The sequence below is a fragment of the Ochotona princeps genome, chromosome 14 (genome assembly GCF_030435755.1).
Source record: "Ochotona princeps isolate mOchPri1 chromosome 14, mOchPri1.hap1, whole genome shotgun sequence".
Taxonomy (NCBI): Eukaryota; Metazoa; Chordata; class Mammalia; order Lagomorpha; family Ochotonidae; genus Ochotona; species Ochotona princeps.
The window spans coordinates 41,619,608-41,691,696 of NC_080845.1; positions in this window are offsets into that span (position 1 = coordinate 41,619,608).

A 72,089-nucleotide genomic window follows, 5' to 3' on the forward strand; every position below is an offset into this window, starting at 1 on the left:
GGGACCAGGGAGGAGAGCTTTCTCTGGTCCAAGCCTGGCTCCACCTCTGGACCCCCCACTCTCCCTCGCAATGACCATCGGGATCGCTTCGAAAACCCCTCACAGCAAACAATCATACAAACTAAAAAAACCTAAAATAAATAGACAAACAACAAAAAGTAGAGCTTGATATCTGACAGGAAAGAGCTGGCGTGGATTGGCTCATGCCTCGCTGGGTGGGACACAAAGATTAGTTACTCCTCACCATGGTGTTGAGGATTTTCCTGCACACCCCCCCCCCAAAAAAATGTTCTGCACCTTAAATGTCGACAAATGTCTTGTTAGAGTTACAAGCCAGTCTAGATTATCCTAAAATCTGCCAAGATCAGCAAAATTATACCTCAACACAACAAATGGCTAAATACTAAAATGAAATAGACACAAGACAGCTGAATGGTACCTTATAGCCATTTTAAGGTATATAGCAGCCGGTCCTGTATATAAACTAAAATTGAAATGTCAATGAGCTAATCAGAGGTTGTGGTTAAGAACTTGCTTTTTTTTTTTTTTTTTTTTTTTAACATACTGGTTACTCAAAACCATGTCAATTCCATAATGTTGCAAATTGCGGTTGATGTTATATTGGGACTCTTAATTGACTGGGATGATATTCTACCAGCTTTAACTTCGGACCAGAAATGGTCTCCCCAAGAAACTGTTCAACCCATCTGGACAATAAGTAGCTGGACTCTATGCTTGGTATATGTTTGCAAGGAAAGAATCTTGATTGAATTTGAACTGTAATGCTGCATCAAGGTGGAGGAATCCACCAGGGGGGAGGGGAGGGGGAGGGGTGGGGGAATACCCAGAGCCTATGAAACTGTCACATAATGAAAAATAATTAATAAAAAAAAGAGAAAAAAAATTATTGGGTTTTTGGTCAAATATTTTTCTACGTAGTATTAGATCATTTTCCAAATGGTAATGTTTGCTTTGTTAGTTCAGGCCTCAACATGTAGAAACAATGACCTGGTCTGAATCCTCTGTAACTTATATTGTCTGAAATGTTAAATGTAATCAAAACTTTAAGAATATCAAACTATGTCCTTCTCTTGATTTGTATTGTCTACTTGGCCCAGCAGCCTGTGTAATTTGGCATGAGTAACATTGATCAGTAGTATTAGTAAACTCTCTCAGAGTGAAAAAGAGATGAAGATCACCTTTTATGTACACAAGATACTTGGCATCAGTAATCTAAGACAAATTGGGAAATCAGGAAAAAAACACATTTTTGGCCATATTGAGACCCTCTGGGTCTCCTCCACCTTTTACAAAAGAAGACATTTGTAAATAGAGCAACAGGTAGAACTAGAAAAGATCGGTCTTAGATTTCCACTAAGATGTCAAATAATCCTGTTTAGTTCTTGTCTCAAACAAAACACCAACCATTGTGATCCTTGGAAACTAGGCTAATGAGGAGACCAAATGCTTAATTTCTCATGCAGAGGTAGAAAGACAGATCATCAGTGAGCTTTGCTAACAATAAATGAAAATATGAAAAAGTTAAGTAAGGTCAGACTTCATTTATTTTTTATTCTAAAGAGTACTTATGTGTATTGTGTCTTAAGATTTCTACATCTTTATAGAACTCTGGGCTTTTCCCTCTATTAACTATGGTGGCATCTTCCATTAATCAGTAGTTAATATCATGAACTACCTCTTCTGGTTATCCTTCTTTTGCTTCTCCTTCATTTGTTCCCCACGCTTCTTTGTTCTTATCTTTGTCTCAGGAAGCTGTTAGAAATCACAGTATCCAGGTTTTCTCGGCTGGTTTGTAGTAGTTTCACTGATCAGATGTATCACTACCAGATTTGAAGAAGAATGTAACCAGGGTGCTTATTCTGCTGTCCTCCCACACTCCAGGACTATCTGTGATTTTGCTGCCTCTGCCATGGGTGCTCAGTGCTGAATATGCTTCACTTCAGGCCCTTTGCTCAAAGTTACTTCTCACTCTTCTTGGTCCTGCTGTGTCCTAGAATGTTGACTTTAATGGGCTGTACTATCTGAATCCCCCTTTTTGCTACTAGTTGTATCTAGCTAACAGGAAGCCCTAGGAGACCAAGAAGAAGGGGTTAGGGTTTCTTCCCTATTTGTCTGCTGTGGAGCTGTAGCTCCAGCTTCCTCTTCTCCCTCGATTACCAATCCAGCCACACAGCCATCCTGCACAGCTTGTACTTGGGCTCCTGTCACACCATAGGTCTAGGGATAGAATGACTTCCCAGTGTTGCCTGTTGGATTCCTTAACTATGCATATTCCTCTGTGGATGCTTCCTTTAAACTCACTTCAATTAAACATGAATAGAATTCTGCTTAATCCTGCAATCCTGACTGACGCTTCTGAGAATAAAAGACATGATCAAAGTTGGCATACTACAGAGAAGCAGCCTATGGAAAAAGAAGGATGATCACCTCCTGGGACAAGGAGATGAACTTGAAAAAAGAAAGTTAGCTTGGATAATACATCAACCAAGACCAATAAATGTTCCTCAGGATATTACACTGGCAACTGTGATTATACTGATAGTCATCTTTTGGTTCCTGGAACCTGAAATCTTACTCAATTCTTGGAACATTTGTTTTCTATGTTCATTACCAAAAGTCACCCTCTGTCATCCTGCTGTTGCTGCCTCCTCTGTCTCAGATACGGGCTCAGACATCATCTCCTCGCTGAGGTTCTTACAAGCATGCCATCTCAGGTAAGTAAACCTTCCTTGTTATTCTATGTATCAACTCATTATCATGTACTTTACAACATTTTAGGAAGTTTTAAACTTATTCTATAATTTAATTTACTTATTCTTTTCTGTCTGTCGGTAAACCCTATCCCCAGCCACTAAAATTCAAATTCTGTCAGGACAAGGATTAGAGCTGACTTGTTCAAAATTATATACATGAAAGCTAATCAGTGAATGTTCATTGAATAAGTGATTCAATAAATGGATTGGAGGGAGAGAGGTGGCTTGTAAAGTATGTTTCCTTTATGTCAACTAATTGTAGCAGGCAACTTAACACCATTATTAAATATGCCATCATGCTCCAAAATACTCATTGTATAAATATAGAGAATAATAGGTGGAAAGAGTGAGGGATCTGGTTAGAAAAATATCTGGCATCTGATGAAGAGAAGATGGATTTTGGAACCAATCGCCATGGGTCAAAAATCCATTATTCAGTAACTCTCTGGCTTTGGCTCAATACTTATTGTTTCTACATCTTGCTTTTTCACCCATAAGTGGGGATAATAATTCTAGCTTTCGGTTGGTAAGCAAGCACTTGGTAGCAATGTGTACTCTGTGAATTCTACTACAAAAGCAATACAATCACTTTTGAATAAAATTTTGGCAATTTGTCTTTTCCTGCTCAACGGTCTCCTCTGCCTCAGTCATTGGTGGATTTATTGTGCCTATAATATTGCTGGACAATTTTGTATGTTTCAGAGATACTTGCTACATGAATATTGGAGAAATGACTTTATGTTTAAGTGTAATTATTAAAATTGATCAGTTTATCCATTCTCCTAAGTTGTTAACATATCTCATATCATTTTACATCTATGTGAAGTAAATGCTATTATTTTTTCCCATTTTATAACTAAAAGAACCACTGATTAAAGAGTTAATATGTTTCTAACTGCTTTCCCCCCAATCCCATCAAATACAACACATATGAAAAAGGCAAATACCAGTAATTTGGCACATTTTCAAGGGTGTCAGATTTAATTTTAGTGTTTCTAACTAGCATGACAATTTATCAGGATTTTCCAAGATTCTGTACCTAGTTTCCTATTTCTAAATATTTAGGTGTTTTTATGGACTTATATTTCCAAGCCCTTCTTTTTTAAAAAATCCATTTTATTTTTATTGAAAAGGAAGATTTACGCAGGAAGGAGGACAGACAGAAAGATCTTCCATCCACAGGTTCATTCCCCAAGTGTCCGCAATAGCTGGAGCTAAGCTGATCCAAAGCCAGGAGTCAGGAGCTTCCTCCAGGTCTCCCATGTGGGTACAGGATCCAAGGTTTTGGGCCATCCTCTACTGCTTTTCAAAGGATTAGGGCCATCCTTGACTGCTTTCCCAGGCAACAAGCAGGGAGCTGGATGGGAAGCGGGGCCGCCAGAATTAGAACCGGTACCCATATGGGATCCCAGCATATTCAAGGCAATAAGGAATTTAGTCACTAGTCTACCGCACTAAGCCCGATTTCTGTAATTCTTTCAAAATAGTTTTTTAAGGACTTTTTTTTTTTTGATAAAAAGAGGAGTAGGAATAATTAGAACTTTTTATATTTGTAGAACTAGTCCTTTAATTTCCCATGTATAGGTAAAACTTCCTTGGATTTCCCAAAACTATCTTCAGATTTAGAGGTTTTTTATTTCCCAGTTTTTACATTTATTCCAAGGCCAGATATAGAAGATTACCTAGAACTAATAAGAATACATTCAGATCAGAGCAATCTCTGATGCGTCAGGGACAAGACCTTTTGCCAGGAGGTGCTTCCTTTGTTGATTCATTTGTTTTAAACGTGTCTTAGGCACTTATTATGTGTGGTGCTCTGTGGGAAATGTTGAGATGAACAGAGATTCTCCTCTTTGGGACTTTCTGTCCTGGAGGTGAGAGAAAGCATGTAGTTTAACATCCATGACACAAAGTAAATTTTGGTAAGTGCCAAGGGTTATTAAAGCGTGGGATTTCCAAGAAAGGAGAAATTTTTTCCTACTGAGAATGATAGGAAACTTTAAAGGCTTTTTAGGCTTAGTGAAAAATAAAGGAAAATCTCAAAAACTTTTGCCATTAAGTCAGGCTCTGGTGGCTTAGAATCTTAGACGTAAGGAGAGAGAGCCTGGATGACTGTGGGACTTCTGTCTTTTTTTTTTTTTTTTCTGTTTTACTTTTTCTTTTAATTAGAAGAATTTTTTTCTGCATTATCTCACTTTTTTATCTTTTTTTATTGTATTTTTGTTGACAATCTTTACATAGTTAATTACGGTAAAAAAAAAAAAAGTTCAGGGGGTATAGGGAAGTGGGTAATACTATTATGTCCATATTGTTTCCATCATGTATCTGAGGTAAAGGGGGATACTGAGGGAGAAGCCCCACCTGGTTTCCCACCCACCCCAAGTCCCGGATGTGGGGCATGCTCAAGTGGTTTTAATAGTTCTCCAGTTATGAATCGCTGCTAGTTTCACTCGATGAGGTCATCCACTGGTTGACACAGTCCATCATAGAGTCTTCATTTGCCCAGTATTTCGCTGCCAACATATAGCTGAGGTGGTTGATTGACTTGCTCTGTCCTCTGTCTTTTCTTGGCTAGGGTTCTTAGTCCAGCAGTTCGATTGGGGAGATCTCCAAAGAAACTTTGAGGTATTCCCAGACCAGATTCTTGTATGCTCTAGCAAGCACAGGGCCCGGCACAGTCTGTCACCACGATCAGCTGGTGGTTGCAATTGCTGGATTGGTTCTGTTTTCAGTCCTGATTTCCACTGGAACCAATGGGTGTTGCAGTCCAGCCTGGCTCTGCCCAGCACACACTCGGCCCTTGAATCAACCAGTGAGAGCTGCAGCCTAGTCGGGGCGACCCACAATAACCCCCACCAGGCCCGCCCCCTACCCTGGTTTGCCAGTATGTATAGCAGACTAGTCCAGTCTGTCCCACATCCTATTTGGCTCTTGTACTTGTCAGTGGGTATTAAAGCTTAGTTCCATCTAACCAACTCAACTCTCCAGCCCTCACGGATGTTGTTGAGTGCCTCTCTGTCTAGCCACCCCAGCCCCCGTCTAAATTTTCATGTCCTCCCACGGAGTAGTGACCCAAGAGGGGGGAACCCACTATTTCCCTCCCAGGTCTCTCTCAGTTCCGGTTTATGCACTCTTTGGGTGGTTCTGTGATTTGACTTGACAGAATTAGTCCCCAGTACCAGCTTCTGCCAGTTGATGCTGTGGCTAAGCCCAAACATCCCTCACCCACTCTAATTTATGCTTGCACCAGCAGGAATAATCCGCCTAGCCTGGCTTTTTCCTGATGTAGTCCACGTGCAGTGCACAGGTGTTGCAGCCTTGCTTAGTCTGGTCTGTCCCCATCCCAGCCCATGCTCTCCAGTGGGAGTAGCTGTCTGGCTAGGGGACCAGCCCCTTAATCCCCCCGCCGGCTCTGCCCCCCACTTCCTGGATCTCACGCGTGCTGGTTGGGTGCTGCAGTCAAATCCAGTACAGGCAACCTCACCCTAGCGTTCCATAGTGTGCACTGGTTTTGTCGCGACCAGCCCCGGCTCGACCCACACTCTGTTCTGGTGTTCGGATTTACCAGTGTATGACATGAACTGATTCAGCCTGGTCTGCCCCTGACCCATGCCAAATGTATGCCAGTGGGAAACTTTCCATGGCCCATTCAGGGCTGTTTCCTATCATGCTTCTTGTGCTTACCTGCAGGGAGTGTGTCCTGCCAAAGGAGTTGCCCAGGCTCCTCCATCAGAACCTCTCCCAATGCCAGATTTGCGCATACCAGGGGGTTGTTGAGCCAGCCCTATTCAGTTCACCTCATGTCCTAGCAGGAACAGTGGCTTTTCCTGACTGGCTTTCACCCCATTCTGGTTCTTGTTTTTGGATGTTTCAGCCCAGCCATGGCTCGTCCATACCCACATAGAGCTCACACCCGGCTCAGTATGGGGTTGAGACCCAGCCTAGTCAGTCCCACATCCACCCTGGCTCTCCAGGACACCAGACGATGTTGGGGTCTGGCCTGGCCTGGTGCATCCAATCCCAGTCCACACTAGTGCCTCGTGAGATTGCAACTGTTTCCTAGATAGAACGCAACCCCATTCCAGCACAGTTAAAGTGTCCCCTTACCTCCCCAACTGGGCCTGTTCCTAGCCATAGATCATGCGCCTGCCAGTGGTTGCTCTGACTCAGCTTGTCTCAGTCCTCACTTGTCCTGGCCTCTGCCTTAGACAGTGTGACTTAGTGTCCTTGACTCAAGTAGACCAGTAGGTGCAAGAGCATGGCTCGGCATGACCTGTCCTCCATGCTGGTTTCTAGTTTTGTTTGTAGGATAAGGTTTGCTCAGTCCTGCCCAGTACATTCTGTTCCGTTACCAATTTCTTCAAAGGAGGAGTTACCGCCATTGGGAATGTTAAGGATTGACTGAGATCCCAGAAGCACAGTGGAATCAACCTGGAGCTACCTAAGCAGCGATTCAGACAACCAATACACCAGAGCTCCCTCACTGGGCGGCCAGCAGGCAGAGCCTTGCACCTCATGGTGCACTGGCCGCCCTGGGGGAGGCCGAGGACTCGTTCACTACCTGCGGCAGTGTCCTTGGTGTGAGTCCCCAACATTGTGTCTGATCCGGCAGGGGCACCCCCCACAGCCGCCACACTGTGAGGAGCGGCACTTGCCCCCAAACTCAAGGCCCGAACCCCTCCCAAACTCACCCAGCCGCCAGATATTAGCAGCTGGGAGGAGCTAGGAATTTTAACCCAGTTCCCAAGTTCCCTCATGGCACACTTACCCTGAGGAAAGAGCTCTCTTGGGTCCTGGGGGAGGCTGAGGACTCGTTCACTGCCTTGTGGCAGTGTCTTTGGCGTGAGCCCCCAGCATTGGGTCCGACCCGGCAGGGGCACCCCCCACAGCTGCCACACTGTGAGGAGTGGCAGCCCTTCCCCCAAACCCAAGGCCTGAACCAGGACTTCTGTCTTAGGAGCCCTGGAGGACACTGTCACTCATGGGTCAGTGTGGGAAAGCACTTGATCTATCATTAGTTAAGATGCAAATCACATGTTTATGGTGCAACTCGCATTGCATTGTAATCACTTATTTTCTTGTTTTCCTGGGTGGCTAAAGAACAACTAGAGAGGAGAGACTGTATCTTTCTTTTTCAGCATGTAGCCATGCCCTGAGAATTACGGACACTCATAACTGTGATGTTGAGTGGAAGGCCTACACACCCAGAGAAACCAAGAAGAAGGTGGACTACAATTTGCTAATGCAGTTTAAGGGTCTGGCAATATGCACTCAGTCTCTTGCAGGCAGGAGGCTGAAGCTGAAAACCTCCCAGAACAGGCCAGGATTGGTTGGGTTACAGTAGCACATGTATTCTCTCCTAGCCCCTGGCTTGAGGTTGGTCGTGATGACATGAGATTTGATCATAGGCATACGGATGCTGATATAATAAAAGTTGCTATGAAAAATAGACTTAGCAGAAAAAGCTTAGGGAAATGTTTATTATTTCTCCCAAATCTTCTACCTATATATTTTCCAATAGGATACATTACAAATAAATCTGAAAAATAATGTAGAAGTGTGCTTTTGTGAAAGTATGTGTCTTTTGCTAGCAAAATGTGTCACTAACTTGTATCTAACTTGTTAGTATAATAATCCTGTGTCATAAATATTTGTAACCCCATTGAAAATTCTATCTGAATACAACTTTTCCTTTTGAAAAATTAATCTATAGGCTTAATTAGTTTGGCCAAGGCATAATGTGTTGCCTATTCAAGCACTGTAAACGAAAAGAATTAATTGATGAGACACACCCAAGCAGATTTTAGGGTGTATAGCCAACTTAGGTGTCTCTGACAAATGCTACCAAAGTGTGCACATCAGAATTACTTAACCAATGGGTTAAAATATAAACTCATTAGCCAAGTCCAAGATTGAGTCCAGCAGAATCTTTGTGGAAAAGATAGAGAAAACTGTTTTTAAGCCACACTCTTTCTAGGTAATTCTGGCATACATTTAAATGTGTGGATCATTGTTGCAATTATACCAGTGTTTTTCGATGAGGTTAAAGATTGAAAAACTAAACCAATAGATTTGTAGTTCTCTTTATTCCATCAGAAAACTGAATTGGAGTTGGAGGAAGTAGAGATAAAACCAAAGAGGCAAAGTAGGTATGGAAGATGTGTATGCAAGAGTGTTAGAATCTTCCTAGGAAGCTAAATACGAAGAGCAGAATAAGCTTGACATAGTGTTTGCAGAAAAACAAAGGAGACAAAATAAGATAGATATCTAATGGCTAAAAATGCATATAGTTAAATGCATATAAGTACCTTCTGGGACTTCCATAACTCTTATATTAGGCCTCTTAATTGTGTCTTTCAATTCTTGAATACTTTTTTTGGCCTGATCCAGCTCTGCTTCCAGCTTTTTGCTTGTTTCCCCCAGTAACAGGAAATATCTTCCAATTCTGAGATTCTTTCTTCTGCTTGCTTCATTCTATTTTGGAGACTTGTGCTCACTTTGGCAGTATATATACTAAAATTGGGACTACTTTGGAAACTCCACTGTACCTTTCTTTTTTTTTTAAGGTTTATTTATTTTTATTGCAAAGTCAGATATATAGAGAGGAGAGACAGAGAGGAATATATTCCATCTGATGATTCACTCCCCAAGTGAACACAATGGCTGGTGCTGCACCAATCCGAAGCCAGGAGCCAGGAACTTCCTCCAGGTCTCCCACATGGGTGCAGGAACATAAGGCTTTGGGTCGTCCTCGACTGCTTTCCCAGGCCACAAGCAGGGAGCTGGATGGAAAGTGGGGCTACTGGGATTAGAACTGGTGCCCATATGGAATCCTGGCATGTTCAAGGCGAGGATTTTAACCACTATGCTATCGCACTGGGCCCTCAATTGTACTTGTAATTTGCCCCATAATTTTCTTCATTTCTAATGTATCAGCATTCATTTGATTCATTTCCAGTGTGGCATATTCCTTAAACTCCTTGAATGCCTGCCTTACATGCTTCTTGCTGTTGATAAGAAATTTTGTAGCAAGTATTTTGAATGCTGTGTCCCCCATTTTCTTGATGTCTTCCTCAGTTAAATCTAAGGTTGGTATAGGATTTTGCTACTTTGCAGGGGAGTCTTCAGTAATATTCATTGTGCCTCTGTCTCTTCTTTTGCTCTTGGTCATGGTACATCTGGTTAGCAGAGTCTTCTCCTTGGGGCAGATTTCTAAGCTGTGTCACCTACAGGCCTATAGTTTGATTTTATTTATTGCAGTTGGTACACGGCTCTCTGTTTGCAGCCAATTGTGCTATTCCCTCCAGTGAGTTCCAGGTCTGGGTTCTTATGTTAGATTTCCACCATGTTCTCCTAGCTCCAGCTCCTGGCTCACCACTCTCCACATCCTGTGAAACTGCTAAGGCTGCACCGTTGTCTGTGCAACCTTTCTCCCACTTCCGGTTGGAGCAGGTCCCAGGATTGCAGAGACACCAGGAGTCCTATTTAGCCAGGTTGTTGTAGTTGGTAATCTTGCAGGAACCTGTTGGCTGTTAGGTCTGGGCGCCACATGGAACTATTTTGACCCGTATGATGCCACAGTCGGTATTATTTTCCTGTGGGACCAGTGCAATCCACTGAGCTCAGTGAGTTCTTGCCGAGCTCAGCACATGCGCAGCTCACTGTTTTCCCCTGCAGTCCTAAAACTTCGCCACACGGTGCAAAATGGCACCTGGTATGCCACTACTAGAATTCTTGATCTGCTGATTGTCAGGTCTTAGGGCTACCTGGACCTGTCTTGGGTGGAACCTGTAGGATGCCACACTATTGCAGTTCGCTGAGTTAGAAATGAGTTAACTCCCAGCTCAGTGTATGCTCAGTCCTTTCTCTTGCCTTTTCCTCCTTAAACAAAATGGCACCCAATTCGGCTCTAAGGGGGTGGACTGGGCTGTGAAGTCCTTCTTGTTCCCATAATGCCCATCTAGGATCTGCTACTCTGTCTTTTCTCCTGGTCAAATCAAACAGACCAGTAGAATGGACAGTTATTTGTCTGGGTTCACCTTGTGAGCTCCCAGTAAAAGTTCCTTCTCACCTGTTTGTTGGTGGAGTTCCGGCTGCTGGTGGAGTTCAGATGGCTTTTCGCTGAATGCCAATGGGGTATCAATCACTGCAACACCACACCATTGTTTTTTGCTGCTTTCCTGTGTCTGTCAGTCTCCAGGTACCCCTCTGCTGTTGTTCTGTCCTCTCCTATTTCCTGGAATGTTCCCTGCATGCTTCATACTGGTTCATGTTTCTCCATTCATTTAAATGTGTCCTTACCCTGTTCCACCATCTTGATTCTCCTCCACCCAAGGTTTAAAGAAACAAATTTCAGCAAATTAGCTCAAATAGATACCTTTCTTATTACCTTTTAAAATCAAAGCAATACATAATAAAAAGCAAACAAAAATCAATTCTTTGAACACTGTGAGTAGTAACTGTGTAATAATATCAGCTAAATAATGTGAATAGCTTAATTTTTGAAAATTTAGTTTCTCCATCACTATTTAAATTTTTTCCTTTCCTTCAGTTTATTTCTACTCTCTATTCTTTAAAAATGCCTGCCAATGTAATAAATTCCAAATTGTCAGGAAGAGAAGATGCAAATTGAAGGGAGGATAGATGATCTACATTTTAGAACAAAAGAAATGGTAAAAAGAAGCATATTTAGTAAACTGTAACAAGCAAAATAAATACATGAGTTAAATTATAGCTGTAGTTTAGAATATATTAGAATCCGTTTCAACTATCAGACTACTACTTTCTATAGATCATTTAAAGTGGGTTTTTTAGTCCCAGGTATGGTAAGTGATTGGAAAGGGTAAGGATAGAAAATGATAATGTTTCTGTCTCAATGTATAATCTCATAAATGCTAATAAGCACTAGCTTATTATTAATAAGCTTAAAGTTACCACCAGTCTTACCAGTGACATTAATTTTGCAAGTGTTTATTTTGGCTTTAAGTTACAAAACAATGAGCTAGCAATAAAAGGCTCATGTCACCTAAGCTCAGAAGACACCAGGACAGACGATTTCAGTTATTTCTCAAGTTTTTTTCTAAAAATTATCTATACTACTTCCTTGAGAACATTTGCTGTGGAGCTATAGTGGAATATATTGAGGAAAATGCAAAAATACTTAATCAAAGCACAGCTCTGTTCATCTATAATTTCCCCAGCCCTTTTAAAAAATCTCTTCCTTCCTCTTCTTTCCCTTTCTTTCCTATCCTATCCTTCATTTTTCTTCTCTTATAAAATCCATTTTCTAAATACTGGAGACCCGTAATCTAGAAAGTAGACTTTTGTCAGTGGTGGACTACCTTCCAAACTTAACAAAAAGCTTCCAGAAAGTCATGTGTATGACTGGGTGAGAGATGTGGGGAACCTAAAGCTATAAATCAAAATTATAACCAAAGTAATGGTCCATGATTCACTTATCCCATGACTTTATTGAATCATAATAATACCTTTGGAAGATTCAAATGCTTAATTAATATTTACATGTTAGTTTCCTTTGAATATAGGGCCTCTAATGCCAATTACTTAACATATGAGTCAATGCTGCTTTTAAAGATAATGAACAAAATGTCATCTATCATCTGATCTGAAACTACTGGTGAATTACAAGAAATTCACAAATTGAAATAAATGAGAACTTAATCTCCATTTCCTTTACAAATATTCATCAAATTGGGATTTTGGCTAGCTTATGAAATTTGTTTCTTAAAAAAATATTCAGTGAATTCTGTTGTTGGTATTTGACATTTTGTAGTCATAAGATTTAAGTTGCCATCTATTAAGTAAAAAGAATTTTTCCTTATAACAAAAATTTTTTCTTCTCAAAGCTTTTAAAAAGCTTCAAGAATATGTATGTTAAGAATTTTTAAAATGGTTATAAAGAAAAAACTTGAATCATAAGACCATTATAACAAATTCATAACTTTTTACTTACTGATTACTTATTATTAAAAGTCATAGTACTTCAAGAAACTTGAGTATACCACAGAGATTTAAATTGTCAGTAGTGTGCCCTCTTTAAGAAAGATGAATCATCAATTCCTCCAAGAACAAATAGCTTATTCCTATTGCTAGCATTTTCTCTTTTAAAACAGTTCATCAGCGTAGCAAATATTATATTGCTCCTGTCCTTGAATGGTACCATGGTCTGTGATAAGAATCTATCAATATACTTAGTAAATACATTATTTTTTCTGATTCTTCTATGTTTTTCCAGTGCAAATTTGTGGAGTTGATCTTGTTAGCATCTCAGATCCATGTGATTATTCCTTGTTTCCAAAGAAATTTGGAATTGGAGAAGCACAAATAGGCAAATGGAATCTAGTGGTAGAAGTTACATTAACAGATACTTCTCGGAGTGTTTTCTCAAGAGGTGCCAATATCACTTTATCCATGCTCAAAGATAAATTTATTCGCCTCATGATCCTTAATAGTTGCAGGCACTCATTTGATTCTCAATAAGATTTGTTCAATAAATGAATAATACACAATTTTTATCCATCATATTTTTTTTTTCATTCAGAGATGCTGATGTGCTATCAGGGTTAGTGCCCATGTAGGGTTTATACTTGGCCTTTCTCAGAAACCATAGCGTCTTCATCACCTAAAACAGACAGCTGAGGTGGAGTAGAGTCTGACATTATCAAGAGTCTCCTAAATGCTAATTGTTGCTCAGTACTTTATGTTCACTGTCAGTCTGACAAAACCACTGCAAGGACTGGAATACCCATTTACAATGAAAAATAGGTTCAGAAAAGTTTGGGCAAGCCTTGGGATTCCGTCTTTGCAGGTCCCAACTCATACCATCAGTTATATTTTCAAGTCTTTGTTTTATTAGAGAAGATTATTCCAGACTTATTTCTATTTTTGAAAGGATTTATGTAAGATTTATTTAGGGTCAAGCTCATGAAAACTTCTTCCTTCCCTTTCTTTTTATTTTTTTCCTTTTTATTTCTTTTTTTTTTTTTTAAAGATTTATTCATTTTATTACAGCCAGATATACACAGAGGAGGAGAGACAGAGAGGAAGATCTTCCATCCGATGATTCACTCCCCAAGTGAGCCACAACGGGCCTATGCGTGCCGATCCGAAGCCGGGAACCCGGACCCTCTTCCGGGTCTCCCACGCGGGTGCAGTGTCCCAATGCATTGGGCTGTCCTCAACTGCCTTCCCAGGCCACAAGCAGGTAGCTGGATGGGAAGTGGAGCTGCCGGGATTAGAACCGGCGTCCATATGGGATCCCGGGGCCTTCAAGGAGAGGACTCCAGCCGCTAGGCCACGCCGCCGGGCCCTTCCTTTTTATTTCTAAACTTATGTCAAACTGAAAGAAAATGTAATTCAAGCAAAGGAACCTCTGCATATGTATTCTTTTTTTTAATTACAGCAGCAGTCAAACCATTTGTGCACAGATAGGATTGCAGTTTTGAAACCTACCACAAACAAAATTAAAAATTTCAAGTTGATCTGGATAAGCACTTAATGAGAACTATGACAAACCAAAGATTAGAACCTCATACATAAAATGATTATACAAATTTAGAAAAAAAGCAGTGAGTTCACCTTCCATAGGAAAAATAATAGAATTGACAGGTTGCACAAAAGGAAGTAAAATTAATTTTAAAAGCAGTTAAAAATTCTTAACATTGGTTAGCAATTAAAAATGGAAAGGACAATAAACGTAATTATATGATTTCTAATTAAGCAGAATAATTAGTTTTTAATAAATATGCAAGTAAAACTTATATTAGCCATTTTGCAAATCAGTTTATAAACAGGAATCAAGGAAGCTGTAAATGTCCTTCTAGAGTTTTACTCTGAAGAAATGTTCTGAAATACCAGTGTGTGTTTAAATATAAATTTCACAAATGTAAATATAAATATAGATACACATGCAAATTTTCTTTATATGGTAAAAATCAGGAAACTTACTTGTCCTCAAATAAAAATCACATAAGATCATTTAATGATTTTGGAAAATAAAACATAGTGTCTCCAAAAGAGCTATAAAATTTCATTGTATTATGATCTTAATCATAGAAAATGATTCTTAAATATGTGAATAGCTGTGACAACAGTTTATTTGAATTATTATTTGTATTTGTTTTCCTGTATTCTTATTTTCCAAATTAGCTTTCGTAATCAGAAGAGAAAAATCAGAATGAAACAAAATGCTTTGATGATATAAGTTGAATGAGCTGGAGAAGGAGACGAGGAAGAATATCCTGTATATGTTCATTTGACATGAGGTTTTTTTCATAATCCATTTTCTGTATTCTCCACCGAGGATTAAAATCCCAATCCAAACAAAACTGGCTACAAATTCTGTGCCACACTACACAAAGTGACAGTTAACAACTGGAAGTTTGTATTTAGTTAACAACTAAAATTCACATTATCAGAATGCACCAATTTAAATGTTCTAAACAAGGACATGGTGGCTTGTCCTACTCTGGTCTCAGCAGGTCCTGGCTGCAGAGGTGGTTGGCACTCTGCACCACATATGAAGCAAAATAACGAACATATCGTCTGTTCCAAAGTTTGTGGTCACAATGATAAGATATCTACAACCCTATGACTTCTCAGCTTAGAATTCCTCCCCTGTTTACTTACTACTGAAGAATGAAGTCCAAAGCCTTTACAAGGTCTTGATTCATCTTGGAAGACTTGATTGGCATACAAAGTCCAGTCACACAGGTTTTGTCTAAATTGCTTTAATATTCATATATCCTGCCAGCCTCAGAACTATGGCAAACCCTGCATCACCAGCCCAGAACGCCTCTGTTTTCATTAACCCTCCTCCCCAGCCAGTCTCCTTCACATCTACATAACTTCTTTCCTGGCCCGTTACACTTTTCAGGTCTCAGAATTAATTGTAAGGAAATAAATCTTCATAGAAATACTTCTGTGGACACTTATTCAGGAAAAAAAAGATCCTTTTTACACCTGTTTGTTTTATCCTGGGGGTCTTTGTGATTATTTCTTTGTCTGAATTCTTGCTAGTTAGTAAATTGTGTTTCTTATGTATTCCCAGAATGTAACACCAATGTCTGACCCAGTTTTTTAGTTACTTTTTGAATAAATGAATGAGGTATGTAAAGGCTATTGCATATCTTTATGCCCTTCACACTGACACTTTAATTTCTCTGTAATATGTAGGAAATGGCATTATATATATCAGAAAAATGGTTAAGAATGGGAAAGGAAGGAACTTGATGCCTACTTAGCACAGAAGCAATCTGTACAACTTCAGTAACTATAACTAAGACCAGTTACAGCCTTAGAATCATTAGGAAAACTTCATATAAAGATTAAGAATTGAATTAGCGTCTAGTATGATGATGAATTTCTGTGAAGTGTGAATGTGAGAATATGGGTTGAAGGAGATTTCTCTTTTTGGTAGCCGAGTTTGGGTACTCCTAAGACCAATTTAAAATATACAGTTCTATGATTTAGCAACATCTTTGGCTGTAGAGGTGCTGCATGAAGGAGAGAAGATTTAAGACAACCCAGGGAATGAGGCTAAACAAAGACAAACTTGGGGAAGAAAAGGAAATGCAACACTGTCTCCAAATGTTTGATCTCTTGGTTTCAAACCTTTTCTGAGGCAAGGGGCTGGCAGGCCTCCCAGAAAAACCCAAACAAAGCAACCTAACAGGGTATCACAAAAGGAAAGAGAACCTCCACTGGGAAATCAGATGAAAGCTCTGTATCCAGATTTACTGAGTAATGAGAGAAAGGGTCATGAAAGGCAAGCTTTCCCTTCAGTGTCCTTTCCATCCACTTGAAGGCACCTTCTGAACTGAACATCCTCAGCAGTGAGGGGGCTTTCCTTGGACCTAGAAGTCTGTTAGTGCCCATGGCTACAAGGATATGTTGAAATGTCCATGTGTTTTCTCTGTCCTCAGGGTTCCTAACCCAGAGTTCTGTTGTCATCAGTTAGGAATGAGCAATGCCTGCTTGACAAACTCAGGTTTCCATCTCCTTTGTATTTGCTTATCCATAACAGAGAAATTGGCCAATGGTTTTCTTACTCTCTACTCGAGAGAACTAATAATGCAGTGGAAAGAAAAACAGCTTGCATTTGGTTTGAAACAAAAACTCACCTAATGTTTCCGTTTGACATATGAAAGACAAAAAAACCAGCTCTGCTGTGTTTCATCATTAATAAGAGCTGATTTTTCTCCCCAAATACACTGGGAAGTTACTTCTGAGGTAGAACGTAAATCTTTTATTTTGATGACTGCTGAAATACTTACTGTTTATTCAGTGTCCGCCAGGTTACAGGGAATGAGCTAAGTGATTTGTGCAGCTTATCGCCAGAATCCTACCAGTCTGGAAGCACATGCAACTACACTCCCTTTCCCAGAAAAGTCCTAAAGGAAGAACGTTTCTTATCTCAAGTCTGTGATTTGTAAGGTCCAGAGCCAGGGGAGAATGCCACATATTTGTACATCTGTTGTTGCTGCAATTTAGCATAAAGTGTTTGCAATCTACTGTTATGGACAGATAAATGCCCCTGACACTACTTATTCGTTGTGGTCAGAGCTGGATCCAGGAAAGAAAATGAGACTCAGAGATGCTTCACATCACAAAACTGTGATGTCCTTACTACCACAGAATTGGAATTAGGAAAAAATAATGTTAAATTCCTTTTAGTTCTGTAATAAAAATATGAAATGTTGTTCAAAATAGACAATTCTACAATAAAGTTGCAGATTTGATGACTTAATCTTAATAAGTGTTATCATTATAACTTAGAAGATTATTTCCAAATTTTCATATAAAATGAGTTAAAGAATAGGTTTGCTTTGGTGCAAAATTTGTTTAAAATTCAGACTTTTAAAAAAAATAATGCATGTTTTATATGAACATTTTAAAGACCCCCTTATGAATTTTATGGGTCTAAAACACTTTTGGACAAAAGCAAATTTGTCTTTTAATTTGTGAACTTTTCAAAATACTTCATATTTCCATAAGCTACTTTCTGTATGTTAAATTATTTTAAATTAAGCCCCAGGTAGCATGACTTTCAGTCCTTAAATGATTCAATGCATCCCAGCAAATGAAAAATTTTCCACCACTCTTTATTCTGAAAAAATTAACATGTTCCTAGTCATCTAATATACAGTCCATATTAATATTTCCCACATATCCTCGATTTTATGATTTTTTATAATTGCTAGAGCAAGTTCATCACAATATTGATGAAATAATTTAAGAAAAGTTGCGTGTACAAACAAGCAAATGTTGGAAGAATTTGGAAGTGTAGTGGTAGGGTAGCTGCTTGCTCAGGGTTTACCTCAGGCTTGCTGGAATTCAGCCTAAGTGAAGAACACTGCTCAAATCCATCTGTGTCTGAGCGTAAGCGGAAAAACCGAAAGAATTAGGGAGGGGAAAGAACTCTAATCAATGCCCAAATTCTTCACTTAAAATCTGTGTGAGCCTGGTCAAGTTAGTCTCTTTGTGCTTTAGTGCCCTTATATGTAAGACAGAAATACTAATTAACATCTATTTCATTGAATTGATGAAAGAATTAAATGGAATAATATGAGAATTAAACGACACTAAACAATGTCAGTCATAGAGTAAGTGTTCGGAACATTTAGCCAGTCATCTTCATCATCACTATCCTTAATATCATGATAACTGCTGTGGATGACTAGCTCCAGCTAACTTATCAGAATGGAAGTGTAAGGCCGGTGCTGTGGCATAGTAAGTTAAGCCTTTGACAGTGACACCAGCATCCCATATGGGTGCCAGTTGCTATCTCTCCTGCTCCACTTCAAATCCAACTACTTGTTAATGACCAGGTAAAGCAACAGAGGATGGCCCAAGTTCTTGGTCTCCTGCACCTTTTTGGGAGACTCAGAAGAAATTCCATGCTCCTGGCTTTGGATCAGCTCAGTTCTGGCTCTTGTAGTCATTTAGTGAATAAATCATTGGATGAAAAATCTCTGTCTCTACTTCTCTTTCTATAAAAATAAATAAATGTGTTTTAAAATGTAAGAATAGTGAGAAATAAGAATTAACATAATAGTAGGATATCAGTTGCTTTTTTTAACAATAAATCCTGTTAATATAATGGCAAAGTGACAGGGAGAGGGGAGGGGGATTGATAGACACACGCATAAACACACATGCGCAGATCTTCCATGATTCACTCACCAAATAACTGCAATAGCCAAACTGGGCCAGGCCAAGACCAGGAGCCAGGAACTGCATTCAGGTCTCCAAACTGAGTGTCAGCAATGCAAGTATTTGGGTCACCATTCTCTGCTTCCCATGTACATTACCAGAGAGTTGGATAAACATCAGAACGGCCAGGACTTGAATTCCAATATGGAAAGTGCCTCAAGTAGCAGCTTACCCCACTGTATGGGGATATCTATGTCTCCATACAATTATTTCTTCAAATTCATTTATATATTGTCCAATGATGCTTTTAGTGAATATTGTTTTGAACTCATCTGCTTAGAGCTAAATAAAATGAACACCCAGAAAAACTTGAATTAATGTGCAGCCCCTTTACATGGAACCCCATCAACATTGTAGCCAACACTAACTTCGGCGACTGGATCTTTTGATCCTGTCTAAGCCAAGTTCCTCATGTCCTATATAACTGCTACTTTATTCTCTTAGCTCTTCTGACTTCCTGAGCCAACAAACCTCATTTAATTTTCTATCACTTTCTATGCCTTTCCCCCTACCTATTAATTCAGGTCCTCTTGCTTTCAAGTTGGTCTGCCCTTCTTCTACTCTATTGTTTCCTTACTATGCCTTGATATGCTGCATAGAGCAACCTTCTATGCCCATGATCAGCATTTGTAACACAGCTTCTGCACCCCACAGAGCTCAAAATCTAATGCATCCCAGAGAAGCTCTTCATCATCTGGCAGCTTGTGTGTTACTCTTTCCTAGTCTGCTTTTGCCTTGTAAGTGTACGACCAGAAACAAGACACTGGGGTCTGTACTATCTAATATCATTGAAGGAGTTAGAATGTGCTGAATTGCATATTCAGTCATCAATTTTTAAAATTCTTAGTGAATTCATGTTTAGAGTGTCCATAGAAATATGTCCATGATTTTTTCTTTTCTTTTTTTTTTTTTACTAAAGAAGAAAACAAGATCCATATTATAGGCTATTAGACCTAACTAGAAGAGAAAGAACTTAAAATTAGAACTTTTTCCATGCCTAGTGGTCACAAAGTGAGGAGAGATTTCCAATTTTAGACATGGTCTTTCCATTTTACAGAATTTAAAAATCAATCATTTTTCTTTCTTCTAAGCATCTAATTGTGAACTTTTTTGTTGTTGTTGTTATGCTGCTTGGAAAGTACCTTGTCAAAGTGGACTAATGTCCACATTTTCTGAAAATGCAGAGGGAATGCAACTCCAGAAGCAGCTCCATAAAAGAGGGAACAAAGAAACTAAACCTGCTGTGCAAGTCTCAATAAAGAGTCCCTGGAGAAAAATGACTCAGCTCTTCAGAGCCACTTGGTTTCTTCAACACTAGATGCCTTCTGGGAGGTTCAAGACAGTCAAAGCCCATCTTCCCTTCCTTCTGTTTAGAAAGGTGGGTCCTTTTCCCTCTATTAGATACTTTTCAAAAAATAATACATAACATTTGGATAGACTAATGGGATTTAAAATTATACTTTGATATATGCTTATAAAAGGTAACAATTAAAATAGGTACTACGCATTTCATCTCAAACATTTCTACATGTTAGGGACCTCCATATTTATTGTGTATTTAAGGTGTGCAATGTGGTATTAGAAAACATCTGTAAATGAGTATGATTACTACAGTGGTACAAATTGTTATATCTATAATCTCACATGACCCTCTTCACAGCAAGAACAACTTTAATTTATTCGTTTAATAAAAATCATGAATATTATACATTATTATTAATTAGAGATCCGGGTTTGTTCAGTCTACATATCTTCTATGTTTTTTAACCTTCATCTCTACCTTTCTTCAACTCCTTTCCGTCCATCCTCACCTGTGATAAACACCGTTTCTTTATATCTTTAAGATCTTTATTACATATGTGTGCATTTGAACCATTTATTTTCTACCTATTCTACAAATATGTGAGTATTTTTTAAAAATGCAAAGTTTTTGTGCCTGATTTCTTCATTGTATATAGTGGGCTTCAGGTTAATCAATGTTGTGATTCTTTTTCGTGGCTTTGTTGTAGCTCATTTTCTTCATGTCTTCATCTGTTGATGAGTATTAAATTGCTTCCATACATGGCTATTATGAATAGTACTTCAGTGACCGTGGGAGTGAACCTGTCTGTATGAGGTGGTAATTTCATCTTCTTGGGTATGTATCCAATAACTTTGAGTTTCTGCAAGAGCCTCCAAACTTCATTCCATGATGCCTCTCTTGCTCTATATTTCCATCAGCAGTGTGCTAAGTTTCCCTCTTCTCCATCCTCTTGCTAACATTTCTTATCTCTTGTCTTAATGATAATTGCCATGTTAAGAGGAGTGAGGTGATAGAAATATTTGAATTATTATTTTGCTAATGATTAGTGATATTGACAAATTTGTGATGTGACTATGGCCCTTTTTATTTCTTCCTTATAACAGCCTGTCCGGTTACTAGTCACGTGCTGTATTTGCAAGTAAAATATGTAGCACATTCACTGAGATTGTATTTAAGCAACTATGCAATACCAGATTGGAGAACGAATCTCGAAAGCAGAAAAGATGGTGTGGGTCAGTAGCCTCAAAGGCAGAAAGGTCATTCTATGTCATTAAGCAGGGAGCCAACAGAGGTTCGAAAATGAAGAGAGAAGGCAAAATACAGAGACTGCAGTGTGAGCCAGGCAGGATGTGCAGGGAACAGAAGGGAGGCAAAATGGTTCTTACAAGATGTCAAATCAAACAGTGTTCACTTCCACAAATGTCTGCCTGGAGCCAGTGGTTCAAATCCTGTCTTTAGCAGATACATACCTTTTGACATAATTTAATTTTAGTGATTTAATTTATTTCAAAATTCAGCTCAAGTAGAATATGTTGATTTGAGTTCACTAGCCCTGGAACAGATAGCTTAGGTTTTGTCCTTTTCAAGCCCGTGACCTTGAATAAGCTACTTAGATCTCTGGGCCACAATTTCTTGATCTGCAAATGGACACAGCTGTTGACCTGATTGTATAGAGCTGCTGCTGTAAAGTTATTGCCATAAATGAGCACAGACAGAACTCTGATGTGTGATGGGAGCCCATTAATTAGCTATTAAAATGGAAAAGAACATAAGCCTGCAGATGGCAACTTACTTCATCTCAAGGAGAAAGTCATTATATAGGAAATTCAGCACAAAGACAGAGGTGTGATGGGAAATAGAAAGTCTTCATTTGAACATTTGAATCCTTGACCTCAGTTATTTCAGAAGTTTATTTGCAGTTTGCTTCCATGAATCAATCTATTCATCCTATTTATTCAGATATCTTCACTTAGGTTTTTGTAAATTTCAACCAAAGAATTCTTACAAAGTCTATCTTGTGATAGACACAAAACAGGCTTACTTCTGAGGATATCCTTCATCTTACGGTTCTCAAATGAATCCATAACAGGCAGAGAAAGAGCATCTTCGAGAGCTCGCTGCTCCGTTGTAACCCTGAGAATATCAGCACAGGACTCTGGCTGGAACACAGTAGACATAAAATCTGGTTCAAAACCTTAGCTCTATTACCTACTAGCTGGATAAATATGGGCTAGAGATTTAACCTCTGTTGGCTTTAATTTTCTTATCTGTAAAAGGGAACTTATAATAGGACCTAGCTGATTGCATAATGTGAGGATTTACAGCAATTACATGTAGGCAATTTAGCACGTTTTGGGAGCTCAATAAGCATTAGTTATTATCGGAGAAGTTCTCTAAAGTCCTTTAAAATTTTTTCTGTCAATTTTTGGTTCTCATCTGGCTATATTTTTCTTCTTATATGTTTTACATCTGGATCAGCAAACATTTATTTAACTGTTATTTATTTTCCTATATCAAAGGTACCCGAGTGCCCAATAACCATTTGACAAATAATTAAATGAACTTGCAAAGGTCCCATAGCTGATTAGTAGCTGAGCTGAAGAGAGAACACGGCTTAGAACTACTATATTCAAGACAAGCATTTTTATTACACAGTTTAATATTTTCAAATTTGTAGACTTTTAATACATTGAGCATATAATTATAAGTAGAAAAATACTGAAACTACTAACAGTATGATATAAATGTAAGAACAAGGAATCTGCTGACATGATGTATGCTAATTACATGGCTAAGTCACTGCATCTCATTAGACTTAACTTTATTACCTGTAAGATAAGATTAGATAAAATTATTCATATAATTTCTTTTGGTTCAAGTTTTCTGAGTATTCCATAGAATTATGTGAACTAAAATGATTGGTGAATAGTTTATACTGACATTATATTTTAGTATCCAAAACATTTCTCAGTGTGTATTTTTTCTACAGTGAATAAAAGACAAAATGCATTTTAAAAATTACAAAGAGAATTTTGTAACAACCACAAATCGAATTGTGCTATGAACTACATTGATTTTTCTCAGTGAGACCTTAGTCTAGAGAAATTAATTGTTGCATATTTGACTATGATGACAAGGACCCAAGTAGAAAATGAGCATAAAAACTGATGACAGAGAGAAAAGTCAATGGAACGGCCAAATGGAAGCCCAACCTGCTCCCCTATGTCATCCGTCTATTTTGCTGCTGGCATACACCACCAAACTCCTGTACTTCCTAAAGCTGTTCAATGATTGTCTCTTCATTATGTGCTACTAACTCTTAAAAGTAATGTTATTGAAGGGTCCTAGTTTATCTTATGTTTTCTTAACCTAGTACAAAGCAAAACACTTACTAGGTACCTCGGAAGCAAATAATTACTAACACATTGATCTGATTCCTGGGATTTGTTTGGTCTAATAACTGAATATCACTTACTTGTTTTCCTCCATTTTGATTTCTCTCGTGCCTTTTCACTCACTCACTACTGTGAGAAAAGTTCACTCCTCTAGTCCTGTCATGCTCTTATTTCTCTGACATTCCTGGGGAATAGTCTTACCCTCCTCTATTTTCTTAAAAAGATATATTTATCTGAAAAGTAAAATTGGGGGGAGAAGAGAGGAGTGGTAAGAGGTCTTCCATCTGCTCGTTCATTCCACAAATGGTTGCAGTATTTAAGGTTGAATCCAATGAAACCCAGAAATCAGGAATTTCATCCAGGTCTCCACATGGATAGTAAAAACAAAAATACTTGAGTTATTTGGCACAATAGCAGGAAGTTGGGTCTGAGGTAGAATGATCAGGTTACAACCGGCACTGCAAGGTAGGATTGCAGGTATCTCAACTGCTCACTTACTGTTCCACCATGCCTACCTCATAATCTCACCTCTTCTCATGGCAATACTGGGTTTGTGCTTGTTTATGCCTTTTTTTTTTTTTTTGACTGCTTTTTTTCCCCTAAAGATTTATCTACTTTTATTGGAAAGGCAAATTTACATAGAGAAGGAGAGGCAAAGAGAAAGATCTTCCGTCAGCTGGCTCATTTTCCAGGTAACCACAATGTCCTGAGCTGAGCTGTTACGAAGCCAGGAGACAGGAGCTTCTTCTGAGTTTCCCATGTGCAGAGTTCCAAGGTGACATCCTCTACTGGTTTCCCAGGCCACAAGTAGGGAGTTGGAAGGGAAGTGGAGCAGCTGGGATATGAACTGGAGCCTATACAGGATCCTGGCATGTGCAAGTGGAGGATTTAACCACTGAGCCATTGCTGATGGAACCTAATTTTTAATTGCTAAAGGAAACTTTTTTCTTTAGCTTTTCTGGAAAGGAGACAAAGGTAGTTTCAGTGTTAGCAGGTTAAGAAGATAAATACTGGGGCTAACGTTATGTGGCTCAGCTAGTTAAGCGGCTGCCTGAGATTTCTACATCCCTTATGAGTGAGGTTTCAAGTCCAGGGTGCTCCACTTTCTACCCAACTGCCTGCTAATGCGCCTAGGAAGGCACTGAAAGATAGCTGAAATGTTTGGTTCCCCGCCACTCATGTGGGAACCCAGAAGAGGCTGCTGGCTTCAACTTGGTCCAGCCACAGACATTGCAGTCATTCAGAAAGTGAGCTGGCTGGTGAAAGTTGGAAGATCTCTCTTTCTCTCTCTTGCCTTTTAAGTAAATGAAAAATTGTAAAGGGGTAATTTCTGAACAACATAACATACAATAATTTAAACAGATTTTAACTTCCATCTCTCAATTCATTACTTGGGTTTTCTTATATTCCTTTACTTTGTCATTGAAAACTGAAGAAATTCTCTAGTTCTCTCAGTAAAGTCTTCTTTTTCCAAGAACAACCACAGAAAGCAATGTCGGCATGAAGCATGAAGATGAAATGATATTTTGATTAAATTTGCCAATTATAAGGGCATGTAGTACCCAGTATAATTTCTATAAGATTTAAATATGTAGGAAAACACAAGCAAACTGTTCTGTTCTGTGCACAAGAAATAATTGTTTTGGAAAGAATTTTGTCTTTACATAGCTGTTTGGGATCATGCTATGTCTAATATTCTGGGGTCCCCAATAAAAGCTCTCTAACATTGAACTTGTAGTGTGAATTTGCCTAAAAGACTTTGTTTAAAATAAGCTGACAAGGCAAAGTGTAACAAGAATGTATTTCTGAGAAGGTACTTGGAAAACTAGAAGTTGTATACCAATTGTGAAAATAATGATGTTGCATTAATTTAGAAACCATACCTTTATTAAAAGCCAGAAAAAAGATGAACCAGTAATGAGTATGTTAAGAATAAACAAAATGAGTCACTTAATTTATGAATAAAGATTAAAAGTATTAATCCAAAAGCCATCAGTTTTACACAATGGGTTAAGCCACTGTTTTCTTTTCTTAATTTTTGATAAGATTTATTTATTTTTATTAGAAAGTCAGATTTACAGAAAGAAGGAGACACAAAGACGTTTTCCATCTACTGCTTCACTCCCTTGTGACCACAAAGGCTGGAGCTGAATTGATCTGAAGCCAGGAGCCAGGAGCTTCTTCCAACTCTTCCACGTGGGTGTAGGGTCCCAAGATTTTGGGCCATCCTCGAATACTTTTCCAGACCACAGGCAGATGCAAGGCAGATTCAAGACAGATGTAAGGTGAGGACTTTAGCCACTAGGCTACAGTGCTGGGCCCATGCCATGGCTTTCTAAGCTATCTAGTTTTCTGTTAGTGCTCCTAGGAAGGTAGTGAATGATGGTCCAAGCACTGGGGGATCTGCTAGCCTTGTGGGAAACATGGATATAATTCCCAGCTCCTAGATGTGACCTGGCCCAACCCTGGCTACATCAATCATTGAAGGGTGAACCAATAGATGGAAGATACCTCTCTCTAGCTCTCTCTCTTCCTTCACCTTCTGCATCGTCTTCTCTTTCTATCTCTCCCTTCTGCCTTTCAAAAACACGTGTATAAATACATACTTACATTAACACACTAGTCTTAAGTCCTATAGAAGAATAACACAGTCCTATTCATTTTCTTCAACAATCACTTTTCACTGTTTATTGCTCGCACTCGTTTAGACAAAAATAAGAACATTAGAGCTCATTGGTGAGAAGAATTCATTTCAAAAAGCCTCTTCTCTCAACAAATTTTAAGATGGGCCAAGACAGGAAGTGGTTCCTTTAGAAAATTCACATAATTTAATTGATATATAACCAATTTTATTCTTAAATAATTTTAGAAATATTGTAGGTATGCTGACAAAATCAGGTTAGTAAGTGTGAATTTTGGAATCTTAATTATAAGAAAAAATATATTGCAGCCTAGCAAATCTTATTGCCTATTATTTAGCATGTGATTTCCCTGTTATTATTCTTAGGGCATCATTTTCCTTTTGTCAGAGAACAAATTGCAAGCATGTTGTACAAACTATATATACATCATATTTTTATCTTTTTCTGTTCATCCGTAGGAAAGCATATTTCCTCTATATTCTTTTATTCCCACATGTCAAGCTTCTCATCATATTTAAGGAAATCATGTGAAGGGATAGCCAAAAGAAAACATATAAGAAAAAAAAAATCAGGAAGAGCATAAGGCTGCCATGCCAAGATGGGCCACAGACATGTGTCTGTACATGAGCACTTTTTTTTTTAAAGGAAAAATCTATGGCAGGCAAGTAAGGTGAAGTTCTGTGTTGGGGTTGCACTTGCATCTGTCTGTGGATTGAATTGTTTGGAATGGAAAAGCTTCCATTTCTTTGAACTCATTGTACAAAATGAGTTTATTCTGATCTTAGAAACACAGCATATGGGCCGGGCGCTCTAGCCTATCAGCTGAAATTCTTGCCTTGCAAGTGCTGGGATCCTATATGGGCGCCAGTTTGTGTTGTGATATGCAGCAAATTGTTGGGGTGTCATTAAGATCTCAGTTTATTTATTTATTTATTTATTTATTTATTTCAACTGATTTGTTAAATCAGTAGTGATGTAAAATAATAATGAGAAGATATTGTAGAGAATTAAGGAGTGATTAATTTGTTAATAGACATCAATTTTTCAGTAATTCTTTGAACTTGGAGTCTTATGACCTGGATGCAAATGCTGACTTTGCCACTGGCTGTGTGTAATTTTTGTCAGCTACCTAGGTTGAGCCTCAATTCTCCCATTAAAATGGAAATCATGATTCTACTTTTTCAATTGGTTTTACTACTTCAGAGCAAGTAAGTTCATCATTTTTAATGCCTCAGTTAGCGTAAGAAAGATACTCTCCTATGCTATTATTTTATGTTTGAAGATTTGTTCAAGAAACATCTTTGGCTTGACTTCTATTGTCACATAAATGCAATATTCAATGAAAAATGTTAAAGAAAAGTGTCTGGAAGGTTCACAAAAGATAAAAACATCTTCTCATTCTGACACATTTTAGGATTTATATACATGGTGGAATATTACTCAGCCATAAAAATATAGACCCATATTTGCAACAAAATTTACACAACTGAACATCATTATGCCTGCTATAACAAGCCAGACCCTAACAGACAAATATATTTTCTGTTATGTGTGGCATGTGAGGTAGAATACAAAAAAAGAGAAATGTCTTAAGATTAAAAAGGAATCAAAGCACTCCGTGCTGTTACAGCATTTCTACTCATCCCTTAAAATGAGGCTTTGGTCTAGTTCCACTCCCAAGTTTAATTTCCTTCATCCCTTTTCCCTCCGTTTTTACCCACTGCCTAAAACCTGATTATAAGCAAGGATAGGTTAGAGAAGTAGAAGTAATCTTGACTATATGTTAATTTATTCTTTGATCGCTTAATGTTGAATAACTTAGAATATTTATTTAGTATGAGAATAGCAATCTCATTTTTGGTCCTATCTTCAGGGCCTAGCATTATGCCAAGACCAAAACAGGCACTCAGCAGAAAGTCACTGACTGTAAAGTTGACATGTGTCTGCAATGACTAAGTTTGTAAATTATTGATAGAGTTCTGTACTAGCTGAAAAACAACCTCTTCCCTTATACAGGACATTCGCTTATAAATTGATCCAACCATTAATGAATGGGTTAACTCCTGAAGGATCAGAGATCTATCTCAATTTCAACCTAGCATTACAGTTGTGATCAGTTCTGTGGAAGCATTGTCTATTTCATGCTAGTTATGATACATTTTTAACAATATCTGAAATTAACATTCTTTGTCTTGATTTAGCTTCCTCTACTAGCCTTGTTTCAAATAAAAGGGGGGAGTAGCATTCCAAGCAGTATAAAAGTGGGAAGTGAAGATGAAGGAAAGTGACAGAAGCAGGGAAGGTGGGAAGAAGCAGAAGGAAAACCTAGGATAAAAAGATCAACACATGCAGGAATTTGTTTTACAGAATCAGCTTTTTTATATGCTGTTCATCTTCTGAAATGTCTCCTGAACTAACTAGATAAGAGCTCTGTGCAGAGTACAATGTGTCTAGAAGCAGAGCTAATAATTACTGAATTTTATATGTTGACAACGTTGTCTGACCAAACATTGTGCCAAATATTTTCACTCCTTCGCCCCTTACTCTCATTTACTTTAGATAAAATAACGCAAGTCAAATTCACATCCAACCCAGTTGAAATATTTTTACAATCTATACTCTAAGAGGGTGTCTGAACTGTTTTTTTGTGCTGGAAATCTACTGTAGTAAACACTGTTGAAAATGTGCTGCTTGTGAAACTCTCGGTTACCCAGAGGTCTCTGCTTTTTGAGAGGGCACCAGCACCTGTAATTTAGAAATCATTAAAGAACCATTGCTGAATGTGTGACCTACTTTTGTTTGCATTACGGCTAGGTTGGCACACAGCGCAGTCCGTAACTCCAAAAGAAGGGTAGTGGATTAAGTGGTTGAAACTGTTTGGGAAATGCAATGCACGTTAGGATAATAAAGGCTCTGAGCAGTAATGCAGTCTTAAAACACCGTGTAACTTTAAGACTCAAGACCTGCAGAACACGCCTCCATCAGTTTCTCATGGAGGGATAGCAAGTGTGAGAAATGCAAGGATTAGAACAGAGCATTCATTTCTGCATTTATTGAGAGCCTGCCATGTGTTTGGACACAGGCCATGCTGTCAAAATAAAGAAAAATACGGCACACTGTTCGGCACCAAAAGTTTCAAGGAGGTGATGCAGAGCAAGTGATATTACTGAGTTGTGTTGTTTGTTTGTTTTAGTGTCAGACAACAAGAAACAAAGCAACTGACTAGTGAATAACATGGGAGAGAACTATGTCTAGGAATGCTTTGGTGGTAAAGTTCTGCTCTGAAAATATATCTGTGTGAATATCATGTAGCAGGGATTTATAGAAGAGCAGGCCTCTTGCATGTATATCCCAGCAATGTGAACGCCTGCTCCCTCAGGATATTGGCTATAGGAGTATGTTTCTATTAAGATAGCCAGCTTTCATTTTATATCATTTCTGAGAGTGTGAACAGCAGCCACCATAGTAATATGGATTTTTTTTCCTTTAACACAAACTCAACCATTCACACCCAAAATTTGAGTCTGAATGAAACACTTACTTAAATTCTGACTCTCATCCCAAAGCTGGACGTGGATGTGAGGAACGTGCCAGTTTCCCTCGGCTGTGGACTTGTTTGTTCTTGTATACAACATGTACATTGGTGTGGCCTTTTAACTAGTCATCATGGGATGGGGAGTGGGGGTGCATTGGGATCCTTGATGTGGTTCCAAACATTGTTGGCTTTTTCAGCCTTAAAACTAGAGCCCAAAGACATCTGAAGGTCTTTGATGTGTTCTACACAGCAATGAATTCTAGGCTTGAAGCAGCACCATTACAGAGGAAGGGAAATGGAACCAATCTCTCTTTCTCTCTCTCTCTCTCTCTCTCTCTCTCTCTCTCTCTTTCTTTCTCATTGCTTCTTTTTCTCTCATTTTGGACATAAGCGGTACGCTCTCTGCTCTGCTAACAAATTTTTGACCATTATTTTGTTTACTATTTACAATAGACATATGGAAAAGGTATGACAGCATTTTCCTTGTCCATACTGATAGTCAAACTGAGACATAAGGACTTGGAGGATTTGTGTGACAGAACCAGGGGGATGAAAGGGAACTGCCTTTATTCCAGAGCCTACTTCTGTGCAGGAATAAGAGGATGACTGAGACACAGTTTGCTGTTGTTTTGTTTTAAAGATTTATTTTATTTCTCCTTCTCTGTAGAGAGCTAAGCCAACCTGAAGCCAGGAGCAAGGAATTTATTCTGTGTCTCCCACAGAAGTTCAGGGTGCTAAGGCTTTGGGCCATTCTCTACTGTTTTCCCAGGCCACAAACAGGGAGCTGGAGGGGAAGTGGAGTAGCTGGAGCATGAACTGGTGCCCATATGGGATCCTAGCACATTAAAGGTGAGGATTTAGCCGCTGAGCCACTATGCTGGACCTGAGACATAGTCTGTATTACTGACTCTAAAATAATACTGTTGCATTTTAAATGAGTATGCTAATGTAATGACAACAATTCTTTAGAAGGGCTATATCTTCTTTTGATGAAAATATTTGACTGTACATTGTTCAAAACAGTTCAAAACAGACTTCCTCCTTTCTTTACTTTCCCCTTTGTCTAGTAAATGCATTTCTTGAAGGAATAAATTCGATTTTTGTGAATAAGAAATGAATGAGTGACTAAAATTGAGCGTGGTACTTGGAGTTCATTGTTACCCTTTGGAGAGAGCAGTATTTGTCTTTTTTGTCTTTATTAACTTGTCCTTTGTACTCTTCCCACATTCTCTTCCTACCCTCCGCTTTCTCCCATCCCACACCACTTCACACAGGGATTGGCTGTCTAGGATATTTAGTTAGTTTGATTTGATCTTTATATATTTGTGACTCTTACGAAATAGCTTTATAATTGACAATTTTTCCTAGAATAACAACTGATTGAAAGGGTAAGTGTTTCCTTGAGAACTTTTAAGACTACTAAGAGTACTCTTTAAATGAACTGAAAGTTTTAAGATAGGCAATATTTCAGGTGGATACAAAAACAAAACAAAAGTTGCCATCTGGGGAACGATACAACAAGATTGGATTAGAGAGAGATAAGATGGACAGGTAAAGACAGACATTTTGAGAACTGGTGAATGCGAGCCACTCCTTTAGAAAAGTAACACATTATAAAGTTAGTTGGTTTGTTAGTACTGAAGCTCATCCAAAAATTTTAAAAAGTTATCAGAATGGAGAAGGGCAAAGACCACATGAATTTTTGAGCTTACATTTTGTCTCCGCTAATATATGATTCCACTGGGCCCAATTCAAAAACATTACTTCAAAACAATTGCCTAAAGAATCTTGGTGTGTTTTTTTTAAGATTTTTTTTTTTTATTTACTGTTATTGCAAAGCCAGATATATACAGAGAGGAGGAGAAACAGAGAGGAAGATCTTCCGTTCAATGATTCACTCCCCAGGTGACCACAACGGCTGGTGCTGTGCCGATCCAATGCCAGGAGACAGGAACTTCCTCCAGGTCTCCACACAGATGCAGAGTCCCAAGACTTTGGGCCATCCTCGACTGCTTTCCCAGGCCACAAGCAGGGAGCTGGATGGGAAGTGGAGGTGCTGGGATTAGAACCAAGACTCATATAGGATCATGGCATGTTCAAGAGGAGGACTTTAGCCACTAGGCCATGGTGCTGGGCCCGAATCATGTTTTTTAAAATGAGGCCTTCATAAATATTATAAGGCTGTAAGTGACATGACTATTTCTGCTTTTCAAAATCTAGTAAGCATAACAGACAACAAGCTCACGGGCCAGCACTTCCCAAATATTAATGTACATGTAGGTCACCTAGGGGATCTTCTTACCATGCAGACTCTGGTTCTGTATGCCTAGGGTAAGGCATCAGGATTCTACATTTCTAACACGTTCTCCAGTGATGCTGGTGTTGCTAGCCTGTAGAACATACTTGCTGAGTAGTAAGACTATATTACAGGCTCCCATAGTGTAACTCTACAGCAAAGCACCTTAAGGAGCAGCCCCTCCCATCGTGTGCTCATATATATCCCTGCTCCAGTCTGCATCTCGTCACTCATCTAAAGCTTAGACACAAAGAGGAAGCCACCAACATGGTACATGGTAAGAGGATATCAATTGACTTTTTGTTTTGTTATGTTATTATTGGAATAAAACTCACAGCATGTGAAGTTTTGTATTAAAAACTCCATTTTAATTTCTGTGGTACTTAATATTTTGATGTTTAAAAAATTATGAGGTAGTTCATAAGGAATGAGTATGAATGATTTACCTCTTTAAATTATGGCAACTCTAATATTTTAAAACACTGCTTTCACTTACTGTCAAGGGAGAAGCAAGAGATGGAATTAGATTTAACAAGGACTGAAAATTGTGCTGGTACCTACTACTCCATGCCAATATTGTTGTGCTCATATGATCCTAGTATGGGTTAAATTTGAGAATCACCTTTCTTACTTTTAGACAACACTGCTATCTTTTGATCCTTCAAAGTATAAATGATTAAAATATGAATAAGATTATTGATCATAAAGCATGATTTACTTCTGGGTCAGAGGTTGACTTTCTGAATGTTAACAATTCATGAGATATGAGAAGTTTCAGGATAGTTGCTGTAATGGAGATTTAACAGACAATATTTAAAAGGCATGAGAATTGTTTTAATAAACCATATAACTAAGGGAATTGTATAACCCAAGAATTCTTCATTTTTAAGGGAATGAAGACTATGGATTTTCATAAAGGCTCTTTTACAAGCAATACAAGAACAAAGTAAGTTATGGATCACCTTTCCATATTGATTATTTAAATAATTGAAATAATTTGCTATTTTTACTTTAAGGAAGTTCAATGCAATAAAGTGTGTGTTTTTGACAAATGTTCAAAGGAAATAATGCTATCATGCAAAATAACAATTTGGACTTAGCATGAAATAAAAGCTACATTGACATATAACACTTGCAACTGGTTTCTGTTTTACCTGCACTAATTTGAAGAGAATGGTGATGTCTGTTTAGCAGTAGTCACTCCTCTCTTTAAACAGGTATCAGAAATGCTTTCTTCCCATCTGCATCGCTCTACTAAGCATTCTACGATTTGAAAGTAGCAGACATAAGATACAGGTCCAAAAATGTCTACAAATGAGACAGTCACACTCTTTAAAGTGTTCTAAGTTGCGTAAGGATAGAAAATCACAGATGACTTTGATATTATTTTTACTATTTTAATTACCATGTTGCATTTTCTTGTTTTTTCCTTATTTATTTTTATTCTCAATTATGAAACTTCAATTCATGTCAGATGTTCATCAACTCATGCTTTAATTTTCACAGATTTTCACGTTTTAATGTGAAGACTTCACATTTTTATGTTTTCATATTTATTATGTTGCCTCTTACGACATTTTTCACTAAAAACCTTAAAACTATTTGTCAATGTCATCAAAAAGATACACTGTGAACTGAAATTGTCTGCTAAATCCCATATAAAGCTCATCAGACCTTTGGAAAGGAGAGAAAAGCCTCTAAGAAATTCTTTCTCATGCCTCTTGCACAACTTGTCTTCAAAAATAATGCTGACAATAATCACCAGGATTTAGACTTGCTTTGGTGGTATTTGTGTGTGTGGGGGGGGAATTCTAAATAAACAAATACGTATAAATATTTTCATACTTTGCATTAATGATGTGTCTCATAATTATTATATTTGAGAAAGTTTCTTTTGGCTTTTCCATTCCCACTTGTCCTGTACCTCATGTACATGATTCATGTCTATGTATTATAGCATACATAATATACTTTAAAAATATATACAACAAGCAAGTGAGTAGTGGCTCATCTTTCCCTTGTATGTAAAGGCGAGGTAGGAAATTCTCAAATTGCAGACAATATTGCTGTTATTATAAAGTAAAATGGAACAAAGAATTGCATGTGAAATACCCTGTACAAGCCCTTTTGATAGTTAAGCTCCAGATGACTGTGTAGTTGGCAGCGTAGACAGTTTATGGCAGAGTACTTTTAACTCTGGCTTTACTGTGAAATCCTATGCATTTGTCTGCAGGCAAACAGCTTGTTTGTTTCTGTTAAAGTTTATAAAACAATTTTCTTTCTATGAGTTTACAATAGTTTTGTTTGGGATGAATTATCCCTTCTTTGGCTCTTTTCTCTTCATTATATTATTATTTATAACTTTGGTTAAGTAACTATATAATCTTTTCTATAGTATTACTCTGGCTTCTGTATAGAAACTTAACCATATGTTCCACAAATGAATGACTGATTGTTTATTCAATATGTTTTCATGTTGGACTTCAGACAAAATCACAGAAACTCAGAATAGTCTTGAAGATTTTTTGTCCTTTTACCTACAGAATTAAAACAAATTTGAATTTAATGATACTATACTTTCCATGATTAATTTAGAGCAATTCATTTTTCACTTTCAGGAAAATTTCTGAGTTTCCTAAAAGCAGTTTTCATTAACTACTTGAAAAACATACTTAGCCCATTTTAAGGTTAGTAGTCTACATTTCAAGACATATTCTTCAAGACTTGAAAAATATTTTTTACTTTTATACTGTGATTATACATTTTGAAAATTTATTTTTCAAAAATTTCAGAAATATTTTAATAGCAAGAACCTGCTTAATTTTTTTCCCTTCTTTTTTGGTCAGGATAGCCAAGATAGCTTGCGATTTCTCAGGTCTTTAAAACTGGAATTTCTGCATTCGATCTGTTTTCAGCTGAAGCTAAATGATCCCTACCTGTTGTTTAAGTCACACATTTAGCTATTAAATACGACTGACTTCTCAATGCAAAACACACTTCAGGAATGACTTACAAGCACACTTTATTCAACTTTATTTTATACAGAAAATTTGCATTTTGAGTTTTTCCCACGGCCCTAGAGTTCACATGCTCATGCAAATATGATTTAAGTAATCAGTCCACTGCATTTGGCTTCCCTTTTATACAGCTGGCTGAGAAAATGAGGACCAAGTCATTAGACAAAGTGTATGGATTATTTTTCATTTTGGTTGAATAAATGAATTTTTTACCGAAATGTGTTGCCTTATCAATAGCATATCACTACGAGGGTAGGTACCTTTGGGATCATCCCCTCCTCCAGTCCATCTGTGGAATTTTTCCTGGTGGGCAATTACACCGACCTTCGCAAAAATTAATGGGATTCACACACCGAAATACAATCTTCCTGGCCTACATACAGGTGGAAAGCGCCATGCCAGCTTGCAGAGGCCACAAAAGAGTAGGACAGAGTTTCCGGCTAGGTCATCTGATGGGATCACCCCATGTCGACCACCCAGCCTTCACTTGAGATGGGCAACTTATTATATAGCTTCTGTCCTTGAGAATTAAGCCTTCACGTAAGGGATTAGGAAAGCATAAATCTTACTGCCTGTACACTGTAGTGCTTAATATGAATCCACGAAGCCCAATAAAAGTAACTCCGGCGTTCACATACAGCCTATCGCCGTTCGCCAGGCGCTCTCATCCAGGGGAAGGACCAGCACAGAAGTTTGGAACGCCTAGGCTGTCCAAAAAAGGGTGAAAAGAAATATGGGCGGAGGCGGGCACCTGCAAAAACTTAGGGTTGGCATTTGGGGTAGGCCTCGAAGCACCAACATCACCACTGTAACAGGAGCGTACACTCCAGTAGGATGCCCCGGTAGTACATGCCACGGGGCTCATGCCACTGGCGACACTTCCAGGGGATCTCTACAAGGGCAGGAGTCCGGCCCGGGAGGCACTTGCGCAGTACAGTTTGCTAAGTTTACGTCCTGAGAGAGCCCCGGGAGTTCCGGCTGCAGCAGGTGGGCTCTGATTCTGCGAGGCGCTCCCATCAGCGAAAGCATGTTGAGGCTATAAGTGGAGCGAGAGTGCCGGCTGCTGGGGGGCCTCCCCGAATTCCCGCGCTTGCGGCTGCGCTGCGGCGGACAGACCCGGGTCCCGCCCCGGCCGACCGGAGGCGACGCAGCGCCGCGGCTCGGGCTCCCGGGCCGGCCCGGGCGCCTCTGCCCTCCCCCTCCTTCCCGGCGCGGCGGCGGCGGCGGGAGCGGGGGCCGGGCGAGGGGCGGAGCTGGGGAGGGGCCGCGGCTCCTGCGGCTCCGGCGGCGGCAGGTGTGGACCGGACGGAGGTACGGCGTAGTCCGCTCCTGCCTGCCTCTGCCCGGGGTCCCGGGGCGGCCTCTCCACAGGAGCTTCGGCTTGCGCACAAGTTGGGGTGCAGCCAGTGACGCTCAGGTTTCGTGCCCAACGCCTAGAAGGCGAAAGACGCGCGTCCGGGGCCCCAGTGCTGGTGCGGAGTCGGGGGCCGCGTTGGGTCCCTTTCCGGAGCTGGGAGGCGGCAGCCGCTGAGGGGGCACAGTGGGATGCGGCCCCTGCGGGGACAATGGGGCAAGGCCGGGGGGGCCCCGCTCCGCTCTCCCACCAGAGCCGCAGGTAAGCGGGGAGAGCGTCGGACCCGCTGCGCGGGCAGCAGGGCGGGGGCGCGTCCCTCGCGGAGTTGGGGAGGAGGCTTTGGGCCTGGGCACAGGGCGCACCGCCGGGGTCGGAGGGCCGCGGACTGCAGGGCCGGGATGCTGTGGCCGACCCGGCGCATCCCGGATCGCGGCGGCCCTGGCTCTTGGCGAAGCCGTGTCCTGCTCCTGTGCAAATCGGTGGTGGCTGTGCTCCAAAGGGCATAGGCGGGTGTCCCCTTAGCCACACTTAAGGGACGGTTAAGGGAGCGAGCCCTTGCACCACCGGGAGCCCATTTGCCACTGAATATTGTATGCCTTTAAAACTTGCTCTCCTTCGCTTTCTCAAAGTAAGGAAAAATTAGGCGGTGAGATTTAGATCCATCCCCAGGAGGATCAGAGTTTGTTTTCGCTCGGTACAGCTGCGAAAATGATGCGCTGTGAAATCAGGGTTTTATTCCCCATAGAACTTCACCTCGGATCCTCCAGCGGCGGGACAATGGCAGTCACCAGCAAGCGCAACGGAAACGTTCACTTAATGCGCCTTAGGGGAGAAGTTGTGGAAGGCTTTGGCGCAGGCGACCCCTTCCCGGCTCGCTGCGGGACGTTTCTGTTCCCGCACTGGAAGTCTTGGGCGGGAGCGGGAATTCAGGCCAAACGCCACCAGCTGCCCTGGGACCCTCTGCTTTCTGGAATGGAGCCTTGCAACTCCCTTGTTGAAATCGGGGCAGCTTGGAAGTGAAATTGGGAAAATGATCCTCTCCTCCTTACCCAGCAGCTCCGTTTTAGAGTTTATTATCTCTGCGTTTTATACTTTCTTTTAAAAAAATAGTTTGAATCGATAGAAAAAAATTTGATTGCAAATGACAGCCGACTTTATTAGCTGCCAAGTGTTTTTTGTGTTTGGTTGGAAAGGGGACTACTTTGTCAGATATTTTTGAATGACCAATCTTGTTTATTTTTGCAGTGTTTCTAGAAGGTAAGGCCTTTCTCTTGATTTTAACGCAAAAAAAAAAGGTGGTTTAAGCCTACGCTGAAGAGCTCTGTAGATCCTTCCTGCCACACCTCCTTTTAATCATATCAGACAAAATCTGGGCAGGCTTCTATGATTTTAGGACACATGAAAAAACACCCTAAGTTGAATTTTGGCCCGTAAAAAGGAAGTACTGATTGGGGTTCATCTTTATTGAATTATTGCTGCTTGGAATTATTGGTTTATGATCTTTAAAAATTTATATCATATTAGGTCTTCATTATATTTGGAGGTACTGCTTGATGTCAGTCAAATGTGGAGAGACATCAGGAAACTCTTAAAATTGCCACGTTATCCTCTAGGTGCAATGTTATAGTTTTGCATGGTTTCATAGAATCTGAAATGTCAGAGGATGCCCCAAGTTGATTGTTTTTAAAATTTTAAATTGATGGCTGAGAAGGGAGATGTAAAATGCTTTATATGTGAGCACCTTTTTTAAACAGGAGAAGTAAGAAGAAATGTGAAGGATACCATTTTTCTCGAGTTCAATAGGTAGTACTTGTTCTAGGAACCATCAGTATGTTAAGGAAATAAAATAAGGATAAAGTTGTATATTGTATGTTTATGCTTTTAAGGAGATTGTGTATTTGTAAACCTAAAATACTCAAGTGAACAGTATTGGACAGGAGAAGATAGGATAATTTTTGTGTATACGTTTGTTCCTCAGGTCAAACAAATGGTTATCTTGTTTTGCTTAAAGTTTAAGTTATGAATTTGGTAAGCATCTATTTGGGACCATTCGAAAGACTTTATTCATTTACATAAACAATTCCTTTCTTTAGTAATAGCTTTTTGAGACGCGTGCTCTGTTGGAGACACTGGTGTTTAATTACAGTAGGTAGTTTGTTATATTACTGCTATAGTTTTTCTTCACTGTGTGTGTTTAGGTAACTTTAGTATATTAATTTGTGGGCTCTTGAACTTAAATTGTAAAAAAGCTATTGGTTCAATTCCTAACTGTTAAATAAAGTTTTATGATAAAATGGTTTGGGGAAGACATTTTAGAATCTAGGTATAATCCTTAGAAAATGATGTTTTATAAAAATAAACAAAAGAATTAATAATCATGTTTTAAGTTTCTCAATAACATTTAACAGCTACACACATTTACTTAGTAGTAATCTCTCATGAGTTTGAGAAATGCTTATGGCTTGGAGTGGCAAAATTAATTTTCTGTTAGAACATATTTCTGCAGGATACATAAAGTTTTCATTGATTTCTGAGTTAAATCTTAGGTAAGAAATAGTAAAATTTTATCTTTTAATGACAAATAAGGGTGAAGAAAGTAAATTAATACAATGTAAGTGCCACAAATATGCCTTTTTGTTTTGTTTTGGTTTTGGCTATTGTAGCTCTTCGCAGAGGGTTGAGATGAAGGGGAGAAAACTCAAACATGATTATGGTGTATGTGTGTGTGTGTTTGAAGCAGGGAGGGGATTAAAAAGCAGAGTTGGAAAGCAAAATATTCTTCAGAATCCCAAGCAGTTTTTCTTTGATGTATAATTGACTTTCTAGCTAAAATGAAATTATTGAATATTCTAAAATACAACAGACTCCAGGAAAATAAATCATTTCTGAAAATCTTTCTTCATGGCTTTGTCAAATGTGTAACCTACTCTAGATTGTCTAAATGGCAGCTTCTAAGCTGTTCAATATTTGAAGTCAATTTTTAAGCTAAATCTGTGGTGTAATTAATGTCCATCTTAAAATAAATATCCCTTTTTGAGGGACTATCTTTTTTGTCATCACAAATTGCATTAATTCAATTCTTTGAATAAAATAATGGTTGTGCTAATTAAAAGTTTACTTTTAGCAGGAGAAAATGCTATTTATACTGGCCTTGGAAACATTTATGCTAAGCTGTTTGTGGCCCAGTTTCCATTTCTGTGTCTGTACTGCCTCTTAACAAAGATTTGGGTCCTGAAGGGTGAAAGATTATAAAGAGAAAATTGATAAACCAGCACGGTAGGCTTGTCACAGTGTGCCTTAAGCCTGTGTTCACATGAATTCAGAACCAGAAGAAGTTCTGAGACTGATTTGTCACAACCCCTTTGCTCTAATTCATGGTGAGTTAGTAGCAGAGAAGTAAGTCACCATGTGCCATTTCCAAAGGAGTCTTCATGATCCACAGCAAATCAAACCCACGGAGTCTGTTAGTCCTGTCTACTTCAGCTCTACTTCCTTGCCAAGGGCACAACAGCCAAAGTTGAAAGACTTATACTCAAATGGGAAAATTAGTGCCATTTGTGTATATGCAGTAGCCTTGTTCAAACTGCTTTCAACCTAATTGAAGAACAAAGACTATGATTTGATTATAAGTCCTCGGTGGGTAGTGTGTAGGAGACTGTGGCTCAAGACTGCATTTGGGTTTTTTACTTATTTTGAATTATTTATAGTTTTCATCGTAATTGGTTTGCATCTTTGTGACTTCAGACCACTGCAGTTTGGAAGGGGAGACAATGCAATAAAATGGTAGATTTTTTAAATGAGTCAGAAGGCACAGCACTGGTCACAGAAAACTTCCACTTCTGCTGAGAGAACTCTGTTGGAATTTCTCCTTTGTATCTGAAATCTTAAGTTCTTCGCTTGGAAGTAATTCTGATCCCAGAATGATAGCAGACAAGGGAAAAGAAACCTGCCATCTAACAATTAATGTCTTTAGACAACTGACATTTTAAATTATATCTGAGATTTTAAGTTATATATGAGATTTGGCCACATAGGAACATGTAAAAATAAGACACCTTAGCTCAAAAACGCCTGTTCTGGAAATTTTGTCCTGTGTGGTTTTTTTAAAAAACTGATCTAAATATTAGTCTAGATGAAATATTACATCTAGACTGTTATGTATTTGAGATGATAATATTTTAAAGGTCCCAGATTTAAATACATGCAAAGGATTGATCCCCTAAAAGATCTTATTAACTAAAACAACCTGAGATTTCTAAAGTAAAACTTTCCATCACACAGTCATTATTTAATAACTCTGTAGTGTTCTCGTCAATTTTTCTTTCTCTAAGCCTGACCTTTTACTGATTGTCTCAACTTTATTTAAGTATGAAATAAAAAGCAATAAACTAGAGCAATAAATTCTGAGCTTGCCATGTTAATTCTACATATAGTAAATGAAGTTTTAAAATTACAATTTAATTAGTTTTTAATTAGTCTGACTTTTCAGATAACTGACTAGTACGATTGTCATTTGACCTTTCTTTTTTTTATCCTGTGCCATGACCCAAAGCCTATTTACATTTTATGGGTGAGAGTAGAACTCGATTAAATTTTAAAGTAAAACAAGCAAATCCAGCTTGCAGACTGACTTTAATGGTTTATAGCTTTGTTGCGTGTTTGCCAGCAACTTAATAATGATAAAATTGTAGGTTGCTTTGTGATTTATTTTGATTTGGGGGATTCAAGATTAGGGTGATTTAAAAAGTATTAAAAGTGATTGAAACATTCACTTTCTAAGTGAAAGTGTATATTTAAATTAATTGATTGTTATGAAAATCAGTAGTTTGAATTTGTAACAAAGTAGAAAATATTCTCCCCACCTGAATTGAGTTGTGGTAAGCAGTGTTGCAATTGTTTATAATAAAATTGGAAAATTAGAATTTTATTAGAACTTTTTAATCTGTGGAAACAAATTTATAGTTTTACACAGAACAGGACATTTTTAATAAAACATCTAAAATTAACTTTAAAATTAGACAAAATAGATTTTTTTCACTGATTTATAACTTTTGAACTAGAAGTGACTGAAAATACTATTAAAGACAAAAGAATACATGAAAATGCAATGGGTAAAGACGTAAAACTGAAAGCCAAGTGTATTTTTTGACAAACTAAACCTCATGCCTACCTCTGCAGTGTATTTTGATTCTTGGTATCTGAAGGTTTTCAGTTTCTGGAGTAGAGTCATAAATTGTAAGTAACTTTACAGATAATGAAAATATTTGGAAAGCTCAGTTTCCTTTTAAAATAATATGTATTCATTGGTGAAAGTTAGTGTGTTGTATTATTCAGTTAACACATTATCATAAAGAGACCATGGAAAATGGAAAGCAAATTATAACACAAAAATAATTTAAAGCAAGAGATTTGTTTGAAAGGTAAATCTTTTTGAAGACAGCTCATGACATTAATTATAACGTTTTTGCTAAATTAAGGTAGAAATAAGACAGTCACATATTTCAGAATAATAGACAAGTTACTTTGTGTTAGATAACTCTAAGTGAAAATTATAGTGGAAATTTAAAACTTAAATAATACCGTAACTTATTATTGCTCACTTTTTTTTAAGAACACAGGTCCAAGGCCATACTGAACTGTTTTCCAGAACTCAAGGGGTATCACAATGTTGTTTTCAAAAGTAAATATTAAAGTATGTACAATGTTCTAATAGCCAGAATAGTAATGAGAGTTGAAACTCTAAAGCCCCATCTGTTGATTATTTCTTTTATGCTGTGCTTTATTCCATGTGATTTGCCTATATGAGACTGAAGAACCTCTAGAGCAATTCTACAATCTGGGTGCCATGATTATTCCAGTTTTTTAAGATTTATTAATTTGAGAGGCAGAGTGACACAGAAAAAGAGAGAGAGCGAGAGAGAGAGAGCTTTTTAATGGTTTAACCCCTAAATGATTGCAATATCTAAGAGCCAGAAGCTGCCTCTTGGTCTCCCATATAATACAATGTAAAATCCAAATACTTGAGTCAAGTTCTGTCCCATTTCCAAGAGCATTTGCAGGAAGCTGAATCAGAAGCAGGCAGAAGCTTAGCGGGAAGACCAGCTCTGAGAATAAAGAGGTCAGACAGCTAGTAAATGGAGTGACACCAGGATTCAAATGCAAGTCTTTTCAGTTCTTACATCTGTGCTTTATTACTATGCTTTATTTCATGGTATTTTGTGGAATTGTTTTTAAAAGTCAGGAGTCCTCATATCCTCATCTGTAATGGATGTTTTTGTTCCTTGGAATTTTAGAACTAGTTCCAAACACTTTACATCCAAGACTGACAAAAGATACAGAAAATATAGGTAGTAAATTTCATAAACAAAAGAAATGGTAGTGTCTTTCTCAAAGCTACTAAATCTGATGCTACAAATGAATTCTAAATTTTCTCTGAATAAAATTGCAAAAGAACCGTAGGGGCAATTTTTGGAGAAGGGAACGAGGACATGGGTATCAAAGTAGTTATAGCCTTTGGAGTACAGTATACAGTCAATGTTAAGTGTTCCTTTATTGTAAAGACATTTGTATGATCTATTTGTGAAGTATAGTTATAGAGTGAGGGTGGAGTGTGGGGTTGGGGGGCAGGGAGAAAGTCTTCTGTTCAGTGGTTCACTCCTTAAATGACCACAATATTGAAGCCAAGAGCCTAAAACTGTGTGAGTGTCCCACATGCGTGACAAGGGCCCAGCACTTCAGCCAGCATCTGTTGGGAGCTGGATCAGAAGCGGAACAGCTAAGACTTGAATTGACACCCCTATGGGATACAGGCATTCCAGACAGTGACTTAACTCACTGCACCCTGACACCTGTGGCTCTGTGTTTCTGAAAACAGCAAATGAAAGAATGAATTAAAGGATAATGTGTCTTTGTTTACACACTCCCAGTGTGTTGACAAGTCTGGGAGTGCTTATCACTGATGGTGCAGTGCTGGACAGAATTCAAGTCCTTCATGAATGTCAGCTCCTCTTTTCTGAAATGGCAATCACATCTTCCTCACTGATTCCTGTGAAGGTTGTATATGTGATAAATTCCTTTTCTTTATTATTCCATCTGGCCTCTTCAGTGTGTAGAAAGCATGTTAGAAGGTGGGTGCTGAGAGAGAACTCCCAGAGCTGGCCATGCTTAAGGCCTGAGTTGAGACTAAGAGTCTTATAACTATATCCACCAGAGAACAGGTAAAAGCTAAGGAATAAGGTGACAATGTTGTTTTGCTGGTTCTTAAGTGGGGGCAACCTGAGTTCCAGCATTGTTTTGTACTGTTGATTCCAGTGTGGCTTTCAACAAGTCACCTTGGCTAGCAATGTGTCAACTGAGGGCACACGTCAGGGCTATCTAAGGGTTCCTTAGAACGTGGTCCATCTTAAGGCTCTTCTTGGTTAAGTTTCAAGTGCCGGTTTTTACTGTACCTCTTCAAGGAGACATAAAGGAACTCCCCTTAGGACTCTGTCATTCCACACACTCATTCAAACGTTTCCATACCTAGGTAAAGCACTAGTTGGGCCTATACTTCCTCCTCAGCACTCCTCTCCCTCCAGCTTTTCCCATTTGCCCTCTATCCCAGATGGCAATGAAGTCTGAGACCAGTTACTTATAAATTTGTGAAGGTTAAAGAGCGTGCACTCCTGAATAGGATAATCGCACAAGTCCCTTCCAGGACTAAACCTGCAGTGTTTGAAATTACGTATAGGAACAGACCAAAAAGGGTTGAGTCAGTTTTAAGGCTGAACAAAACAGTGATTAAAACAAAAAAGGTGGGTGTTTGCCTAGCCTTTAAGAAACTGGTTAAAAGTCCAGTGCTATGGTTTAGTGGCTAATCCTTGCCTTGTAAGTGCCAGGATCCCATATGGGCACCCATTCATGTCCTGGATACTTCCCATCCAGCTCCCTGTTTGTAGCCTGGGTAAGCAGCAGAGCATGGCCCCAAAGCCTTGGGACCCTGTACCTGCATGGGAGACCAGGTCAGATCGGCTCAGCTCTGGTTGTTGTGGCCGCTTGGGGAGTGACCAGCAGATGGAAGATCTTTCTCTCTGAAAATCTGCCTTTCCAACAAAAATAAATAAATCTTAAAAAAACAAAAAAACAAAGACACTGGTTAAAACTCCTGTCTGTTCATTGGTTCAACTCCAGACTTCAGCTCGTTTTGGGTTCTTGCTAATATGGACTCATGGGAAGCAGCAGTGATGGATCAAGTACTTGGATCCTACCATCCACAAGAAAGGGTTAGGTTGAGTTTTTGTCTCTGGGGTTTGGTTTGCCCAGACCCGTTGCACAGGCTCAGGAATCTAGTTCTAGTCATCTCTGCCTCTCTCTTTTTCTGTGTGTTTCCATTCCCTAAACTAAACACAAATTTCTAAATATGGAGAAATGAAATTCAATGACAATAAAAAGTATCAAAGCGAATTCAAGTTCAAAGTGAAAATGTTACACACAAAATCAGACAAGTTAAATTTACATGAGAAATAAAAATGTGAAAGAATTTTCATAATACAAAATGTCTTAAATAGTCAAGGCAATGAAAGGTATTTTTGGGGGGTGGGGACAGAATTCGTTTTTCAAAGAGAATTTGAACAGAGTGGTTATGTTGTAGAAGACCAAAGCTTTTATGTACAACGCAGAAAGACAGGGAGGGAGCAGGGTGATAAAAACAAACTTCCGGGACACCAAGAAAAGCAAACAAGTGAAAGAATTCTGAAAGAGATTTTGACAAAAGACTAAAGTAGGTTGAACATAAGAAGCCATTATTTCCTCTTGTCTTTGAAGAAAGAAAACAGATATTGTGCAGGTTGAAAGTCACCTGGTATTTAAACCATTGAAAGGAAAAGCCATAACAGAAGTTTGGCACAAAACTTGGGAAAACATGCAGTATTCTGGAAAACGGCACTAGATTATCCAAAATCATGTGTAAAGGTGAACAACAAAGCAAATGAGCAAATGTGGCTTATCCGTTCCCAAACCCTGCCTAGGCCATTCGGTGTTCTGAGTAAGAAGATTGTTGGGGATGGAAGAGTCCTAAGTGTGTACTTGTGTTGCATACTACATTCTCAACGTTTGGGATGCTGTGCATCTGTCTCTGTATACTGGATATGAACTTGAAGTCAACATATTTGAGTCTCAGCTAAGCACTTCTTGCTGTGTAGCTTGGAAAGGGCGAACAGCTCTCCTCTTGACTTTCCTCATTTGCAAATGGACTTGTTGCTAAGCTGATACTTCCCCTCGTAGGGAGGATCTAAAGAGCTAATGCATGTGAAAGTATTTGTAAGTGTACCTGAATATTTTACCTATAACACTGAGAGATCTCAATGGAAATATTTCCAATGAGAAGAAGAAGAAATTTATGTTTTTCATTTTTAGTTATTGAAGTATTTAAGCCTTTAGGAAATCATTAAATTCAAAAGTTCCAAACCTGGAGCTCACTGATCACAGGTTGCTTGTGGACAGCATTTAGGCAATCAGGATCTTGGATTAAAAAATAAAAACTGGATTTTATTTTCATTAGCTTCTTATGGAAATTTCACATTTCATAGTTATAAATGAGATAACAAGTGGCCCATGGTACTTAGCAGAACCTATGACTACCTCCTGTGGAAATCGGATACTTTCGTATAACTTTACAGTTGTTGCTGATGTCCAGAAATAATGTTTGGAGCTGGCATTATGGTATAGCAGGTAGAAGTCATTGCCTCTGATGCCAGCATCTCTTTTGGGCATCAGTTTGAGTCCTTGCTGCTCCACATCTGATCTAGATCCCTGATAATGGGCCCCTTCATCCTGTTGGAGACCTGGATGAAGTTCTTGGCTCCTGGCATTGTGGCCATTTAAGGAATGTACCAGCAAATGGAAGTTCTCTCTCTGTGTCTCTCTCTCTGTGTCTCTCCTTCCTTCTTTGTTTATACCTCTTCAAATAAAGTCTTAAAAAAAGAAATAATGTTTATGTGTGGTACAGCTTTGTTACTAGACCTACTAAGCCTTGTTATTTAGTAGTGTAACAAAAAATTGGAGGGATCGGTAATGCGTAATAGAAATAAAACTGCCACTGGTTCTGTGGGCATCCCATATGGATGTCCTGGATGCTCTATTACCAATCCAATTCACTGCTGATATGCCTGGGAAGGCAGGAGGTGATGCCCTGGATGCTTGGGGCCCTGGACCCTGATGGAAACCTGGAGGAAACGCCTGGCCCCTGGCTTCAGAACTGGCTAACTCTGGTGTTGCAGACAAATGGGGAATGAGCTAGCGAATGGAAGGTCTCTCTGTCTCTCCCTCTCTTGCGCTAACTCTATCTTTCAAAGAAATAAAAAATAAGGAATAAAAAATATCAAAAGTTATGTTCTGTTATTTAGCTATTTCAGTCACTAATTTTCATTTTAAGATCTGTGTTATACATTCGTCTGAAAAGAGGTCAATGGCTGCAAAGTTTTGGTTTGTTTTTGATGTTATTATAACAGAAAGCTTATCAGGATTTCAGCAAATAATGATACTAAAAAAACTGGTAAACTACTGCCATATAACTATTAAGATTCCCAGTTTGCAAATTGAAATAGCATGAACTTACAATATAATTATAGTGTGGACAATATAGAATATGTTCTTTTTTTAAAAATGTATTTATTTGTATTGGAAAGGCAGATTTACAGAGAGAAGGAGAGACAGAGAGAAAGATCTTTCATGCACTGATTCACTCCCCAAGTGACTGCAACGGCTGAAGCTGCGCCGATCTGAAGCCCAGAGCCAGCTGCTTCTTCCAGGTCTTCCATGTGGGTACAGGGTCCCAAGGGTTTGGGCCGTCCTTGACTGTTTTCCCAGGCCACAAGCAGGGAGCTGGATGGGAAGTGGAGCAGCCAGGACGTGAATGGGCACCCGTGTGGATCCCTGTGCCTGAAGGAGATTGATTAACTGATTAAATCAGAGAGCCAGGTTCTGAGCTATTCCTGTCGTATGAGAAAGTTTTCATCTCTGTAATGCATAAGGGAGGATTCAGGCCAAACAATACCAGTGCACTCAGAGGCTTAGAGAGAGTAGAAAATGACAAATAATATACATCCCTTGTAGGTTGAATATTTTTTTGAGAGCTGGGACAATAGATAATGAGAGTATTCTGAAAACTTGAACAAGAAAGATTGATGTTTACTTTTTTTTGGCTTGCTGTGCATTTGTCTTGTAAAATGGTAATAATGGTTATTCTTTTACTTCATGGGACTTTGTTTAAAACCTTTCACTGTATAAGTACACTTACTGGATGCTAAATAGGAATAGTCCTATGAGAGTTTGTGCACCTTTCGCCCTAAATAGAGATTGAGTTCATTTGGGTTGCAATCCTGCCTAGCTGTATCCTCTGCTAATCTTACTGAGTATCTAACAAAAGATAATTCAATAAATTACATGGTGTATACTTTAAGCAGAATGTTTTTATCGCCTTCTCTGTATTCTCCTCTAGCTCTGTTAAATAAACTAGGATTTATTTCCTACATCTTGTTTATCTTAGTCTCTTAGATTTGAATATTTGAGCTTCCTCGGTAGCAGGAGTTTAGAGGCATGATCATGCTTGGCATTGCCCCAGCTCTTTGTTTTCTAGACCATGGCTTCTTTGAAGTTTGCTAATGATATGCAGTGACCAAGAACATCGGGCTTCATAGAACTTCAGATCTGCAAGGACCTAAGTTCTCTTTTGTCTTGGTGATCTGTGGGGCCCAGGGAGCTCAAGAGACTTGCCTGTGCTTTGAGGTGGCTAAGTGGTGAGTCAGGCTCCACCACTCAGTCCGATCAATAGATTCTGAATCCCCACCCTGTTAACACAGCAGCTTTTTCCTAAATTGTATTCTACGCAGCATTATTTGAACATATTGGTTCTGAAAACCCTGCATGCTGTTTGTTTATTAAATATTCCAGTAACTTCTGTAATAAATAAACTTGTCAGCATTTTTCGAGTTTGTTTGATCATGGCCCTTAACAATTTTAATAAATATCATATTTTGGAAAACCCTGTTCCTTGCATTGGTGAGTTTTGATGATATTGATGAGGATAACAATGACTTTAATGGTGACTTACTCTATTATAGAGACTCTCCTAAATCTTCATAGTAACCCAGTGACTCAGATACTACTGTGTTCTCTATTTTAAAGATGAGGAGAAGAAGGGAAGGAGAGACAGCTGCAATGTAGTCATTGTGCCGCTCAGGTAAAAGTGTTACCTTCTTTACCAGGGTTTGTCAACCTCAGCACTGTTGATACTTCAGCCACATAAATTGTTATTACGGAGGGCTGTCTGTCCTGTGAGTTACAGAATGGGAGGCAGTGTTTCTGCTCTTTCCTGATTGTGTCAACCCAAAAATGTTTCTAGACATTGCCAAATGTTCCCAAAATTACTCCTGATGGAGAACTAGCGTTGTAAACTTACTTACAACAGAAATACACTTTCTTAAATGACCTTCTTAGTAAGTTTTACAGTGACTCATGGTCATGATGGGGGCAAATTACACATTGTAGGTTCTGTGTCTGCGTCAAGCAGTGTACACTTATGTGAAAGTGGGTGTGAGTTAAACTTGACCTATACTGCTCCCTTCCACTCCATGTCCTTAAACTACTTCTGGTGAGAGCCAAAAGGCCAAAATTTGTTGATTCTATCCTCAATTTCTTTTAACTGCCCTATACACACACCCCCCAATTCATATATTGTTTCCATTTATACTTCCCCTTGAACTTGACCCATATTAACACGCTCTTGCACAAAATCTTGTTTTTTTTTTTAATGTGTAATAGAGGACTTAACACATATGAATTACTCTATAGTAAGAACTTGTACCTGAGCCAAGATTAATAACTGCCAAGAAAAACATACCCAGCAATGAATAACTCACAAAGATTTGGCAAAGAAAAAGTAAAGTTATATGATGAAGTATATTACCAAGGTATTGAGTTTTATTTTTCCAGTGTATAACCTGTTAAATTCACACACCTCAAATGGTTTGAGGCTTCTGGTCATTGTTTCTTTGAAATTTAATATGCTATTTTCAGGAGCAGCTGAGGTATAATAAAAAAAAGGGAGCAGTTAAATCCTCGGTTTAAATACTGGCTCTGGCAAACATTTACTAACTGTATGACTTCATGTCTTCTTTCTGAGTGTTTGCTTCTCCAGCAGTCAAGCAGGGTAATAATATGAAACTGACCATCTTTCTGAAGGATTGGAATTAAAAATACATATAAAATATATGTATATATGAATACCTAATACATGTCCTGGCATACCAGCTTCTCTCCCTCCTTGTCCCAAGTCCAATTTATGGAAGCAGTCTATTGCATTTTTCAACTTTATCGTGTGTATGTGTGTGAGAGAGTCTAACTGAAAAGCATTATCTTTCAAAGAAACAGGAGGCCTGCTATAAAGTAACTATTACAGATAATTCTTACTGCAGAATTGATTTGAAGAGCAGGGAAAGTACATATTTTACTTAAAATCAATTGATTTGGAAAAGTCTTTTATTTAAAGGTAACAAGGGTAAAAAAGAAATCGAAAAGCAGTACGAGATCTTCAGAAACCAAATTTACACTCTGATCTTAGTGACTATTTGCTGGGAAAAATTTCCATAAATATTTGTGTGGCTACTATAAGTAATACATTGTGTATGCACTAAGGATACAAGGAAAACAAAATGGCAAAAATAACAAATCTATCCGTGTCCTCTTAGAATTTATATAGTTGTTACTTCATGTCCCAATTCCAGTTGATATTTGCTGCCCCAAATGACAGTTTAAAATGGGTTCTGGCATTTGGTTGAGTTCATTTGGGAGAATGCTAGAATCCATTAATATTATTTGTCTTGGGAAAAAGACAAAAGCAGTGTAATATAGGATTTGATAGTCCTCTGGTGCAATGTTTTTCAAAATGTGGGTATGACTCATTGATGCATCATTAAATCAGTTTTGTGAGTCACTGTAAGCACTATTTAAGACATGAAATAGGAGGAAATAGGGAAAAATTGCAATGCACTACACATAGCAATAATAAGCACTACTTTGTAAATGCTTTCAGTTATGTATTTATTATTGAATACTAGGTCATTAGGTGAAATACACTTTATACCATAATTACTATAAAACTTGTGAGTACAGTGACTGCATACATGCCTGCTCTTTTCTCTTTACATTCATACTTTGTTTTTGTTTGTAGTTTTTGTCTTTTTTTTTAAATTGCAGGACACAATTAATAGTTTGGACCCTAGTAATCAAAACTGTAGAACAGTCATTTAGTCAAGTATACTTATGTTACAGTTTTCATAGTTGGTGATTTTTTTTTAATTATTTATTATTTAACTTCAGTAATTACATTGTATTATGTGACACAGTTACATAGATACTTGGGTTCTCCCCACCCCTCCCCAAACCCTCCCACCATGGTGGATTCCTCCACCTTGTTGCATAACCACAGCTCAAGTTCAGTTGAGATTTCCCCATTGCAAGCGTATACCAAACATAGAGTCCAGCATCTTATTGTCCCGTCAAGTTCAACGGCTTCTTAGGTATACCCTCTCTGGTCTGATGACAGAGCCAGCAGAGTATCATCATAGTTGGTGATTAATCATTATTTTTACAGTGATTTCTGGGGGGGAGGTAAAATAAGCAAGTATTTGGGAACCTATGCACTGAAGTGAAGCTTGCTTTCCAGTATAGACCATGGCTCTTTAGAGATATGTGGCCTGCAAAAGCTATTTAAAAACAATGAGTTTGTGACTGCCACACACAATGCACTCTCACAGGGAAGACCTTGTTTCAGAATTTTTCAGTTACTTTTCAGCGAAATACAGATATATATACTTCTTTTGCTTTGCCAAAGCAAATGTCACCTGACAAGAATTTGTAGCTGGAACATTAAAGTTAGCCACAGAAAATAAAAATACTGCTGTATTTAACATGTAAATAATTGGTAGCTGTACACCATTTTACTACTTGACTAAGCTGTTGGTTCCATTGTTTTTGCAAAACCGTGCAGAGAAAAATAGGAAGTGATTGTGTTAGAGGAGAGTATTTGAAAACACAAGGAAAGGGGTTGAGAATAAGAGGGTATGAAACCATAAAGAAAGGCCATTGTTCCAATTCTGGTATCAAGAGCAGAATGGCCACTTAAATGTTGAAAAACAGTGGTTCTTAGTTAGGGAGACCCTAGTGTATGGTTTGCATGATGGTTCTCATAAAAAGAACTAGTCTTCAGGTTTTAAGTCATCATCAATTGAGATTACCTTCAGTTTGGAGCAAGACAGAACTGGCTTTGAGATTTTGTTGTTTCTTATCTCTGTAGCCCTCAGCAGATCACTCAACTTCTTATTTCCTTAATTCTGTTGTCTATGAAATGGCTTCTCTCACATGTGAAATTTAATCACAGATTTTATAGGTTGGTTGCCAAGATTAATTGAAAGCTTGTATGCACAAATACCTAGCGCATGAAAGGCCAAGAAAAGCTTTTCACAGCCCTGTGTCCTATTTGAAAAAAGTCAGATTTGGAATGTATTCTTAAAACATGAGCAACTCTCTTGTAGACACATATTGAGATATTGTGGTCAGGATCAAATTTTGAGAGCATAAAGCAAAACTTTCCCAAAAGGCCTCCAATTGTAAAGGAATTCAGTCTGTCACACCCTGCCTGTGTACCTGTGGCTACCTGCTTTTCTTGTTAAGGCGAAAGAGTTCACCTTGGCCATCTGTTCCACTGTCTGACTTCACTTTCCACTAAATTTTAAACTACGGACCAGATTTGCAATGGTGCATCATGTATAGTTAATGTAAAATTGATATTTCTTATAGGTTAACAGATGAAGGTCTTACAGAAGACTTTTTTTTCCTCTTGTTTGATTAGGTTTTAGCAAGCAAACATATTTGCAGTCTTGGTCTGATAAAGGTTACAACCCACTTTCACATCTTAAGAGGCTGTGGTTTTTTGCAATTGTGTTGACATGTATAGGATCCCTGTTAGCTCTTCTTTTAATGTGTTGTCTAAAAGCCTTTTTAGTTTCTGGTTAACTGGGCAGTAACTTTATTTATGATTAGAACACTAACAAAAATAGCTGCTCAGTTCTTAACTGTTTCAATTCCTATCTCCGGTTACTACTTAACTTGAGCAGGATATTAAAAGGAAACTGACTTTGAGTTCCTTTACGTTTTTAAAAAGTTAGTTAGTACTCTCCAAGAACTTTAGCGATGAAATAGTGTCAAGAATCATAAAAATTTTTTGAAAATAAAAATATCACAGAAATCTGCCATTCTGTAATTTTTTTGTGACCTTTATCTTTTTGAAATGTCATATTCCATTTTCCCCAAAGTTAGGAGGTAGTGAAGTTAGATTATAGTCTGTATTTTCTTTCAAGTAAATGCAGAGCCAGGCCAGAAAGAAAAGGGAAAAGCAATTTTTATAACCACATTTTGCCCGGTATGACTTTTATGCTATATGTACAGCTCATTTAAGAGCATTCTACTGAGTGTGAAGGAAACATTGCATTAAAAAGTGAGTGTGGGGCTTGACGTTCTTACTCTGAATCTCAAAGCTTTGTGACTGTGACCACATTATCCCTGTCTCCAAAAGAAAGAGGTCTCTGACAATTGTTTAAACTTTCTATCATTTTGATGATGAGTGGCAAAAATGTTTTGAAAAATTTTAAGAGATTTCTAGCAGATTTAATACAAATGAAGCTTTTTCAAGATTTTGGATAGATCTTTTTAAATATAATTTTGATCTTTGCATGTTATTAATTATATAGTATGTCTCTACTTCCTCAGTGATTTCCCAGGGTAACAATCAAGTGTTCAAGATTTTAAGAAAAGCACACTGCTTATAATAATCTGAGAGATATAATATTAGTATGTCAGTAGAACAAAGCTGGCTATGGGACTTATAATTGCAATATTTTTGTAGGTAAATATGTAAAAAATTCAGCATGCATTAAAGATCATGCTTCCCAATCAGTAATTCTTAAAGGGCAGAAATTAGACTAATTCATAAATTTCAATAAATTAAATGGTTAAAGTGGGCATCCTTGTTTTATGATAGATTTTACAGAGGACATCTTCAGTTTTTCCCCATTCAGTAAGATATAAGATTTTGGATTGTTGAAAATGGCCTTTATTACATGGAAGTACATTCTGTATCTAGTTTGTCCAATTTTTAATCAAGAAAAAATATTAAATTGCATCTAATGGCCTTTCTGTGTTTAAAACATTGCGTATTTCTAACAGTCTGAAGTTTAGGAAGGTGATAGCTAACTTTAGCATTACTAGGGTAATCCCTTGATTAGTAGCTTCTAGAATTTTAGCTGTGGTGATCAAATGTTCTACATTATGCAGGGTGGCAATTGCAAAGTCATTCCTTAAAGTTTGCATTCCCACTTTATGAGATTTTAAGCAAGTAAGCAGGAAAGAAAAATAACTTTTTTCTAAGGTAATTTGTTTGGAAGAATGAGTGTAAACATAAGGAAGAGAGAGATAGAAATCTTTGATCTGCTGGGCTGCAACAGTCAGGCTGGAACAGGCTGAAGCCAGGACCCCAGAACTCCGACTAGATCTCCCACTTGGGTGGTGAAGACTCAGGAACTTGGACCATTATTTACTACCTTCTCAGGTGCATTAGCAGGAAGTGGATTAGAAAGAACCTTGATTCAGGCTGGCACTCCAATATGGGATGCAGGCGTCCCAAGCAGTGGCTTAACCAATGTGCCAGAGTAATTGCAGCAAGATTTTATGCAAAAAGAAAAAAGTCCAGAAAAGCTGGAGACAGTGTCAGTCTACAGAACAGTAGAAGACAAAATAAAAACGTTCTTGGAACTGTGAGTGAGGTTTGCATGCTTTAATAGGTACTTGTTTAGACAAAGATACCATCATTTGTGTTTATATGCAAGTGTGGCTTAGCACATATTACTAAAAAAAAAACAATTTTCATAGTTTAGCACTAAAAAACCCTGACTCTTTCTAATAAAAACATGTAGCCAAATATGAATGAATATGTTTGAAATAATGAATAGAAGTGCTTGTTAAAATATCAGGAAATTGTACAATTTAGCAATTTAATCTTCATACCAACTTCTGGAAAGATTTGCTTTCACTGTAGATTTTACTTCTATGCTACACAGTTTCCTCATTAAATTCTTCACAAGCTACTCACATTTATACCACGTCCCATTTCCATCTGCCCCCTAAATGCACACAAACACACCATGGACAACTATCAGGAGTGAGTTAATATTTAACTCTTGTGGCGATGAGGAAGTTCTCTGGTAGGTAAATCCAACACCCTGGACACCAACAATCCATCTTAATCTCTTCCATGTAATGAGGGCAACTGATAGAATGCAATAAAAAGAAACACTTTGAAATATATATAAGAATAATGTGCAAAGTAATTAGCCACTCAAGACTGTGTAGTTCTGGTTATGTCTAACATAGCCCACAGTTGTCTGAGCCTTAGTTGGCTCATTTGTAATACGATTTCAGTTATAAATAAAATAAAAGCCCAATCCATGTCACATAGTATGTTTTTCATAAATGCCTATTCCCTATAGTCAAAGTTCCTAAGCTTCTGTTTCAGAAGAAAAGGAACAGACCTAATTCCACTTAGTTCCTGGCTGTTTCATGCCTGAGCACTTTTGTATGGCAATGTGCTCTCCCAGAAAAGCACAGCCTCCCTTACTTGTTGGTTCAACTCTTTGTTAGTCTTCAGAATCCTGTTCTGTCATCATCCTCTCTGGGAAGCTCTCCCAGATCTTTTTATAGAAGAAACTCATCCATCCTTCCCCTGTATTGTTTTGTCTTGAGCAAAGCATTATCTTTTTATCTGTCCGTCTTCCCCACTTATTTATCGGTTCCGCAGTACTGGACTACACCAGGTTCATCTCAGTTCTTCTGTGGAATGTAAAGGTTAAGTAACAAATCTTTGTTGAGATGAAATGAATGAAAATCAAGAAAAGGTCTTCAAGATTCAATTTCATATGTCATATAGCAGCTTTTTTCTTTCTTTTTAAAATGAATGTACTTCATTTTTCACAAGTTTGTTACAGTCTTATTGTGCTGTAAAAAGTAGATAGTTTAATTACAGAAATTTCAAAAAACATAGCTGTAAAAATGTTTAAATGTTCCTATTATCTCACTATCCAGAGAGAAACATTATTAACTTTTTTTGTATCTCCCCAGTCTTTTAACTTAAAGATATAAATAAACATCAACGTATTTATTTTCACCATATTGGAATTGCATAGTCTATGCTATTTAGTAACTGCTTAGTATTTTACCAAGTAGTATGTAATCTTTTAAAAATATCAATGAATATTCATCTAAAACATTTAAATACTTTATTTTATCCCATCACATGACCTTACTATGGTTTATAATAGAAAGTATAAATTTTTTCCAGTCTTGTTTGTTTGGTGTTGTAAATAAATCAGTGTGAACTTCATATATGCAGGATGATATTCGCTAGTTTGGCTGCCATGGTAGTTGAAACATTGAATTGTTTCCATACTGATTAGAAAACAGTCCACCCCAAAAATCCTGTGTCTCCCTGTCTCTCCCTGACAAATTAATAGCTAATGTGTAAGGGTGTGGCACGGGAGCAGACAACACAGGTAACATCCATTCCAACTAGGCCTGACTTAAACACAGATCTAAAATAGTTAACACTACTGAAACTTTGTATTTGTGTCTCATTATATCTTTAAAGGCATAGAAGTGAAGATCTCTAATATCTCTCAGGAACTTGTCAATACCTGCTCCCCATAGAGTTCAGAAGTGGCAAGAGCAGGTATTGTAACTGCAGAGAACAAGCCTACAAACTAACTACTTTCTACATAGGACGAGTGGGCCAATTCCTGATAATTATATTTTAAAGTTGTCGTAGGAGAAGCTTTTAAGAACATCTAGATCAACTGTATTCAAATGTGCTTTAGCCCCATGATCCTTTGTAGTTAGGAGTATGAACTTTCTACTCTCCCTTCTCCAATTCTGTCCCAGAGAATTAGATAATTTGCCCAAAATCGCCCAGCTTGCTGGTGATAAAGTCATGCCCAAGACAGCGTCTTCTCAGTCATCAGTGTCCTCAGTGTGTCATTGGAGGCTTCCTTCTCCTGACTCGGTACTGCTGGCTCACCAGCTGCTCACCATTGATGAGTAGCTGATGAGGTAACTAGGCCTCTCTCACTGAGCTTTAATCATATCGGGGTACCTTTATACACATACCAATGCTTATGTCCTGTCTTTAAAGATTCGAATTTGTTCACTATCCTGTCTGCATAGTTTCTAAAAGCTTAAAAGATTCTAGTCAACAGCAAGACCTGAAAACCCCATTTCTGGTGGAAGCACTGCCATTTCCAGGAAGGAGGGAAGTTTGCCTAGGTGCAACCCTAGACAGCAGCTATATTCTCAGGGATTCTATCTTTTTCTAAGAAAAAAATTTTTAAAGGTTTATTTTATGGCTCCCATTGCATCTGTGCTGTTCTTGACTCGGACCATGCAAACTGTAAGAACTGTGATTAACTAACCATACTGGCCGCCTGTGCCCTTGGGACTCAAATTAGGCCAATTACTTATAGATTTATTGTACCAGCTTTCCAACAGAAATTGGACTTTATATCAGGGACATTTAACATTGTTGTGACAGACATTCTGCCTCCAATGTGCTATAACAGATGACGTGCTTATGTTAAATTTTGCCCTCAAAGGTCTATAGCAGCATCTTAGAAGCACAGGACATATGGCTGCCCTTTCAGCGGAAGTCTTTGTGGTAGAATTTGTTCCAAAAGCAGAGGAGGAGATGTGGGCAGTTGCCTGCTACCTGGTGGGCCTGGCTTAAAGCTTACTTTCCTATGGCCTGAAGCACAGCTTTCAGGCCTACACTTGGAGTTTGATCTATGACATGGCTAGAAGGTCAAGGGGAATACACGTGGAACATGACCCCTGATGTGACCAGAAGGTCAAGGAAAATAGACATGTCATCTAGGCAATTACAATGCCTGTGGTGGGTGGGTGGGGGAGGGGGAGACTGCTGGAAGATGCCCTCCTGCCCTCCTCTCAGTAAACTATATAACCCTGGGATCTGTATTGAATAAATGGACATTCCTCACACACACACACACACACACACACACACACACACACACAGTTTATTTTACACTGATAGGCAGAGTTACAGAAAAAGAGAGTTTTTCCCAAATGGCCATAATTGCCAGAGCCAGGCCAGTTCAAGCCAGGAATTCCTGCTGCATCTCCTACTTTGGTGCAAGGCCCAAGTATTTGGCCCATTAGTAGGGAGCTGGATTGGAAGTAGATCAGTGGGGGCTCAAATTGGTGCCCATGTAGGATGCTGGTAGACTAAACCACAGAGCCTGCCCCAGCAGTTCCATCTGATCCTCCTCATCACTGATCATAAAATTGGGGGGAAATGAAAGTAAACTTTTCTAGCAGAAAGTTGCAGGCTAATTTTGTGACATACACATTGGATCTTATTAGTTCATAATTATGTTCTTTTAAAGAAACATATCAAGTCAGAGATAAAACTCTGGTAAGAGGCAACTATCTGTGCTTGCAATATGTACTTGAAGATATAAAATGCTTTATCTCCCAAGATTTATCTATTAATATCCCACAATATAGTTTAAGTGTATGTTTGCTATATATTTTTGCATTTATTTAAAAATAATTGTTAACATTTAACTTACTGGGGAAAACATAAAATTTCAAGGTTGCATATTTCTTATGTATTTCAAATGTTTCATAGAATTACCTTAGGTGAGAGTTAGGTGAGAGTAAATTTCAGCAATGTTGCTAGGCATGGCTGAAAGACAATAGCATTCCTAAAAATACGAGTTTCTTTCTTATAGAAAACAAATATTGTGGGCCCAGCAGGAAAGCCTACCGAGTAAACCCTTGCCCTGCATGCACCAGGATCTCATATGGACATCAGTTTGTGGCCTGGCAGCTCCACTTCCCATCCAGCTCCCTGCCTGTGGCCTGGGAAAGCAGTCAGGGATGGCCGAAAGCTTTGGGACACTGCACCTGTGTGGAAGATCCAGAGGAGGCTCCAGGCTCCTGGCTTTGGATCAGCTCAGCTCCAGCCATTGCAGCCACTTGGAGAGTGAACCAGCAGATGGAGGGTGTTTCTGTTTCTCCTTCTCTCTATAAATCTTCCTTTCCAACAAGAATAAATAAATCTTAAAAACAAGTATACACACACACACTCACACATATATGGTAAAGATTTGTTGGATAACTCACAGTTGTTAAATGAAGACACTTCTAAAATGTATGGTCTAATGTTTCAAATGGATGAACACAAGTTGTAACTTTTTTTTTTCGGTTTGCATTTTTTTTTTACTGACACAATCTTGAAGCTTGTATAGTTCCTGGTTCTATCCTGATTATCCTTTTATGTTTGAGAAGTGCCTTATATCCTGTTTGTTTTCCCTGAGCAAGTCTGCTCTGTATCTTTATTTCAGGTCATTGTTATTTTTACAAGAGTACTTTCTTTTCAGTTTAATAAGTAGAACAGCATGTACTTCCCCTGAGCATCAAGTGTGCTAGAATCAATGTTGAAATCACTGTGCTAAAACATTCTCCTTTGCTTTTTAAGATTTATTTATTTTTTGTTGTAAAGCTGGAGATACAGAGAGAAGAGATAGAAAGATCTTTCATCCACTGGGTCACTCCCCAAGTGGCCACAATAGCCTGAGCTGAGCTGATCTGAAGCCAGGAGCCAGGAGCTTCTTCTGGGTCTCTCATGCGGTACAGGGCCAAAGCTTTCAGCCAACCTCTGCTGCCTCCCGGGGGCATAAGCAGGAAGCTGGATGGGAAAAGGAGCAGCCAAGACATGAATGGGCACCCATATGGGACCCTGATGCATGCACTGCGAGGACTTTAGCCACTAGGCTACTGAGCTGGGCCCTCTCCCTTCCTTTTAAAGTAGGTTTTTTTTTCTTGCTACAAGTCTAATTGTAAAATAACTATGGAAAGTTTTCCTCTATTTCAGTCCTAAAAGTATAAATAAGACGGTTTTTGTTTTAGATGCCATGTGTTAATTAAATTCATTAATGATTGTCATCAGGAAATAAAATTATTTTGCTTTTGTGCTTCTTACATTTCAGAGAGAACATTCTTAGGCTGACGTCATGATCAAAGATAATCTCTCTGAATATAAGCAGAACCATAAACAGTTTTAATTAAGATTATGTAAGTAGCTCTTCATTTTAATAGAAAATAAAAGATTTGCACTAATGTACCCAGCTCTGTGAAAAAAAAAATAACAAGGACAGGAGCTTCCTCAGCGTGTGGGGGAATAGGTGCTTTTCCCTTATGGTTAGATCAGATTATCAGATGCTGGTGAGGAGTGTGACAGCTTGTTGTCACTGTCACAGTGGCCCAGAGGATGGCATCTCCAGCACTCTACCAAGTCCCAGTTTCTTTTTCTTCACTCCAGTTGAATGTGTGTCTTCGCTTCTCCAAGTTTCTTATGGCTTGTTTCCTCTCTTCTATATTTTTAATTTGGGATGTTATGGCTGTTTTCTTCAGAAGTGATTTCTACACGTTAAGAAGTGGTTCCACAGCACCTTTGGTTTTTAGATGAAGCATCTAAAAATGCACACATTTATTCTCATTCTCATTCATTTAATATGTATTAATATTTTTCTTTCCTTGGGGAGTGTTATGATTAAAGAATTTTAGCCCTGGATAGGATCTTGGCAATACACTTAGTCAAAGGGTAGCATAACTGGAGAAGGTACAAAAGAAAAACATGCATTATTTTGTTTTTAAATGAAGCAGAATTCCTTTCATGAATCAGATTTGGGTTATGAAGTATCCATGCTGCATATTCTCTACAAAGAGAATAAAATGGAAATGATGATGTTGCCTGCAGGGCTTTGGGAAGCTTGGAAATAATTCCATAATAACATGTATAAAGCCCAGCATCCTGTCTGCAAACAGTAGAAACAAATGACAGCTGTTGTTGTTGGTATCATTTCTGTTCTCTCCTACAGACTGTCTACCGCTCCCCTCCCAGCCCTGGATTCCTGTTAACCTGTTCACTCTGTCCTTCACTTCCGTCTCTTTGATGTGGGCAAGCCGTATTCTTTCCCCAAAACCCCTCTGGAATCTAGCTCTCTATGGAACTTGGTAGTCTGTTGGTCTGAAAACTGCCTTAGTGGCTCAGAACTTTCAGTTTAAATTTGAACAAAAGCCTCATCAAAACCAGACAATGATTGTGCTGATATTCCTTCATTTTCAATACCAAAATAAACTATAAGGGAAAAAAAATGAGTAAAAACAAAACAATAATACCTTTCAGCAAATACGACTTACCATTCCTGTCTGTCTCTTTATTAGAAAGGCACTTATCATAATCTTGTTTTACTCAATTGTTTCATGTTTTATTTGAAAAAAAAAAGAGGTCTTTCTTTCCACTGGTCTGTACCTCGATGTCCACAAGAGGTGGGGCTGGACCTGACCAGAACCAGGAGGAACTGGAGTTCGGTCCACATCTCCCACATGGGTGACAAGGTTCCAAAAGCATGAGCCGTCACTGCTCCCTCTTAGGCTGCACACAAGCAGGGAACTGAATTTGGAATTAGAGCTGGGACTCAAATGTAGGCACTCCAATATGGGATGCCAGTGACCCAAGCAGTGTTTTTACTGGTATGTCAAACATCATTATAATTTTGTTAGTCTGGATTGTCATAACCAAAGACTAGATGGCTTTTACAACATTAAATTATTTCTCATAATTTTGAAGACTAGAATTCACAGCATAGTTTTAACTGATTCGGCTCTTTCTAACTTGTAGATAGCCAACTTCTTATGTTCTTATACAGCCTTTTGCCAATATATATGTGTGTAAAGAGTGAAGGAGAACTAGTTCTCTGATATCTCTTCTTAGAAGTTCCTAAGATCTGCTCTGTGTGACCTCAATTTAATTTTAATTACAAGTGTAGCCATACTGGAAGCTAGGGCTTTAGCATGAATTCTCAGGGCTGGGGTAACAAACATTCAGTGCATAACCCTCATCATCATCATTTAATTGATAGCATTTATCCATCATTCTGAAGTCTAGAAAAGGAGAAAATTGATCGCCCATTAGTTTGTATTAAAGATTTATCATATTCTAGCTATTGTGATAAGTTCATAATATATCTTAAAATATATAATCTGATTCTCATATTATGTGTTAATTATCTCTATTAAGGTAATTTGCTTTTTATGCAGTTTTCAGGTACATGTCAGGGCTATCATGAGAACATAGTCTTCTACCATGCAGTGTGTATCTTAAGCCACTATACCACAGACTTAGGGTAACAATTGCATGATGTGTTATTAACATCATATGCTGACCGAAGCAAATGATGGCGCTACCTCTAGAGTCATAATGTGCACTGCCACATCACATAGCCAGGAAGAGATACAGGTTGAACTGGGGCCATAATTGTAATTCATCACAACATTGTTTGCACTTCTTATACTTTGAGCATAACTTGATCATAGGATCTAGTGACCTTGTTTATTCTAGATAATGAAACTTTCTCACCCTTAGCTTAACCATTTATGAGCAGGAGTCAGTACATATCACAGTCATTGTGCTGAGCACTAAGTGAGAGAAATGCTTGCATGCTGTCTCTCAAAAAGGATAGTTGGCCTCCCCTTCAGCCCATACATTTTCCCTGTTTGCTGGATTTATATGAGTTTTGGAAATTGGAAATTGTTTCAGTTTAGCCACTTGGGGCAGGTGGTGTTAAAGCCAGAGATCTTCCGATTGAAATATCTTTCGTATTTTCTATTATGTAAAAACTAATTTGGTATAAAAATTGATATATATATGTAATTTAGACCCCTTTGGAAGCTAAAGCTTATTACACTATAAGTAGTTTACTCACGATAAACATCTTGAATTCCTATAATTAGGGATTTCTTCTCATTCCAATAAATAATATATGCAAAAAATAGGAAAGGGAAGTTTAGGCTGAGTATAGGAGTGTAATTTTAGGAAAGGAGGGTGCTTGGAGGGAAAATCAGGATGGTAAATACCATAGTGGGGATGAATAGGGATGGGATATATACCAGATAAGTGGAGAGAAGAGACTAATTGTTCTTCAAGCAGGCAAGACAGGCAGTCATGGAATAAAAACTTAACTCTTTTTGCCAATTTCTCTACATGTGGTTGCAGCCTAAGAATTGATACTGACATCTGAAAAGGATATGCAATTGGTGTGTTTTAATATTCCTAAATTTAAAATAGTTATACCCATCTTTGGTGTTTTTCCTCCATAGAAAGGAATTATATGAAAATTTAAGCTGTGCATGTGTATGTAAGCATATACATAATCAGTATTGCTATAGTAAAACATTTTTGAAAGCCCAATACCATGAATTCTTTTTCCTGGACAATTCTGTGAATTGTCTACTTTACTCTAAAAATACCGATTTTCCCAGCATTTCTCCTCAGTAATCTCATGGTTGTGCATTGAAACTCAAATATATTGAAAATATCTTCACGGTAGGTGTTTTTTTTCTCTTTCTAGGGAATGTTTGTGACTGAGTGCACATTAAGGTGTGAGCTTCTCCATAGGTTTTGATGTTGCCTTTGACAATTTATGAAATGCTGTTTATTTGAATTTGTTCCTTTCTTTTTCACAACATCCCCACTCCCTAGTTGTAGGGCAGACACACATCTGGCTTCTATCAGTTAGGGAGTAGCTTTAAGCACATCCTGTTAAATTGTCTGTTCCCAAAAGCAATACCAACACATTCATTGAATGTTATTTTTCCCCCCACAATTATGTTCTTGATTGGACCACAAATTTTTCCATAATACTGTACTTGAAAATAGGATATTCTTGCTCTTTATACATAATCAGCTCATCCTACTCCAGCCTTTTTTAGAAAGCTTAAAAAAATGAGACATTAGGAAGATTGTGTTCCAGCTCTGTAAAGATACAGAAAATATTTGTGTTTTGGATATTGTGATTGAGTTGTTCTCATTCTTTATGTCTGCATACTAATTGAATGCATCAGGGAAACTGAAGGAAAGACCCAGGTTTCAACAGTGAAAAATGCTCTTTTAATATTCTTCCTCCAGACTTTATACTGCACATTGGAAAATCTGATAATGTGAAAATTTTCTTGTTTTTAAGTATGTGAACGAATAGGCAGAGGAAGTTAGTCATGAGTTATGGCATTACTCTGTCTTGTCCCTGTATGTGAACCCCATATAAAATGGCCCATATGGTTTTTCAGCTATCTAATGCATCTAACTAGTGACCCAGATAATGCTGATATTCAGCAAGATTTGCAAAATAATTCTGAAATTTTCATATGAAAAATCTAAAAATGCCACAAGAAGCTATTATTATTTTTAAATATGTATCATATCACTCTAAAATAATGTAACCTGCACCCACCTCATATTTAAGAGTAGGTATTAGGAGGAAGGAGGCTGGATATTTGGCAACTGTTAAGACATCATTTGGGATGTTTCCATCCCATATCAGAGTGCTTAGGTTCAGTTCCTGATACCTTGGGTTCAATTCCTTATTCCACTTTCCTGCTGCTGTGCATCATGGCAAGCAGCAAGTGATGCTTGGATTCCTGTTGCACACAAGGGAGACCAAGGTTGCATTCTGTCACCTAGCTTTGTCCTGAACCAACCATGACTGTTGTGGGCTTTTAGAGCATGAGCCAGTGCGTGGGAGATCCCTATGTGTCTTTCTAATGCCAAACAAGATAAAGCAAATAAAAATAATCAGTCCCTCAAATAAATCAGTAACCCAAATTTGAAGAATTTTTTGTAGAAATTTTACTAGTTAAATCTTCTTGATTTAGCATATAATTAGTATATTTCTTCCTTACCTGTACCACAGTAGCATAGTAGCTAAATTTTTAACCTGTGTAAGTGTATCTCATTTATTTTCTGTAGATTATTAATTTTAAGTATATCTAATAAGGAAGATAAAAGTGTTGTGTAATTTTACTTAGTTATCTTTAAAATAACCCTAGACATTTATCCTTCAAGACAAAAAATATGTGTATATCTTAGGATATGTACATATACATGTGTATAACTTACACAAAAGTTATATATAATGTAGTTCTTTTTATGCCTTAATCTCTTGTAAGTGGAACAAACTACTCTGTTTTATGATCTTATCATTATTTATTTAGCCATTGCTGACCACACTGATGGATAGTCTTTTTTTCAGGCTTCTATTGTTAAAAAATTATTGCAGTGTACATTCCTGCACATATTGCTTAGTGATCCTTTTTCAGTTGTGGAGTAAATTCCTAACTGGGAATTAATCTCTCGAAAGAGCATATAGGCAATAAACTAATTACACACTACAGAGTGACAGTTTGTTATTGTTTAAATACATTTTAGTGGCAGAAATGGAACAAATAAGAATTATCAGAGTAAAAATAAAAATGTACTAAGAATCACTAGAATGTGCTGTGGACTCAGAATATGGCTTAATAACCTGCAATTAACTGTCATCAAGTTTCAGCTCTATTGACTTAAAATTTTTGTTAGATTTTTTCTCCTGTGGCCAGGAGCAGACAGTAAACATGCTGAGTTCATTTCTGGATCAAAGGCCATTAAAAAAAAAAAAAGACAAGAAACCAACTGCAACTTTTTTTTGTGCTGAGCTATGTCTTCACGATTAGACCTTGAAGGAAGATAGACTGTAGTTATGTCTAAAAACAATCCTATATGTTCTATTAATGAGTGTGTTTTCCCTCCCTCAGGTGCAAGGGAAGATTTCAGAGAGAAAAGTTCCTGAAGAGACCAAGAACACTCCTGTCTTGGATCTGGAGAGAAGGCAAGATGCTGGCATAGCTGTTGAACTGATAACCTGCTATGCCAACATATTGCCATCTTTCCTGTCTGACAGCCGGCCATGCTACCTGCACACCTTTCTTCTGTGTGTTACTATGCATGTGTGCCCTTTCTTGGACTTGGATTTCCATCACCTCCTCTCCTCCAGGCACACCATGACACATACCATTCCAGCCAAACTGGCCCATCTGGCTGTTCTCTGAAGACTCTAAAGATCTTCTTGCCTCCTAGCTTGCTTGCTTCTTTCTTTTTGGTTCAATTACAGTGAGGACATCACATCTACAGAGAAGCCTTCCTTAACCACACGCTTTAATTCCTGTTTAGCTTTTTCAAAAATGCTGGTCATGACATGAATGTATTTGCTTGCTGGTTTTGTGTCTTATGTCCTACACTAAGATATAAGCTCCTTGAGACCATTGTTGCGTTATGGGGGTGGTGGCACAGCCACTGTAGTTGCTGCATTATGTCCCAGCTGCTCTGCTTCTGATCCAGTTCCCAACTAATGGCCTGGAAACAGCAGTGCAATATGGCCCAAGTGCTTTGTGCCAGTCACCCATATGGCAACACAGGTGAAGCTCCTGGCTTCTGGTTTCAGACGGGTGCAGGTCTGGACTTTGTGAACATTTGGGGAGTAAACCAGAATTTACAAGATCTTTTTCTGTGTGTAACTCTGATTTTCAAATAAATAAATACATTTTTTAAAATGTAAGCTCCTTGAGTGTTTAGGAACCTTGTCTTACTTAATTTCCATGTCCTCAGAACCTGACACATGATAGATATTTTTGAAACTCTCTATAAACTTTGTCATGAGAGACATCAAATAATTATATTTTCCTCATTACAAATAGATTTGATAAAACCCTGGCTCACAAGTAACAGTATAACCGGCTGCTTTTATACCGTTCTCTACCAATCACTTCTCCCCGTGGGTCCACTTGGCGCTACCTGATAGGCCAGTAGCAATGACATAATCGCAGCGAGGGCGTCAGCCTATCCATGTGACTTCCTGTTTACCTGCTGGTGCAACCAACCCCGCCTCCTGGCCCTGGCCAGCCGCCATTCTGCGACTGCCTTTCCTATTCCAGCTTTCCTATTCTGGGGAGTGGCTTCAGCACCCCGCTCCCCACAGTGATGGACAGTCGACAGGTCTTAGAATAAATATACGCTAGTCAAGGAGAGGCAGGCCAGGGGCCTGACTCTGGGATCCTGGGCAGTCCCCACCTGTGGTTTGCTACCATTCCAGTCTGTGAACAGCTGTCCAGGAGCCTGATGCTGGGATCTTAGGCAGGTCAGACTCACTGCAAGCCAACACAATGAGTGGGTGAACCAGAGGCTTCATGGGTAAAAGGGAGGTGGCACCCATGGTGCAACAAAGTGATGACCTGGGAGCAGGTAGGCCAGAGGTTTCACACTGGGGTCCCAGATAGGCTGCACCCACAGGACGCCAAACACTGGTCTGGGGGTAGCCAGGCCAGGAACCCTGCAGGTCATTGGCATCAGAATACACAATGCATGTTATACCACCTCCTTTGCTGACTCCACTGTAAGGGAGAGAATTATGCACAGGTACATTTAAAGGATGAGTTATCCTGTTCTAAGAACCACTTGAGGCCCTCAGGTACCTCTTTAAAATGCAGAAAAAGGCCAACAACTTCTTGAAGTGGCAGTGATGAGACAGGGGACAGCCATTAGCATCAGTCACACTTTCTGATTCATGAGATGAATCTGTTAGATGAGATGGGACATTTCTGAACAGAGAACATACAAGGACTACAACCCTAGTCAGCAGAAAGTAGCTACAGAAGATGAAATGAAATTACATCCTTAGGCACTCAAGCATAGGAGTTGGAAATCTCAGGAGGAAATGAAATGGGACAGGCAGGTAGTAAGATTAGATTCATGAATTGGAAGCCATACCTCAACCCATGCCCTCTATAACACAGTCTGTCTAGTTACAAATAAATGACCCCTTCCACCAGGTTGTACTATATTCCACCTCAGCTGGGACTGGAGGGAGGTATCATGCAAACACCGTCCTCACCTAGTTCATGAGAAGCTAGGGAACTGGGAGAGGTTCCCTCTCTCACCATGGACACAGATCAAAGTAGAAACATCTCTCCCACTTTTCCGTCTCTGCCCACCCTATCCCTGAATGTGTTTCTGTGATTTCTTATTTTAGAGTAAACAAACCCACATAACAGGAATAGAAAACTGAGATCCACATCACCTTGTTCATTCTTTATCTTGATAGTGAACATAATTTGTTATGAAGTCAATAGGCCAGGATACATGGCTTATTCTGCGAGCTGCTGTTACTTAATATTTTGTCAGTGAGTTTTAAAAATGTGTTTCATGAGGCTGTTTGTTATGCCCTCAACCTTTCTCGGAGTCTCCTCACCTAGATCAGTTACAGAGAGACCCAATGTCCCTGTGAGCTCAGCACAATTCATAACGTGGATTCCAAGCATGCAAATTAAGTTCAAACTCACTAAGACCAACCCTTTTCATCTGAAATGTGTTTTATTGTAATTATTAAACACCTGAACCTTCTTTGGCAATTATAATTAAACTGAAAGCATTAGGAGTATCCACAGTTCCCCTGACAGGCATGTTCCCAGCCCCAGATCTTATGCCTGTGAAGGGGTACTGCTGTCCAACCTGACATGATTTACACCCAATCCCAGCACTTGCCAGCTGGTGCTGCAGCCTAGCCAGCTTGCCCACACACATTCTGGCTCTTATGCATGCCAGTGGGTGCAGCATCCTAGCCCAGCCTGGCCTGCCCCTAGATCAGCATGCGCCTAGTCCCAGGTCTCATGCTCATGAGTGGAGGCAGAAGCCCAACAAGGGAGTCACTGAAGTTTCTCTAACAAGTCCACTCCTAGACCCAGGTCTTGCATGTGCTAGCAGGTGCTGTGGCTCAGTCTGAAATAACCTCCCCCAAACCCCATCTCAGCATTCAGTACCGGTTCTTGCCAACCGGTACAGAGATTAGCCCACCCCCACCCCTTATGTGAACCAGTGAGTATTGCAGTCCAACCCAGCCTGGCTTGTCCTGGATCTCGTTCATGCCAGTGTGTGCTTTTGAGGGGCTCTGGCCTGCTCACATGTGTGCCAGTGAGTGCTGCAACCATTCCTGTATAGCCTGTTCCCAGCACCAGCTCTCACACTCATCAGTGGAAGCTGTGCCTAGCAGGAGAGTTGCCCAAGTTCACCTACCAATCTTGCCCTCAGCAATGGATCTCACCTGTGTCAATAGGTGCTGCTACCCTGACTGACATGGCCAGCCACCATCTATGGCACTCACTGGTTGTTACTGATGCCTAGCTAGACTGGACTGCACAATTGCAGCTCTCACTAATGGGTGCTAAAGTCTAGCCTAGCCTGGGCCACCCTCAGAACCAACTCTCATATGACCCAGCAGGTACCACAGCCTAGTCTGGTCTTTCGCAAACCCATTCAGACTCTTGCAATTGCCAGCAGGTGGTGCAGCCTTGCCTGGTCTGGTCTGCCCACATTGTTGGCTCTCACATTCAGTGGGAGCTACAGCCCAGGAGGATAGTCCCAAGAGCTCCCCTGCCAGACTCATTATGAGTCCCAGGTCTTGCATATGCTGGTGAGTACTGCAATTCAGCCTAGCATGGCTCACCCACAGTCTCAGCTTTCACTGGCAGGGCTTGCAGCCTAATGCTGTCCCCAAATCCATCCCACACAAATGCTGATGAGTGCTGCAAACTTTCCTGACCTGGCCTGTCCCAGCCCTGACTCTGTGTTCCCCAATGGCAGTTGTAGCTTAGCAAGGGAGTTCTCCAAGTTCGCCTACCAGGTCTGCTTCCAGCCCCAGATCTCAGACATGCCAGTGGAGACAGCAGCCCTGCTTGGCATGGTCTGTCCACAGTCCTATCCCTTGCATGTGCCATTGGATGCTGTGGCCTGGTCCTACCTGGCCATCTCCTAGCCCCAGCTCCTGTGAGTGCCAGGTGGGTTCCTGAGTTCTGTGGTCCAGCCTGGCTCAGCCTGTCATCATCCCAGCTCTCTGTGTAAACAAGCAGGTGCTACAGTCCCACAGAGGCAAGCCCACAATTCCCCTTCAGACTCTACCCCCAATTCTCTCATATTCTAGTGGATTCTGTGGCCCAGCCTGATGTGGCCCTACTCTGACACTTATGGGCTAGTGCAGCCCAGCCCCACATATCCTCCAACCCCAGCTTCTGTGAGCAACAGCAGGGAGCAGGCAATGCCAGTTAGCCTAACCCAGGTCTCCCATGTGGGTGGGTGCCTTGGTCTGACCCAGACATGCCCTCCAGTTTTCCTCTTCTAAACCACAATGTTACCTACGTGCAAATGTAGTGGCCTGGTTTATGGAAGACCCCAGATGTCACCCCTTCCCTGTCAAACATACCCTCAGCAACTCCCCCTCAAACACATCCCTAGATCCCCTTCCCTGGGTAGTCTCCAACTTCCTTCCCTCCTGGGGGCCTGAGTGGCATGTTCCAACCAGATGTTACCCACCTTCTCTATGTATCCTTTTGAAAAGCAAAAGACAATATTAAGCAACTGTGCTGGTTGGCACACTGGTATAGTTACCATAAATTTGGCATTAACCAGGCCTAGAATGCTGATACTATAACTCATGCCTAGGTGCAAAGCAACTTAGGGAGTTACCTAAAGCTGGGGGATAACCTGATTTGGTAGACCATAATTGAAACTTCACAATATTCACTTAGATTTTAATAATTTGGGCCCAGCATGATGGCTCAGTGGTCAAATCCTAAGCTTGCAGGCCCAGAGCAGTAGCCTAGTGGCTGAAGTCTTTGCCTTGCACATTCTGGCATCCCATATGAGTGCTGGTTCTAATACCAGTGGCCCCACTTTCCATTCAGCTCCTTGCTTGTGGCCTGAGAAAGCAGTCAAGGATGCCCCAAAAGTTTGGGACCCTGTGCCCCTGTGGGAGACTCAGAAGAGGCTCCTGGTTCCTGGCTTCGGATCAGCTCAGTTTCAGCCATTGCAGCCATTTGGGGAGTGAATCATCAGATGGAAGATCTTACTCTGCCTCTCCTCCTCTCTCTGTATATCTGACTTTCCAATAAAAATAAATAAATCTTTAAAAATAAATAAATGTGCACCAGCTCATGTCCTGCATTCTCTACTTGCCATCCCACTCCCCACTTGTGCTTTGGAAAGCAGTAGAGAGTGGCCTAAATTCTTAGGACTCTGTACCTGCGTGGGAGACCTGGAAGAGGCTCCTGGCTTCAGATCAGCTTAGCTCTGGCCATTGCAGCCACTTAGAAAGTGAACCAGTGGATGAAAGATCTTTTTCTGTCTCTCTCTCTGTAAATCTGCCTTTCCAACATCTTTTAAAAATTTACATCTTTTTTTGTATTTTGATGACTCAAAGAAAGTGAACATATTTATGGGGCATCATATAGAAATCATTCTTGAAGTATATCCTATTGATTTTAGCCCAATTAAACAATGTTCTATTCTTTGAGACCATTTGTCCTACATCTTTGTTTTTACATTTTATTACTATTATTATTATTATCATTTTATGGTACAGTTCCATAGGCTCCTGGTATTTCCCTTATCCCAGCCCCAATTTCCTTGCCCTCCCCCCGTAGTTCCTCTATATCATTACTAAAGCATAGTTCTTTGTACACAGTCACATGTCCATCATTGCAGTCATGGACAATGGCAGAGTCCAGAATCCTATTGTCAAGATATAGTAAACAGTTTCATTGTAAGTCTGTCTTTGTCTGGAAGTAGAAATGCATACTACATTGTATCCTCACATCTGGATGTTAGTCTCCATTTCACAGCTACTGTACATCCCCTCAAATGAAAAGTCATAATACAAAATCAATAATACAAAGAAAAATAGAAATTTACAATGCCATGAAGTTAAATGACATGTTACTAGATATGACAGTCTCCATTACACAGCTACTATACATCCCCTTCAATGAAGAGCCACAAAACAAAATCAACATCAAGGAGAAAAAAGAAATTAACAGCACCATGAAGTTGAATAGCATGCTACTAAATGACTAACGTGTAGCTGAAGAAATGAAAATCAAGAACCTTCTTGAAGAAAATGATGCTGCTGTATGATTTATGAGTCATTGAATGATTTAATCAGAAAAAAAGTGTTTTGAAGAGATGAAACTAACAGAAAACATCAAAACCCATGCGATATAGTTTCCGCTGATTTTGTTGGTGAAATGTGTCTCTTCTAGACAACAAATAGATGGGTTTTGTTTTTTAATCCAGTCTACTAATCTATGATGTTTGAGCTTAAGCCATTTACATTCAGGGTTAATATGCATGGATGGTCCTTTGGTCCTGTCATTTTAGGAATGGGTTGTTCATTGGTTTAGTCTTCTGTTGTCATTTTTCTAGGATGTTCTACTCATTTGCCTTTGGTTTTGGTAGGTGCTATTCCTCTTCTCTGTCAAGAGAACATCTTGATTTATCATTTGTAGGACAGGTTTGGAAGAGGCAAATTCTTTTAACTTTTCTTTACTGTGAAAGAATTTTATTTCATTTTTGAAGACAAAAGAAAGTTTTGCTGGATATGTTATCCTAGGCCAACAATTTTTTTTCTTTTAGAATCTGGAATATGTCACTCCATTCTCTTCTTACCTGTAGAGTTTCCTGTGAG